This window comes from Lacerta agilis, chromosome 16, assembly GCF_009819535.1.
Source record: "Lacerta agilis isolate rLacAgi1 chromosome 16, rLacAgi1.pri, whole genome shotgun sequence".
Classification (NCBI taxonomy): Eukaryota; Metazoa; Chordata; class Lepidosauria; order Squamata; family Lacertidae; genus Lacerta; species Lacerta agilis.
Window position 1 is genome coordinate 13,748,314 of NC_046327.1, and position 58,494 is coordinate 13,806,807.

Below are 58,494 nucleotides of genomic sequence, written 5' to 3' on the forward strand. Positions count from 1 at the left end.
TCTCGGGCCCCGGACTCTCGGCCTGGTGCCCCTGAGAGCCCGACGCTCTGCACCCCAGCGCCTATAAGACAGCCCCGTACCATCCCAACATTTGTGCTTATGAAGTTGATGTGAATTTAACTCTGTTTTAGTATTTTAGCTATTTGTATGTTTTAAAGTATTGTGATTTTTTTCCATGATTTTGGTGTTTTTATATTTTTGATGGGTTCCCCCTCCCCCCAAAAGTGGTGTATAAATTTTATGAAATAGGTATTATAAAATAATATTTCACAGGTGCACTCATGCAGACAGAGTGTTTGTAACATCCTATATTTCATCTGTCCAATTGCGTGTGTTGTTTATTCCTTATACATATCCAGATGCAGAATAATAGTGACCTTTGTGGGGAAGGAAATGGTCACCTTCAAATATTAATTGAATGCAGCACACACTCCTTGTTTAGATAATCTATAGTATCCCCTCAAGAGACTATACTCTTCTATGAGATATGGATTCATCTGCAGTGAAAACGTTTGCCACTTGAATGAGAAGTCAGATTTGCGACTAGAGCATACAACCTAGCTTTTTTTGTATTAAAAACCTTTTAACCCAAATACATACCTTTCCCTAGACTGATAAACACGGCTGAAGGTTAAAAGCAGGGCTCTTCATGAGCTTACCAAAAGATGGCAAGTATATGGACTGAAAAGTAGACTATGAGCAAAGAATTTCATAAAGACTTACAGAAAATACGTTTCTTTCCTCTTTGCAATTGACGGTCTGTCTACATTGCAGGAAAAAAAGATTTGCAGCTTATATATTATATGCCTTATTACAAACTTCACTGCGGTAGCATATCCCCAAAGTGTGGATGACAATAATTTGTATAATATACCCACCTGTAACTCATTCTTTAACTTGTATAAGTTACCGGGTATGTGCTTATGCACACTCATAGGTTATGATGGTGCTAGAGAAGTATGCTGTTATTTGATGCATGCTTGCTTTGTGTTTTATTAGCTAAAACGAAGGCTTCGATGTCATGTGTTCATGCAGTGTAATAGTGAGAAGGAGTGGGCCTCTTAAGTATGGCCTATGTGCTGTTTTTCATCAAAGCTTTTTCTTTACTTAAAGAATATTTCTGAGGATTGTGCCTCATGGCAGAATCCACCGCCTGGTTTCTGCAACTTGGATAATGCCCCTTAAGGGTGGCTATATGATTATAAACACCCACTCAAAAGAGATGTGACAACTTAAGTCAGTTTGGCTCCTGTGTCCATTAACAAGGGGGAGCTCCACCTGCGATTATCTTTTGCACTTGGCAAAATCAGAGACGGCAGAAATAAAGCTGGAAGAGGATCAATAGCAGTGATAGAGCAGGACTTCATAGCTCATTGACGCCAGAATAAGTCACGATACATATGCAAATTGTCCTGATACACTACACACACATACACACACACGTTTGCGCGAACACACACCAGACTAGGGATCGTTTTGCTGCACAAATTTTGTTTTACTCTAGCATGCATTTGAATTATGGTGGTGGAGGAGACTCTTGAGAGTCCCATGGACTGCAAAAAGATCAAACCTATCCATTCTCAAGGAAATCGGCCCTGAGTGCTCACCAGAAGGACAGATCCTGAAGTTGAGGCTCCAGTACTTTGGCCACCTCATGAGAAGACTCCCTAGAAAAGACCCTGATGTTGGGAAAGATGGAGGGCAAAGGAGAAGGGGACGACAGAGGATGAGATGGTTGGACAGTGTTCTCGAAGCTACTAACATGAGTTTGGCCAAACTGCGAGAGGCAGTGAAGGATAGGCGTGCCTGGCGTGCTCTGGTCCATGGGGTCACGAAGAGTCGGACACGACTGAATGACTGAACAACAAAAGCATGCATACTGCTTAGGAATGAGGGGACCCTGCAGTTTATTATTGCCTCCTGCCATCCCACCATCTTTTTTTTTTTTTTTTTTTTTTGGTCCACTTAGGCCAGGTCAGGAATAGGAATGTGCTTTCTGAGCAACACTGATTCATCTGGGACTCCCCCATACTTGCTGGCTAGCTGTACTCACATTCTTATCTGCAGCTGCCACTGCCTGTATGTGAGCCGGCGATTGTTAGTGCAAAAGGGGGTGTTCCTGCTGTAAGTGGTGGATGCATGCAATATCACAACTCAATTTTTATATTATATATATAATTTTTTATTATTTTCCAATTAAACCAATTACATCAAACAAAACATTTATAAATATACACACTTATATCCTCGCTCTGCCGAGCTACGACTTCCCTCCTTCTCGTCAGCAGGTTTTCTAGTCCATTCTAATCGGGCAGTTTTTTTATTATTTAAGTCTGTTGTACTATGCCCTAGGTTTATTCCAATCCCGCTAGTGTTTTCAAACTTCCACGGTTCAACCTTATATATTTCATGAAATTACTCCAATCTCTTTGGAATCTTGAGTCGTCCTGGTTTCTGACCCTGCCCACAACTCAATTTTCCTTAAGAGCACAGAAGTGGGCCCTGTGCACACAACAGGAAATTACTGCCTAAAGAGATGTTTTGTTGTGCTGACAGCAAAGGGCCTTCTCACAAGTTATGCATTTAAAGCAGCATCTACAATACATGACCATTGCCTAATATGCAGTTTCCCCCCCCAAACAGGATGCTGTTACTAAATCACTGCAGCTATAGCCAGGAACCCGACACAACTACATTTGCGCCATAGTGCAGTTACCGGGAAATTTTTTTTCACTGCCTGCTTCACTGTAGCTTTCATTTTGTCAGCAGAATGCAAGAGATCAGCCGTTGGAAACGGCATGCTGTAGCAAGAATACAGGTGCCCAACATTTCATAGCCTCCATGGTTCCCAGCCCAATACGCTGACCAGTTGCGAATTATTTTTCAAACAGTGAGATGTAGTGAGGGCTGGATTTAAAGAAAGAGTAGGTCAGCATTTATAATATCCCCTTTAAGTATTCATCCTTTACCCCACCCCCCTCCTGTCCATCACAACCCTTCCCATTACTTTCCCCATCCCCCACAAGTCCCCCCCCCCCGAAACCAGAGGGAAAACGGTGTATGAGACTGGAAGAAACATTTAGGTATTTGATAAGATGTGATTTTTTAAATATTTGAAATTGGAATCAGAAGAAATATAGGCTACAGTATAACAAAGTTAAGAGAGGATAAAAGAAGTTGAGATGTGGAATTTGATGTTTTGTTTGATAAGAATAAGATTTAAGATATGTTGATTATAATTGTAAGATTAAGATTAGGTGTTAGAAAGTAGATTTTACAAAGTTACAAAGTTACTAAAGAAGATTAGAAATGAACGCAGAGAGGACGTGAGGAAGTCCCAAACTTAGGATTTTAAAGAGGATAAGGATGGATAAATAAGTGTTTTGCTTGTGTGTTTTTTGTTTTGTAGTTTTTGTAGTGTTTGTATTTGTATTTTGTGTATGTTTATTATTAAAATCCAATAAATTTTTATTAAAAAAAATTAAAGAAAGAGTAGGCAACTTAATGATTGATAAGGCTATCAATCGCTAGTAGTCATGATGACCAGTGCTTTTTTCCCCAGCCGGAACTCACTGGAACTCAGCCCCGACACCTCTCAGGTGGATGCCATTACCATTACAGTGGTACCTCTGGTTAATTCTACTTAATTCGTTCCGGAGGTCCGTTCTTAACCTGAAACTGTTCTTAACCCGAAGCACCACTTTAGCTAATGGGACCTCCCGCTGCCACTGCTCCGCCAGAGCACGATTTCTGTTCTTATCCTGAAGCAAAGTTCTTAACCTGAAGCGTTATTTCTGGGTTAGTGGAGTATGTAACCTGAAGCGTATGTAACCCGAGGTACCGCTGTATAAGAGAACAAGGGAGATGTTCGTGGTGAGTTCCAGCACCTCTTTTTCTAGAAAAACAGCACTGATTATGACTATATTAGATACTGGCTAAAGCAAAGACATCACCTTGCCGACAAAGGTCCATGTAGTTAAAGCTATGGTTTTCCCAGTAGTAATGTATGGAAGTGAGAGCTGGACTATAAAGAAGGCTGATCACCGAAGAATTGATGCTTTTGAATTATGGTGCTGGAGGAGACTCTTGAGAGTCCCATGGACTGCAAGAAGATCAAACCTATCCATTCTTAAAGAAATCAGCCCTGAGTGCTCACTAGAAGGACAGATCCTGAAGTTGAGGCTCCAGTACTTTGGCCACCTCATGAGAAGAGAAGACTCCCTAGAAAAGACCCTGATGTTGGGAAAGATGGAGGGCACAAGGAGAAGGGGACGACAGAGGATGAGATTGTTGGACAGTGTTCTCGAAGCTACTAACATGAGTTTGGCCAAACTGCGAGAGGCAGTGAAGGATAGGCATGCCTGGCGTGCTCTGGTCCATGGGGTCACGAAGAGTCGGACACGACTGAACGACTGAACAACAACAACAAAGATACTGGCTGCCCCAGTATCTGAGGCAGAATATGCTTCCTGGTTCCTTGCATTGTGCGATGTCAGGACATCAGGCGCATGACATGACAACGTCACTGTAAGGGGCTGGGCAGAGGAGGAGGAGGAATGGTGGAGACCGCCTCCCCATCCTGACCCTTCCAGGGAGGAGGAAGAGGAAGACAGTATCGATTTACAACAGTGGTTTGTGGGAGGTCACAGCTCAGAGGCAGATGAAAGGAAAAGTTGGGATATGATGGGAGAGGAAAAGCAGGCAGAGCTGGAGCAGCAGCTGGCTGACACGTCACTGGAAAGCATTCCAGACCCACCATCTCCCAGAAGCTGGCGAGCCTTAAAAGTAGGAGAGCAAAGAGCTCAAAGACAGAGGGCATGTAGCAGCACCCATAGAAGTGACGAATGAGGAAGTGGAAAAAACGGGGGTGGAGATTAACTCGGGACGTCATTATCCAATAAGCTGGGTTCTATAGCCTCTCTCTGTAAAGTTTGAAATAAAAAAAGGACTGTAAGAAACTTTTCCTTGTCTTTATACTTTCCTGGGCCACCAGCCGGGAGCCGCTGACAGCATCCTGGCACCCCCTCAATCCTGTTAAGAAGATGGTGCCTCTGTCACAAGGAGGAGGACTCATGTCCTGCTTGTGGCATCCGGCTGGCCACTGTGAGAACAGAATGCAAACCAAGATGGTCTTATGAAATGTCTGCTTATCAATACACTGGCCACAGCATCTAACTTCAGATGTTCATCGCTGTAGGTAGGGTGGGAGAGTTTGAAGATAAAGCAGAAGACATGGTTTGAAAACGTTGAGAACAGAGATAATAAGTAGGCGTAGCTGCTGTTTCCTATTGATGTCCCCAACCCCAGTGCGCCCCGCTCCTAGCAGCTGAAGAAACAGTCGAATGGAAAATTCACACGGCTGTGAATAAAGCTGAAGTGTGTGGTGGGGGAGATGCTCCCCAAAACAACGAGGACTGAGAGTGTTCAATTAATATATAATGCTGACTGTTACGGGGAGAAAAACAGAAATGTGGGTTAGAGAAGGAAAAGAGGGCAGAGGAAGAAGACACACAGAAACAAAAAGTGTAGAAACTAGGGCACATCATGTTTCACACTGAGAAGTTATTTTAAAATGTACTGTACCCAGGAACAGCACAATGAGCTGCCCATATAACATCAGCGGAGAAATACAATGTTTTAATGTAGCGGGGATAGCATACAGCACTCTTCACAGCAACCCAAACTCCTGAAATGAAGAATATTTACCCACCTAAAACAAGCCAGTGATTACTGAGCATTCTCACGGGGCATAGAATAATGGCTGGTGGAAGGGGGGGGGAGAAAGAATGAAACCCCAACAGCACTTCTCTCTACAATATTCTGTTACAGGGCCCCTTGTGCTTTAAAAGCAGTGTGGCATAGAATCGCCTTACATTCAAGGGTCTCAGGAAAAGAATCTGCAACTTCCAATCCCAAGCGACTCCAGTAACTCCCATATCCAAAAGGCCTGGTGTGAATATAGAGAATGTGGAGGTTATGTTCTGGGTAAAGTGCACAAAGCCAAAATCACATATAGTCAAAACACACTGGGTGCAACAGCATGTGGGATTGCGTAAATCCGCCCCCAAGATGCCCTCTGTGGCGGAATAATGCCTGCTGATGATTCAGGTTCATCATGGGCTAACCTATCACTCCCATTTTAGGTAGGTGTTCCCTGGGAGGCGGAGCTAGTTGGCATTCTAAAAGGAGGGGGAAGAACGGTTGAAAGGCAGTTGGGGGTTTGGCAGTTGGGGGTGGAGGTTGAGAGAGAGAAAATGAGAGGTTAGGCTTTGGGGAATGGGAGGAAAGGTGATTACCATTGCTAAAGGGATGCAGGAAATATTATAACAAAGCTGAATTACATGAGAAGATTTGTACCAGTAATAACCCGAGACACCCATGTTTTCAAGTTACCTAATAAAGTTAAATGTGCTTAAACGGTCGTTGACTCTGGCAGTGTATCAGTACCTTAGGAGGTGAGACTAAGAGGAGAGAACAAAGCTTTCCTGGGGAAGAGGAAACTGTTTGCTTATTCTCCTGTCATACAGAGGGCTGGACAGTGAAGCCAAGTGTGCCACTTATTTGCCTAAAGGGAAGGCAAACTGCAGTAGTTGGGAACCCTGGTAGGGAGATCCCATAGGTGGCAAGAGGTTTTCAAACGTAGAGCCCTGAGGTACCCCAGAGACAACTCCCATATGAACACTGAAGGATTCATCCTGGTTGTCAGTGAAACTTAGGGAGAGTCACTGTTGGGGAAGTATTGAAGGGAAGGGAATAGGATCCCTCACACCCTCCCCCTTTGTAATCCCCTCCCATGTGTGTAAAGCTGAATGTGCCCAAGTTAATGCACATGGGTCTACTATAGTGATTTCAAACTGTTGCTAGTTAGCAAGCACCCCTTGGTTTTTAAGGTGGCTTGATTTCTTAAGGATCATTGTCAGGTAGTGATGGTGAGGAAACACAGGGCAGTTGCCATACTGTGTCCCTCAGGGTTTAAGGTTCTCACCTATGATGCTTTTAGGTCATCAACACGACAACACACAGCTCTGTTTCTTCATCTAGTGCCAGAGAAGTTGCAGATATCCTGAACGGGTGCCTCAAGGTGATAAATGGGCTGGATGAGGACTCATACATTTACACACAAACCAGACAAGACAGAAATTTCCCATGATCAGGAAGATGGACTGGGATTCAACTTGCTTTGAGATGGGGTGGCAGTCCCTCTGAAGAACTGGAGAATTCCTAGGAGGTGCCAGTGGCCAGGTGTCTCTTTGCATTGTTTAGGCTGGTGCGGTAGTTGTGCCCGTTCCAGAGGTCTGGCTCAACTAGAACAAAATATGCTCTAGCACCATCTAGACTGGATTTGTGCAATGTACTTTCCAGTGGTGTTAGCAGCCAGTTACCCCACAGACTCACAGAACACCTGCCCTGCAATGCCTGCACCAATTACCAGTTTCTCCCCGGGAATAATTTGAAGTGTTTTTGTACATTGTAAAGCCCTACCTGGTGCTGCTTCCTATATCAACTTGCCCACTTATTCATATCTTGCAGGAATGCCCTTTTTGGTATCCTGCCAACTGTGGAAAAGTACAGCTGCTTGGGGGACAAGAAATAGAGCCTTCCTGGTGGTTGTACCAGTATTACAGAATGCCATGCCTCAGGAGGCAAACATGGCTCCATCTTTTGAGTGTCTGACAAAAGGTGGCCAGAACAAAGTTTTTACAAGCCAGCGAAAGGCACGAGTTATTGACAGTGGAAAACTATTTGTGATGTGTCGTGCTTCTTCCCGCTGAGTTTGGCGATATTATACTTTTTATTTGTAGGTTTACATGACGTGAGCCAACATGTAATTCATGCATCTTAGAAAGGTAGGCATGTGTAAAAAAAAATCTATTAAATAAATGTTTAGATTAAAGAAGAGGCACAAATAAGGTAGTGCAATCCTTAGGCATCTCAGCAAGACTCTATAAACTTTAAACCATGGGTAGGCAAACTAAGGCCTGGGGCCCGGATCCGGCCAAATCGCCTTCTAAATCTGGCCTACGGATGGTCCGGGAATCAGTGTGTTTTTACATGAGTAGAATGTGCCCTTTTATTTAAAATGCATCTCTGGGTTATTTGTGAGGCATAGGAATTCATTCATTCTCCCGCCCCCCTTAAAATATAGTCCGGCCCCCCACAAGGTCTGAGGGACAGTGGACCGTCCCCCTGCTGAAAAAGTTTGCTGACCCCTGCTGTAAAGAGTCATGGCGAGCGGCTCAGCAGAAAACGTTGAACAATTGACTTTTGTAAAATATTGAAGCTACTCAAGTTGTTCGTATTGGGTTATAGCCAATAAATTAACCACAAATGACTTCTGCTCCGGAAGTAGAATTTCCCCTTCCCACGTGTCCTGCATGCGTGCACACACACAAATATGCTCCAAGGGTTCCCCTTAAGCTTCCAGAGCAGATGGGGGGTATATGAGGGGGAAGGGGAGGGGAGGAAGCGATTGCCCAAGTGGAAGTCATTCTGCTTACACAATGCCTTTGTTGGATAGCACTGTTGAAAGACTTGTTTTGCCCGCGCATGAGAAACAAGAGTCAGCCGCTTCTTGTTTCTTTAGAATTATGTGATGTTACTTAAAACATAAGGATGCTCTGTGAGAATGTAACTTTGTCACAGACTTTAAACACAACCTGGAGAGCAAGTGCAGATGGCCAATAGAAGAAAGGAACACAAAAGAGAGACAGACATTAGCTTTACAATTAAGGGGTGGGGGGTGGGGGACACCCAAAGTAATAGACAAGAACGCAGAAAAATTTGAGAGTACAGATGTCATGACATTTATTAAGAGGCATGCTACAACTAGAGTTGTTAGAAAAAGAGTTAAGTATAGATACTCAAGTAATACTCAAATACACAAAACTTAAAAAGAAATGGAGCATACGGCAGTGTACAGAAGTTCAAATTAACCATGCACTACGCAGTTAGAAAATAGGTTTTCTTTAATATTTCAACTTCTTTGCATTTATAACATCAAGTCATCTCAACAACATGAAATCCTTTCCCCCCCTCCAATTGCCACAAGCTGCTTAACAAATGAAAGCTGGTACTGTTGCTTATCAAAATATACAAGATAATTGATGTTTTTTCTTTAAATATAAAAACCATTTTATACTTGTTCCCAAAAACCTTTTTTTTTGACAGGTAAAAAAATGTTGTTATAAATATTTACAGCATTTTCTTGTGTTAGATGAATATTTTTACAAACTTAAAAAGGGATTTATGAAGACATGAAAAGGGAATGTTTTGACTCTTGTAACTGCGCACCATTCTTTCTCTTAACACAGCACTCTGTTTCCATCAGCCTCTTGCCTTATGCCATTACATTTGGTTTGCTTTTCTCTTTCTTTCTTTCTTTCTTTTTTAAAAAAATCTAATTTCCCATTAAGTAGTCCATTCACCAATAACATTCATATAAAAGGCCACTTTACACCGAGTCTTTCAGGGGGGAAAAATAGCTTGAGAAAGAGAGAGAACTGGCAAGATGTCTCAGTAAAACCAGAGCAGACAATCTTTGGTCATTGCAATGAGGTGACAAATCTGATACAACAATTTGCTTGGTCAGCAACTGTATTTTGAGACTGGGGTGAGTTGTTTTCAGGAACTGGAGAATGAATTTGGAAAACAACAACCAAAAAAAAAAAAACATGGTCAAAGGGAGATGAATCTAAGTACATCGCTGGTTAGACTTTTCACTATTCATTCCCAATACTGCACATAGATCCAAGAATTGAAAATTCTACCAAAGCATGCACTCTTCATTTATAACTGAGGATTTCTGGATACAAGGATCCTCAATATTTAATAATTTCCCAGTTACAAGCTACTGTGACAACCACGAGCCACATGCCTAGAGTTGAACATGAATTCCTGTGTGGTGCAGCTTGATTCATATTATAATGGTAGAAAGCAAAGGGATACTAAACTCAAATGAAACAGTTAGCAATTGACTTTCACATATGGATAGTTCATGGGTCATTTGGTTTTTGTTTTTGTTTTACTATATAAATACACATTTTCTTGAAAACAATAGTATTTATTCTAAAGACTGAAAGAGATAGCAAAAAAATTACACAAGACTAGTGAAGGCACATAAACTTTGGTCCTATATTGTTTTCTTCTTCGTAAAAACCCTGAAATTAAATATTCGAAGTTTTAAATTTCTTCAAATAATTCCTAATTGTTAAAGATTTGATTTAAAAATTAAGAACAGTCTCATATACCACAGACAGATAATTGCAAAGACAATTAGGAGTTAGTTTGCTGCAAGAAAATCTGTGTGTGACCTGAACAGTTTTCAGCACAACTGTTTTAAATCTGACAGTTTTGTTCAAAGTTACCAGTCCTCAAAAAAAGTCAAGGCAAATAAAAATGGCTTTAATACAGTAAACTACTCAGCCCCTCTCCTTTGAAAATAGCAGTACATACTACATAGAACAGGATGAAGACTGAAAGAGCACATCTCAGGTTTGTCATTCCCGGGGGGGGGGGGGAGCCCATAGCCAGCTGTCTCTCACTTGGTCATAGTAAAAAGCTCGTTCACTGTAAAATTCACACGCTCTGCTTTTATTTTACAGCAACAAGATTCCACTGCGCAATCTCTCCGTCTGGGAAAAAAGAGGTGTCACGTGGACAACTCAAGGCTACATTCGGAGATAGATAGAGGCACAAGGAGCCCTCAATAAATTCTCCAAGCACAGTAATCGTGCAACTGGTGGGAGACATGAAAGGCAACCAAGTTTGGGGTCAAGGCTTAACATGAACATTTCTTTGAAGTTTTGTAACTTGCAAAAAGTGTCTGGGTGGGCTTAGTTGATTTAACGGTGCAATCAAAAATTTCATTAAGAGTTTTAAAAGCCCCTCTCCCCAGATGATCGTGGGGCTACAAAGCAAAGACTGCAAGACATGAAGCCTTGTAACTATGCAGTCTGGCTTTCTTGAGCCAGTTTTTCCTTCCAGTTTGTATCCAAAGCTAGCAGCAGTTTGTCTTTTGGTTGTGAAAGCTGTAATGGCTTAGCCTCTAGAAGTAAGACTCATAGGCAACTGTAGGTGACTAATCAGTTAAGTAACTTAAAATACCATTTTTAAATCTGGCCTCTCAACACCAAGGAGATTTAGGCTTGTTTATTTTATAAACCACATTGGCTCCTGTGGTATTACATATGCCTTAATTTGATTTGTTATGCCTTAATTTGATTTGTTAGCATTTCTTTCTTGCAATGAATGAAACTGCAAATCTTCCAATTAAGAAAAACATTTCCTTCGCCCAAAACGCTAAAAGGGAACCTTTGCTGAGCTTGCATGATAAGCAAAAATATTAAATGTTATTAAAAGCCAGCATTATTCAAAGACTTCATTGGCCAAAGCCCTAAACACATATCCCTTACTCTACAGGTGATTGGAACATAAACAGAATTCACTTTGAAAGCAAGGGCCACTCACAGCTTTAAAATCGCAACCGCTTTAGGGCGAGAGAAAATCCAGTTGATAATAGGAATGCTAGCAAAGATCCAAGTAAGTCTGGAAAAGTAAGTTACTCTGCACTAAACTTCTTGTCAAATGTTTTTTTCAGAGGGATGCTAACAACATCCTCATCTTGCAGGACATTCACTGTAGATCTGCTAAATGGTGACAGACCAGATGCTAGCGTTCTGCGGCAAAAGAATAAAGGGGCCAGAAAGTGAGAAAGTCTGCTTTGTCTTAATTCCAATGAAAGGTGTTGCCTTTGTGGGACTAAGTTTCTTTTGCTTTGACGGGGAAGGGGGGAAATCAAGCTTAACTATTGCTGTAAATGGAATTACTGTTTTAAATGCAAACAAAGTGTGTACTGTACTTGCCATTTCTCGTATTTGCACCTCATGGAGAAACAGTTTAAAAAATGAAAATCAACCACCCAATCATTGAACACACATGCACTACAACCAAGATGATCAATACAGAATATAACATAATTATGACAAGACCACACAGAATATGTTGAGTATATCCAAAAAAAATTCCAATAAAATAAAATAGTTTGCCAGCATATAAACCGTATGCCCTACAACTCAAAGTAGTCGAGAAATGACTACTTTCAACGACACGTTGTCTAGAAAGGGTATTTTCTAGGGACTATGCGAAGCTGTCTTTCATGTTAGGGTTAACCATTTATTTCTCTGTTAAGCATTATGAAGTTACGTTTTGTTTTTAGATTAGTTAAGTCAATAAATTAAATGCTTGCAATGTGTATCAGCATACATATAGGAAACTTCGCACAGCACACATGTGCGCGCGCGCACACACACACAAACACACACACTCCCCACCCTTGATATTATACATGCTAATGCTCATTCTCAGAACTTGTTTTTCCCCTACTTCAGGTACATTCATCAACTGCAATAACGTCCCCTTTGTAGCAGCATTAAACACATGGTGACCAAGATTAAAAGGTAACTTAGCAAATTATTCTAAAGAGGAGCCATATTGATTGTGGATATAAATCCAAAAGGCTATTTAATTTACACACCTAAATATCTTGAACACGCTTACTTGAAGTCATGGTTCCATGGAATTAAGGAGACCCGTTTAGGCTGGCGTTAGTCACCAATTAAACTGCATTGCTAAAATAAAGGAAGATACTGGTATTCTAGGTGTTTCAAAATGCTATTTTCAAAACAGCTGCAAAGCAGTGGTGGACTTTGAATATGGCGTCAGTTATTACTGGACATTAGTCTAGTGTTACATACACTCTTATCGGGTGACAAAATGAACACATTCATTTAATGTCCAAAGGCGATTTATCAGCCAGCTGACACAAATATAGCTATATAAGGTTGCAAAAATGTCTCACTGACTATCCTTTCACCCTACAGTGATGTTATCAAGAAGCTGACATCTCAAAGATAAGTTACCAAGTTACCATTTTAAAAGAAGCTTTCAAACTACATCTAAAGCTATGGAATTCTTTTTGCTGACCAACAGCCAGTCTTCACAGAGCAATTTGACTTGCTAAAAAAAAAAAATCCAAAAGCAGAATGAGAGCTACAAATCATTTACACTCCATTTCACTTCTTAAGTCTCTTGTGTCCATCTTCAACACAATTTAAGGATTAACAACCCTTATACTTGAGAGGAATACCTTACAAAACAATGAAAAAATTTCAGTAGACGTAACATCTTGAGACACCTCTAAAAACATTGTATTACAATCATAGAAATATTTTGTGTATGCCTAGATTTCACACAAAAAAATAGTTAAGATTGCATCTCATCTTGCTCTCCAAACAGGAGTGAACATTCAGTATTGAAGTTGTGATATTTATATGGAGGAAAGGCAGTCCACATTTAGTACAGCAAGCAAGTACTGTTGGGTGAAAAGGAATCCTGAGGCAAAATATTCTCAAAGAGCCAATGGCTCCACGGGTTAGATATCATGCAGAAACTGGAGAACATTCTTTAAAACCCAACAGCATTGTCACTCAACTGCAACCCCCAAAATATTGTGAGGCCTATAAGGATGTGCATTGAGTTATCTTTAGTCCCCACCACCACCATCCCTGTACCAAAGCACCAAAAATCTGATTTGACTATTACTTATTAAAACTTTTTTTTAAATCACCAAGCGTTTAAAAACTAGGACAAAGGAAAAAAAAATCTCACCAAGCCACAATACAGTTTTAAAGATACTTCAGATAAAACTCTAACTATTGTATCATTATAAGCACATAATAAGGCACATAAGAAATTAAGTAAATACACAGTAATTCTGATTTAAGTATTAGAGATTATAGTGGTACAAAAAACCCTTGAGGTTTAAATTTTTATATTTTTAAACAAGACCTTACCAAAAATAACCTTTCTAAAAATTTGTCAAACCATATGACAGACCTGAATTTTTTTTCCTTATGAGTGTAAACATTTTTTTTCTTTTTCTGAAAGAAATGTACAAAACTTGATATCAGGACATATTTCTTCTTTCGTTTCCCCCAAAATCTTATTACACAGCATTTCATAGTAATAAAAATTACCGGTAGTGGTCTCTCACACCATGATTCAATACCTAGTTTAAAATTTCACTATAATCACATTAAAATAATTTACCTGCGTCATTTATACAATTTATCTGAAAAAAATTACTTTGCTCCGTGGAAAAAGAAGGCACTGCCTTTCCTCCAATATGTTCAACATGTACTGATTAAAATTATTAGCTAAGGGGACAAAGAAATCCCTCACAGAACACTCTATGTGCTTAAAATAATCCACTATTATCTATTTGAAAACATTATTTTGATAAGATAGTTTAACGGGGCACAGAAATGTTGTGTAACATTGTTTTGGAATAAAAACCCAAAAAAATATGCCTCTGAAATCATGAAAAACAAAAGAGGGGCTTCTACTGAAAATGTTGCATTATTAAATACTACAGAAGAAAATTTTGTGGAGGACTGTTAGCCATTTAAACAGAAGAAGATATGAAAAGATCATCCCTTGATTCATTTACTGTGTAAAGTAATACACATGAGCCACACAAGTTTAATGGTTTACGGATGCAGCGTTGGTTTTGGCTACTCCAGTCTCTTGTCTGAATTTTACTGGTAATTGTGGGTAGAGTCTTAAAAAGCAAAAGGTCACAGAAGTGTCAGATTGTAGATTTGGAGAAGGAAACTCTGAGGTGATGGTTCTCTCCAAGGTCATGATTATGAAGCTCAATAAGAGCCTGGATTGCTTCTTCCACAGATCCCAACTGGATGAGAGCCATTTTGCGGTCTTTTCTAAAAGTGAAAAGGAAAGTGTCAATCCCAACCACACCTTAAAGAGTTCTTCACTTCCCAAAAGCTTAATGCACTTGTAGAACAAAGTGTCAGGATAATGTCAGGCTCCAGGGACTCCTCTTTGGCCGTAGATAAGCAGGACAAAACGAAGAGTCCCTTACCATTTAAAGAGTCTTTAATGATCACAGAAAAAGAACAAAGCATCCATTCTTGGAATAAAAGTGTTCCCAATTAAGGATTCCACCCACTTCCTTCCTAGTTACTTCCGTCTTACAACCTGGTCTCGCAACCGCCATGCTATATCTACCTTCTCCGCTCTACGTGACCTTCGACTGATAGGCTGAATACTTTTCCAGCGAGAGAGAGAGAGAGTCTGTTAGCTCACTCTCTTCCAGTTCTTCTTCACTTTGCTGCTCACCCCCCCCCCCCCGTTTGTCCCATCTTTTGTCTTCAGAACTATGCCCCTCTGCAAACCACTGCTCCAAATCTATACTGCTCTACTGCTCCTGGGCAGCTTCAGGATCCTGGTCAGGAGCAGGGGGGGGGGAGGTTCCCACCATTCCTCATCAGAGCAGCACTCTTCAGCTTGGTCTCTGACAGATAATCAGTGAAACAGAACCACAAGACAATTCCAAACACATAGTTTGGAATGGTACAATCTGTAAGGCATTTCATGTCTGGCCTTCTAGTCGGCCTTCATCTCAAGAGATGAACACCAAGAAGCTCAGTTGCTAGCTGGTTATGTGTCCCTTCCCTTCCACACATCAGTTTTCCAAAGCCTTGCTTAGTGCAAGATTATGCTGAACCAAAGAATTCCAGCTATAGCTTGCCCAGCTTCTGCAGCTTTCTTTATAGGAAATTATGTGCAAGAGAAAGGGCCTATTTAAGCGGTGCAAGTTCATATAATTACACACACACACACACACACACACACACACACACACCGGATTAAGTCCCAGTATTGAATTTCATGTTATTCCTCATTTTCCATCTGTATGTATGCAATGGATGAATTCCTTGCTTTAAAAAACTTAAATTTACAGTGGATACTTACGGAAAGAATTTGAAGGCTTTCACAATACATCCAGTACCAGCAAAAAGATTCTTCAGGTCATCTACTGTGACAGAAGGTCTGTAATAGATTAAATCCCTTGTGTTAGCTAAATATCCAGGTCTCAACAACAACAACAAAAAACCACCACATTTTAATTTATGCCAAAATAAACTGGTTAACTTTTAATCTTGGTGTGTTGCTGTAACTTACTACCATGGCTACCTGTCTAGAAACAGAGCTCAACAACACCCCTTTTGACTTTTCCCAGTTTCACAGACAATCTGGGTTTCTTATATTCTAGTGGCATTACAAATAAAGGGTGAGCAACCAACCTTTTCGGGCTCCTGTCCCCTCTTACGTGCGAATTTATCTGGCGGAATTTGTAATATTTTGTTTAAGTTCAATTCCTCTGAATGGTGTGACCGTCTTAGCTCCTTAGAGGTTCTACGGCTGTCTTTTTATTATGTACTATTGTGGAAGAATGTGGGCTTTCTGTTTTCAATGTTGAATATTTTCTTTAACCTTGCTTATGCCCTTAATATCCCAACCACCCCAGAGTGATTTGTAACTAAATAATACAGAGCGCGGAGTCACTGAAATAAATAGACAGACAACTTAATTCCATTGTTTACAATGGGTCTAACTCTTGAGTATGACTAATGTAGGGTATCACCCACTATTAGGAATCTAAAATTCACTTGAGCAATTAATCAGACATAATCCAGCACCAGTTTAGATCAGAGATTGAAAATCATTGCTATATAGAGAATTCTGTTACAACAACAACAATAGCAACAACAACAACAATTTATTTATACCCTGCCCATCTGGATGGGTTTCCCCAGCCACTCTGGGCGTCTCCCAACTGAATATTAAAAACACAATACAACATGTTTTGGACTACTTCAGAATTCTGCTATTCTTGATGGCTGTACATAAATGTTTGAGATGCTCTTAAAATCCATTGAATTATTGCACAAGAAACTCCACCCAGGATGCAGACATTTACAGCTTCTGAAGCAACACTTCTGCATCTCCTGATGCAAGCTGCTGCTGCTGCTGCTGGAACAAAAGAATTTATTTCCAGCCCATGAGCAAATGGCTTCTCTGTATATAGGCCACAGCCTACAAGTTGGCTTGTTATTTGTCATGTAAATAAAACCTGCAAGTCATGCAGCAGACTGTTACAGAACACAACTTGTTTAGAGGAGCTGTCCTGCAACTCAGGTGTGCCATGCTCTTTCTTGCCTCTCAAATCCAGTTGTTCATGTCCAGGGCCAGCCCTGCCATTGGGCAAGGGATTTCAGATGTCGTGGAAGGGCAGCAAATTGTTCCCCGTTTAAATTAATTTCATTGTTATATTATTGCAGAGGAGAAAAAGTCACTTGGGCTAGCCCTGTTCATATTTATAGATACTTACGGAATGTTGGATAGGTGCAGAGTGGCAGATGGTGGAAAGATATTTTGGAAGTTCTTCGAGCCGGGTTTCTTGAAACGATGCAAAGGGCTATTGCTATAGTCCTTAGTCAAACCCTGATCCTCTTGTCCCTCACGAGGAAGCTGTACTGTCTGATGCTTTGAGAGTGTGACACGCAGCACCTTCCCATATAGTTTTTGTCCATTTAAGTGATTCATGGCTAAAAAAGAAAGAAGAGGAGAATAAGAGTTTGGATTTGATATCTCGCTTTATCACTACCCGAAGGAGTCTCAAAACGGCTAACATTCTCCTTTCCCTTCTTCCCCCACAACAAACACTCTGTGAGGTGGGTGAGGCTGAGAGACTTCAGAGAAGTGTGTCTAGCCCAAAGTCATCCAGCAGCTGCATGTGGAGGAGCGGAGACACAAACCCGGTTCACCAGATTAAGAGTCTACCGCTCTTAAGCACTACACCACACTGGACAGATGGAACGCTACTCCACTGAATCTGTGCTTCCAAAATGCCTGCCCCAGTTATCAAATAAGGGAGGACTAGACACATTTCAACTCAACTCGGGATTTGGCATCTTTCCGCAGGGCCTGCAAGACGGAGCTGTTCCACCTGGCCTTTGGGTTGGTTTCTATCTGACATTTATGCTTCATTCTTTTATTGGTGGGTTATTTGAAAATGAGACTGCAGTTTTAATATTGAAATTTTTAAATTTGTATTTTAATCTGTTATTTTAAATTGATTGTTTGTGTTTTTATTGTGATTTTAATTAGTGTTAGCCGCCCTGAGCCTGGTTTTTGGCTAGGAAGGGCGGGGTATAAATAACATTTTATTATTATTATTATTATTATTATTATTATTATTATTATTATTATTATTCTCAGTCGCAGTTGCACATTTCAAGAGTTTGGATTTGCAGAGAGCTTCTGAAAGTACATAATGTTGCTACTCCAGCACATCTTTTATTTTCAGTCAAACGTGTTTCCTACTACAACTGAACACCTCTTTCAAATTAATCGGGGACACCTAAATTAATGGATCTAAATCTATTTGGTCCCTTCCGCTTGCAAAAAGGCTTCTGATTCACAGCAGGCCCCCTTAACGGAAGGTGGAGGAGAGACTCCTTTGGTGAACCCTTCCCCCTGAAAACCTGCTCAGCAAGTTTGGGGGAACCCCCAGAATACAGGAGAAGGTGACACAGAGGAACCAGCAAAAATTCCCTCCCTCTTCCATTAATGAAGACTCCAAAAGCAGCAGGCACTCTTCAATCTGACATGTGCACACTGTAACATGACACTGTTATTACCTAGTTGGGCTTGGGTTGCATCTGCCATCTGAACTAAGGCATTTTCCTTCTTATTAAACATGATTTTTACACGATGGACATCACCATAAACACCTGCAAAAGCAAAACAAGTATTTTTCAATACACCTTATGCAACAATCCCATTCAAGTTATTGGCTACTATTTAACCAAGTACAGTGGTACCTTAGGTTAAGAACTTAATTTGTTCCGGAGATCCGTTCTTAACCTGAAGCACCACTTTAGCTAATGGGGCCTCCTGCCGCCGCCGCCACACAAATTCTGTTTTCATCCTGAGGCAAAGTTCTTAACCCGAGGTACTATTTCTGGGTTAACAGAGTCAGTAACCTGAAGTGTCTGTAACCCAAGGTACCATTGTAGAGCCACTGGAATGAATAACCAAGACTAAGTTAGTTCTGTTAATTTCAGTACAGTCATACCTTGAGTTGCACACGCTCCGTGTTGCGTACGTTCAACTTACGGACCTCCGCGACCCGGAAGTCCTCCCCGGAGCACGCGCGATGCGTGGGTGTGCAGAAGCGTTCTGCGCACTTCGCGCATGCGCAGAAGTGCAAAAAATGCACGAACTTCTGGTTTTTTTGGGGGAGAGGCATTTGTGTTAAACACGCCCGTGTTACGTAGCGCAATCCGGAACGGATCGCATGCACAACACGGGGTACCACTGTATCTCTATTTCTAGTAAAACTTAATTGAATATAACCCTTTATACGCAACACTGGAGTATCACGTCCACGTCATGCTAAGGATCATTTCAAAGAGAACATAAAAAAACAACAACATTTGATTTGATTGTATTTGATTGAATACAACATTGTATTTGATTTCTGTTGGAAGCCGCCCAGAGTGGCTGGGGAAATCCAGCCAGATGGCCGGGGTACAAATAATAAATATTATTATTATTATTATTATTTAACAGGAAGCTGGTGAAGCTTGCTAATACATACATCTTCCACATGAATGCATAGATCCAGAGTTTGTTTTATCCTAAGCTCAATTATTCCACCCTGAAGCAATCATTTACTTGGCCCAGTACATATATGTTTAAGAAGCACATAATGTGCATCTCATTATCAGTATTTGCAATGAATACAGCTGAGAATGCAGCAAGAACTAGCAAAGAATCTAGACGTATCCAGTTACTGGGGAGACAGATTATTCTAAAACAGCAATGGGAAGCTCAATTTTGGAGCAAAAATACAACTCTGCAGAATTTCAAACCAACACAATTTGAAAAACCAGTCCTCTCAGCTAATATCTTTATTGTTTTAATCTGGTGTTGTACACAAACCAACTTACCAAACAGTATAAAGAGTCCATCTGGTGTGATTGCCTGCAAAAAAAACCACAAGGCAATGTTTTTTTAACAAAGCGTAATGTATTAAAGAGAAAAGGTGCGTCAATTATTTTTGGATTGCCAGAGAACCTTAACAGGTAGCAAGTGCATGAATAGATAGTGAAATATAATGTTAAGTAAACCAAAGTGCCATTATAAAGTAAAATTACTTCAAACATTCCCTGCCCCAGAATGTTATATATATATATATATATATATATATATATATATATATATATATATATATATATGTGTGTGTGTGTATATATATCTCATGAAAAGTTATTTCAGTTATATTTTTCATTGATAATACTGGTTATTATCCAATCTCCAGCTTAGATTTTGGTTTAAGTGCCATAAGCTTAACTGCAAACTATGTTTATGTTATAAACATTAGTACTACTATATATGAGGCTTACATCAGGATTGAGATTGCTAACAAGCAAAACGAAATTTCCGGGCATTCCAGTCATTCCTGGGATAGCCATTCGCCCAGTCATAGCAGAGGTGGTGATTGCAAGAGGACCAAGTGCACTGGGAACAGCCGAGACGGAAAGACCTGGAAAAGTCAAAACAGAGCTATAGAAATATTTCAGAAGATGCACATGGCAGTTCAGTTTTTTATCTCTCATTTTAAAGCACAAGCTCAGAGCGAAACATTCTATAATAAATGCTTCATAAATAAGCAAAGGCCTGCAATTTAATCCTCCTCACCTGGTTAAAATACCACAAATAAATCTTTGCAGCCTGTCTTGATAAGACAAACCACAAAATGAACAGTCCCACTACAGTGATTCACCATAACATGGCAAAAAAACATTCTCCTGTCCAAAGACAGATGAATTCCCAAATGCCCCAAGCTCTGTAACTAAAATTAAGTGCAGAAAAGTATAAAAGACACTGCTTTCTGACAGTATCATGGCCTACATGCACAAAGGCGTGCTAGGTCCTTTGTCTACTCCAGTGCCCATTTTGATTAATTTGATTAATGCTTTACGCATACTGAAAAGGACTTGCCTGCCTGAGGAAACCCAATGGCAGGAGCAAAACCAGCGGCCCCCGCATATGGTGAGGAGATGATACCTGGAGTGCCTAAAAAAAGAGAAATTAAATGAGAGTGCAAGAGATTAACTGCTAGAGAAAACAGAAAAACAATTTCAATTCCTCTAAAGCTTGCTAAATTAACCTGCCATTTATTTCAGGAGTTGGATACACACATCCGGTGCTTTTAGTCACTTTAGAACAGGCATCCCTGAACTCGGCTCTCCAGCTGTTTTTGGGACTACAATTCCCATCATCCCTGACTACTGGTCCTGTTAGCTAGGGATGATGGGAGTTGTAGTCCCAAAATATCTGGAGGGCTGAGTTCGGTGATGCCTGCTTTAGAGCCTGGTTACTACTACTTCAAGACGATACAGCAATCATGGTATCCATAACAGCTGTGTAATTTGCACAACTCAGCTCACAAAGTGTAGCTGCAATCCAAACTCACTTACCTATGAGTAAGTGTATTTTATTAATTTAATTTAATTTATATACCACCTTTCATCCAAAGTTCACAGAGTGGCTTACACAGTATAAAGCTGTTGGAGGGTTTACCTCTGAGTAGATATGTTCAGTGGTACCTCTGGTTGCCAACGGGATCCGTTCCGGAGCCCCGTACGCAACCTGAAAGGTCCGCCACCTGAAGCGCCAATTCTGCACATGCGTGCAACGCAATTTGGTGCTTCTGCACATGGTGTCATTTTGCGTGTCTGCGCATGCGTGAATTGCCAAACCTGGAAGCAACCCGTTCCGGTACTTCCGGGTTTGGTGCATTCATATCCCGTGACAAACACCACCTGAAGCAATCGTAACCAGAGGTACGACTGTATAAGGTTGCGCCGCAAAGATCCAATATCTAGCGCAAGAATCAGCTTTGTACACCAGCCCTTTGTCTTATTTTTTTAAGTTTCATGACTTTATTTATTGCATAATATTTATATACTGTTTGACTGTAAAAAAAACAAAACAAAACCCAAAGCTGTTTACAAAAAGAGCAATGAAATTATCAGCAAAAAGAATTAGGAACAAAAAATAATTAAAATCAACAATGCACTAACAATAAGCTTAACAGGTGGTAGTGTTCCTTTTTGTCATACAGCAGTCCAAATCTGTTCCTTTTCTGTGGCAGATTTGAAATTGTGATGAGGGAAGAAAAGAAAAATCTGACTATTATGTATTTTCATCCAAAACATAATAGTTTTCCCAGCTCTCTCTACTTAGGCCGAAACCCAACAGCAAAATAACTTTGAATGCTTAAGTCGAACTATTGCTCTAAATTGAGGCATAATATAAAAAGCTAGACGATAAATATTTAGGATTTATAATATGCAGAGATAATCCTGATCAGAGAAACTCAAGCTACATTTCCTGAAGTATGCTCATGCACTTGAGCTGTGATACTTAACCTAATTAGATGCAAATTGCTACATAAACAGCTGTAAATTGTCCTCCCAATCTAAACAGACTCAGCAGCTTCCTTCACCCCTTATCTTTAGTGACAATGTAGCAGTTACACAAATACTGCAAAAAACACCATATATTAAACACCTATAATACATGGATTGGTGCCTACTATTGGCAATATAGGTATTAATCATTTATTCACAATTCCGATTTCCATTGTAATTCATTATATATGCAAGCAGCAACAAAGCACTTATTCAGTCAGACACAACCTGCATGAATACTGATACCAAACAAAAAAGTACAATACCCACCATTTTTACCTAGATTAGCAAGAATTCTAGTATGCAAATACTGGTGGGGTGCCTTTCAATTTGTGGACCATCTATAGTGAAAAGCTGTCTATAAATATTGGAAATCTTGGATTAAATCTGTTGATGTTGCCAATGATGCTGTCCTCCCCTGGAACTTCTTATATTATTAGCTATTGGTTTTAAGGATTGTATTTTATTGGTATACATTGTCTGTTGTACTAGATTATGCTGGTAACCGCTCTACAGTTCCTTTGTTTAATGAAGGACAGTCTAGAAAATTGGTACATACAAAGAGAAATGAAGCTTTCTTACCAAAGGCAGCAGCCATAGTGGGATCAAGGGAAGGCTGTCCATCACCTGAAGGAAGGTCTAAACGAGTAAAGTCTCTGCTTTTATCATTGTTGTATTTTACATTAAGGCTTGTTAGCTTGGAGAAATCAATACGAAGAGTGCAGCAAGCATTGTAGATATTCTGACCATCTAGAGCCTGTAAAGATGATAGAAGAGCTGACTTGAGTTCATGAAGTCCTAATCTTTTACATTACTGATGTATGCAAGATAATCTTGAACATGCTTTGGGTAGAGCAGAAGGGGCAAGCAGCTAGCCAACATTTCTTGTGCCAAAACAAAATAAAATAAAAAAAATTCCTTCCAGTAGCACCTTAGAGACCAACTAAGTTTGTTCTTGGTATGAGCTGAAGAAGTATGCATGCACACGAAAGCTCATACCAAGAACAAACTTAGTTGGTCTCTAAGGTGCTACTGGAAGGAATTTTTTATTTTATTTTGTTTTGACTATGGCAAATTCTTCTTTTGACTTGTGCCATTCTTCTATGTCAGGGGTGGCCAACTCCCAAGAGACTGCGATCTACTCACAAGAGTTAAAAACTGGCAGTGATCTACCTCCTTTTGGGGGGGTAAGTTGTTGAGCTTTTTAAGGGGGGAGGTAAAATGTTGAGCTTTTTTTTAGGGGAGCCACAGTTGTTCAGCTTCTTTGGGGGGAGCCAGTGATCTACCAGTAATCTACTGGTAGATCACGATCTACCTGTTGGACATGCCTGTTCTATGTTTTTCCAAGTCCATTCTCTAATGTTCACTACAGTCTTAAAGAAGCGCACCATTCATACAGTTTGTTACAATATTACCACCACATGCCATCAAGGCATGCACATCCAAATGCCGTAAGCATTTTTATTATCTGCATTGGTCAAGCTTATGGTGTATCATTAATGCTTTTCCAATTAAGAGCACCTGTAAGTTATGGTTGTCCGTCAGACTTTATGACAGTTGCAAAGGATGACTGTTCTGTAATTTCTTAACATGCAAAGAAGTTGTTGTTTTTTACAACTATGCCCACCCACCCCAACATTAATTATCTGGTCCCTTTATGCAAGATCTTTTGGGTGGGCAAGGTAATATTCATTCATTCATTCAGCCTTTACTGGCATAGTTTAGACAGTAAAATCATTAAAAAAAAAAAAAACCACACACACACACACACACCATCCATAAAACATTAGTAATCCAGACATATTGAACACATAAAACATATTAAAGACTCAGTAAAGGGACCCCTGACCTTTAGGTCCAGTCGTGGACGACTCTGGGCTCATCTCGCATTACTGGCCGAGGGAGCTGGCGTACAGCTTCCGGGTCATGTGGCCAGCATGACTAAGCTGCTTCTGGCGAACCAGAGCAGCGCACGGAAACGCCATTTACCTTCCCGCCAGAGCTGTACCTATTTATCTACTTGCACTTTGACGTGCTTTCGAACTGCTAGGTTGGCAGGAGCAGGGACCAAGCAATGGGAGCACATCCCATCGTGGGGATTCAAACTGCTGACCTTCTGGTTGGCAAGCCCTAGGCTCTGTGGTTTAAGGACTCAGTAGCCACCATTAAATAAAGTAGTTTTAAATTTGACTTTAAAAATCTTGACTAAGTATCTTGAAACAAAGCCTGCTATGGCAGGCGTGTGTAGACAATCACTGCACTAGTATGTGCCACAGATGTATCTCGCTATGGACCTCCTTTAGCAACTCCAAATGGGATACTAGTGACACAAAACACTGGAAAATTGTGATGCATGTTAAAATCAAAGTCATACGCAGCAAATTGTTAACTTGTCAAAACTTATCAGGTACTTACCATTTTGGCATAATGTGCATTCATTGGATCAGCATACTGAAGCAAGGCCTGGAACTGATTGTTTTTTGTGAAAGTGATAATCTTCAAGACTGTCCCAAACTTGGAGAAGATCTAAGTAAAAATGCAGGTAGCCAATTCACACCTCGATACTCTCCAGAAAGGTTTTGAGAGGCAAACTTCATGCGTAAAACCCCCCTCCCCCAAATAATCAACGTTACTTTTTAACCACGCAGACAGAGATGTTTTCCTATCGTGAGAACCACATGTAAATATAACAAAATCATTAAGTGAAGGGGTTATCACAGTGAAATAACTACATAGCTGTGCCTTATTACTAAGTGAAATTGTTCGGTTATATTACTACCCGTGCTGCGGAGTGAAGCAAACGCCACTAAATCATTTAATTGTTCTATAGGGAATGATTGCTTACATGCATAAAGCTAGAGCACAACAGAATTGTTAGAATGTTATGAATACATAAGAACCCCTATTAATCTTGAATTAAATATATAATTTCAGGTTCAGATCTTCCCTTTTAGCCAAACTTATCATCGCAGTCTAGCAAAAAAAACAACTGACATGAAGAAACAGGTTTCTCCAGGGCAACTGAGGGGAACAATCTGTATACCCATAGGCATATGTGGCTATTTTGGAGGTAGTGTACGAGGGAGAAACAGGCTGCACTCTGAATGCATGCGTGTGACCAGATAACCGGTGCTGTTCACTCCAATCTCTATAGGCATATACTCTCTTTTGTAAATAATCATCAGCAGATCTCCTCCCCTTGTCAGAAAATGAACACTATGAAAGATTAACCCTGGAGAGGAAGTACTGATGGAATAAGCATCTGACAATTTGTTTTTCACTACCAAACACAACAATGTAAAGAAAATGTACTGACTTTTCCGTATATAAGGCTAGGTTTTTTTCTTTAAAAATCATGCCAAAAAGTGGGAGTCATCTTATACATGGATAGTGCATAGTGCAAATTTTCTTAAATTTGAGTCCCCCAAAATAGGAGGCATCTTATACACGGAAAAATACGGTAATTGATTTTTATTGTTAAAAGTCTTTTACCTGATACAGCACTTCTAGAGTTACAGGGTAGAAGAGATTCTCAACTATGATTCGAAGAACAGAACTCTGACCAGGAGGTAGTCCACCCTCAGTCGCGAGAGCACCTGTGAGGGCCAAGCCTCCAGACTGAACAGCATTCACTGCCTGTAAGGCAGCTTGCGCTCTCTAAGGAGGGGGTGGAAAGAAAGGATGGAAATGTTTTATGTATTGTACATGCCATTGTCAACTTGCACACACAATCTATAAGAATCTATGTGGCCCCCAAAGTGTTACCTTACACTTTCTCTCCACTGCACCTAGTGTGCAAATTGTTCACCTATGGCAGGGGTCAGCAAGGTTCACCTCGCCTGGGCCAGTTCACTCCGGCAGAGATCCCTCTGTTAGCCTGATTGCGCATGCGCACCCACGATTTACGGCATCTGCGCATCCGCGATTTTCGGCACCACGGGAGCGAGTGCTCATGCTGTGCCAGTTTAGCGCAGCGCGGGGGGACTCGCCAAGCAGGCAGCTCAGTTCGGGGGCGGCTCGGGGGCCGATTAAACAACCCCTGTGGGCCGCATGTGGCCCATGGACCTTAGGTTGCCTACCCCTGGTCTACGGCACAGCACACGCTAGTGAAGTTACAAGTTTCCCATTCTATATCCAGCGCTTCTGAAACACCAAGCGTGGGGCTTGCAAAGCCAGCTGGTTTTCAGGAATTTAGAAAGGGCTATGCAACAAGTCATCTGGCATCATAATGATGTCAGGTGCCTGGCACCTGTCAAAGTCATTTGCACAGCACTCAAAGTGCCGAAAAACCAGGTGGCCTTGCTGGGTGCGATAGAGAAAGTTTGGGGGGGGGGCAGAAAAGCTTCCCCACTCCTGCTGTTGACTGCCCTGTGTAAAAATCTTTGCTACGTAATTGTTCTTATATATGCAATTGTTTTAGCTGTTTTTATATTATATTGTAAATTGGTTCGGTGTACCTCACGGGGAACGATTTAATAAACGGAATAAATATTCTGAGTGAGCAAAACCTTACCTTTGCAGCATTTCACTCCTTCCAAAGATGTTTCATTTCCAGTTATTTTGCCACCCTAGTGTGCACACACCCCCTTCCCGATTTTTCCAATGGAAAAATTTAGAAGTGCTCATGGGGGTGGAAAAAACCTCTCCTACCACAGTTCCCGCAACCCTCCGACCTTCACATATGTAGTCAAGCACACCATCAAACTTTATCTGTTAGTTGTACTGTCCCCAGCCTAGTAACAATACACAAAAGTTTATAAACAGCTAACTAAAAGTACTGTATATTCTGGCGTATAAGACTACTTTTAATCTTCTCAAAAGTCGGGGGTCGTCTTATACGCCGGGTGGAGAATCTGCGGTTGAGTATATCTCAAACTCTATATTTTAACTGGAAAAGTTGGGGGTCATCTTATACGCCCAGTCGTCTTATACGCCAGAAAATAAGGTAGCTGAAGCTCAACTACCTTTGCTCAAAATCAAAGCACTGGCCTGCCTTCAGGAAAGTAAACTGAAGGCTTATAAAAAACAGGATACTTAAGTGGTTTGAAAATCATTTACATACTAATAGTTCTAATGAATACTGTGGATTCCCCCCCCCCAAAAAAAGGTATCATACTTACAGCCTGATTGGGTAGATTGTCAGTCTTAAGTTCTCGGTGATTGGAATACTGAATATAAACAGGCTGGCTGCGGAGGTGAGGAGTAACAGGAGTGTAGTAGTTTACCATAGTAACTGCAGCTTCCTCTGAACCCATTTCTAGGAAAGCCTGCAATTAACACAAACAGAGGAACTGTCATGTTTGTAAAACCACTTTCACTTGAAAACAAACAAACGAAAACCGTGCACAGACTGCTGCTTCTATATTTGCTGTGTACTTTTACAACACATCTATTTACAAAAAGAAACATTGCAAAAAAAAAAATTTAAACTTCAAGCAGCTCCTTATTTTTATTATGCAAAGGTGACTTATTTCACAAATTGGAGATAGACAGGCATTTATCAATGTATGACCCAATATAAGTTTGCAGATTTTGTTTTCCTTTGCGCCCTCCAAACACCCAATACCATTATAACTGCTAAAGACATTGCAGGAAACAAATAAAAATGTTTTTTGTTTAAATAACGCAACTTCAGTTTTCTATATTTCTAGTTATTTCCCCCAAAAGCTTTTTTTTTTTTAACTTCACTGCTATACAGTGACCAGATTGATGAAAAACCACCTTTTTTTGCAATCAGGCCTTTGGCGCAATAGCGTCCTATGTTCTTTCAAATGTGTTTGTAGGAGGGGGTGGGGAGGGTTATTGCTTTGTTTCGTTCTTGCTTTTATTGTGCATTTTGTGCTTTCATGTTGTATTTTTACACTGTGAACTGCCCTGAGATCTACAGATGAAGGGCAGTACAATATACAAATTTAATAATGATGATGTTAATAAATAATAATAATATTAATAATAATAATCCACTACAACAGCAAGCCTCAGAATTGCACGTTCCCTTCTTCTACCTCTTTTGAAAGCTTCCACTTCTGATATTAAAGCTATCACAGGTGCCTGGCATGTCCAAATTTTGAGAAATGTGTTTTGTTTAAAACTATGGTCTGAGAGCAAAGCTACGATATGAAATTACACTTTCAAGGCTCATGCAGCTGAAGATTAAGGACACCTGCTAGTGACCTGTGCTCTTGGACTGCAAATGGCAGGCAGCTACCTGCTGAAGGGCTGGAGAGATACTGCAGATAACTTCTTTGTAGCCCAGGAATTATGGTCAATAGCCTTTTGGGGACTGGGTGGGGGCTAGGCAACAATCTTGAGTGACTTCCTGGTTTCAGGCACATGCTTGGTTTATTTTAGAGGCAAAACTATTGTGAGACAATTGGGAGATGGGAGGAGTGCTCAACTCTTAACTATTCCACTGGATACTAGACAAATAGCATACACTACATGAACTACTTTTTCTTGCATTTTGGGTACATACATACATACATACATACATACATACATACTTGCATTTTGGGTATTTACTGCAAAGTATATACATACCTGGCTCTTGCCCTTCAACATCAAGAGATTGGTTACTTTGCCAAAAGGTAGACCTAGAGAAATTATTTCCGCTTCAGTGACGTCATTTGGAATTTTACGAAGATGAAGGACTCGAGAAGGGGAGCAGGGAGATCTGTCTCCTTTAAATTTTTTGTTGTCATTCCCGTTAGCTAAGATATAAAGAAACACTTCAGATAAAAATGTGTACTTTAACATTGCTAAAAAAAATTGCTTGCTGTGCTGGGTCACAATATCAAACCACCTGTACTAAGCAATAACAAGCTTATTGTTTCCTTATGACATTTTGTGTATGTTCACTAATCTCTCGCTCTAATCACAGGAAGTTCCAATTCTGTTTTAGATAAAAAGTCTGCATGGGTTTATTCCAGTCACAGAACTTGGGAATTTTTCCTTTTGGCTCACTAGTTGCTCTAGGAAATCATGGTAACTAATTCAACAGCAACCAAAAAGGCTTCAGCAGCTGGGCCTGTTACTGAGCTTCTTTCACAGAGAGGTTTACAAGCATATTACCCAGCTACTGGCCGCTTTGGAACTTTATAAGAGTAATAAAGCCCCCTAACATTATACAAAAGCATCAAGAAAGGTATTGCAGGAGAGATCAGCGCTCCAGGGGAGACTGTGAGAAAATCAAGAGGATGAGAGTCAACAGTGCTACAGCCTGTTTTAACAATGGGCCTTTTGCTAATCTATACACTAATAGCATCTTGGTTGATTCTGCAGTCAACCAATTTACAGCACTGCGCAGAGGATCTTAAGTGCCAACAAAATATATATTTTAGCTTTGCCAAAAATGCAAGGGGAGGATCACTGATGCCCACCCTAGATTCCTGAACTAGCACATGCACAGTAGCCATGGAACGACTTGGCAGGCAATGTCTGACTACGTTAGGCAGGGAGAGAGTGGGTGGCTCCACTATCTGCTCACACAGACATCCTGAAGGAAGCCTCCATTGCTGCTGCCAGCCAGCTCACCAGGCATGGGAAACTGGCCAGTAAACCAGATCAGCAGTAAATTATTGCGTAAGTCTATTGCGCAGAGGCGGTTTGTACATGTGCTCATAAGCGTAAGCTTGATCTGCCTGGGGCGGATATATCAGGCTGTTTTGGAAGTAGCGGGTCTCTATGCAAGTCACTTCTTCAGAGGTGGATTGTAGGGGTACACCTGAAGGAAGCATGCAGAACAAGACTGAAGACTCTCTTTTCCTCTGCTTCAACTCTTTCATTTTTGCAGATTCTCTCTGCAACTCGTCCAGATATGCTACGTCACTTTTTCCCAATATGGAAACCAGAATCACAATATTCAAGTTCTGAGAAAAATGACCAATTGCAAAATGTTGTGTTAGTGTTCCTTTGCTACTTACAGCTCTGCCTGTTGAGGTTTGATTAACTGGAAAGATTGTTCTCAAATGCATTAACTTTTTTTGAAATTACTAGGACAAGGGGCTGACTGAAGAAGACCTTTGACTGACCGTTGAGATAATTCAAAAATTAACTGCAAATGGTTTATTATTTTATTTCATAAAATTTATATACCGCTTGATTTCAGAAAACCATCAAAACAGTTCTTAGTGCACATTTTTTTTTATTAAGAGCAATAAATGATATTTTCATACCTGCTTTACAGGTAATTCAAGATCTGTCATAGCCTCTTTTAGACCTAACTAGCTACAATAATTTGACAGCATCTATAAATTCATTATTTCATACCTTTAGCTGATAATGGAAGGCTATCTACATAAGTAAGGCTGTTCACTGGAACACTGTTTGCTGTTCCATGGGGAATCCAGTGGTTCCCAAATGTTTTTTCCCCATGGACCACTTGAAAACTGCTGAGTGTCTTGTTGCAGGAATAGGAACGCACTGCTAGATGCTGTATGATTTTTTTATTTGTATTTTTACAGACATGCCGTGTACCACCTGAATAAGCCTTATAGACCACTGGTGGTCCACAGACGAAGTCTGAGAACTTTCCCAAACTTCCTCTTCCTTCTTATTTTGATGCCGATTACAAATTATTCCATGCCAATTATGTGCAGGGAAAACTCTTATGCAGATGTTACATTAACGATAGTTATCTCTTAAAGGGAGTAAAAGAGAATGCTCACACAAGAGGGGAGGAGCGTGTGAGTCTGGGGACACTCCCAATTTTAACCATGGTTAGATTAGGCAGCATTGCAACTACAGAACGTGTTAAGAGTGCGCTACAATGTAAGGAAATGGGAATTCAATAGCCATCTTTATAACTGGAGGCGTGTTCATCTACTTCCCATGGGTCCTTTCTTAAATAAGCCATGTGATAGACCCTCCACTGTTGCTACAAGCACAAGTCCCATGGAAAGTTGTCACACTGATCAAACTGGGGTGGTGGCAGCAATCCTTGGGGGTCTGCCTCTGCTTACGTCGACACACTGCAGAATAGCTTTGCAAATAAGTCCTCAGGTGTGACCAGCTCACAAAAATTGAACTTTGCACAGGAAACAAGGCGAGGGGCTATTTGCAAACCTGCTGCAAGGTGTGTTCTTTAATCATACAATCATACCTGTAGCAGGAGTAGAATTGCTCATGGTAAAAGGCCCGTAAGCGAAACTAGGTGGAAGAAGCTCATCAGATCCACGCTGGAAAAAAATACCATAAAAGTAAAATGTAAAAATACTTGCGCCTTAAAAGTTTTATTTTAACACATGTATTTCAGCAACTTTTGATAATAGGAAGATTTTTGTTGACGGAAGAACAAAGTTTTACTTTTTTTAAAAAACCCAGTTTTGTTGTGGATTGAAAACCACTATTTTATCCTATCATTTTATGCGCAATGAAAATGTTTCAACATATTGCACAAATAAAAGAATCCACCCTACCAACCATCTGAAAACAAACACTAGACCAAATACTGGATGGGTTCAACACTCATAGGCTTCCTCCACTTATCCAACTAGTCTTTGTTTTACACTCTCACTCAAGCTGGCATTCCCATATATACAAGTAATATAATGTTCCCTTTTAATTGCCAGTGTCAGATATGCAGGCCACTACATTTCTCACAAAACTATCATTCATACCTCTACACATTCTTTTTGAGGTTTCATATACTTGTTCAACAGAAAGGAAAAACCAGAAAGTTGCAGATAACCACAGCTTCCCATTTTGGGAACCAGGAACTACGGTTTCTTTAAAAAAAAAAAGGCAGGATTTGGAACCAAACACATGGCAGATTTTTCAAGCCCCACAAGGCTCTGCATTATAAACAGCCCTATCCACTTGGGATGCCAAAAATGAAATAATTATGAGGTATAATGAGATATTTCAATGCAAGAGTGGCTTGCTATGAACCACAGCTGCATTTTCACAACTAATGTATTTTTTTTTCCTCTTCAGCAATGGTTTCATAATGCTGAAATTTCTTTCTCTTGGCTCTAAAAAGCTGACAGTGGTAGATAGCTTTTAAAAAAACCAACACCCAATAATAAAAAATATGCCCTGCTGCCTGAAAATAAAACAACCCTCAAAGTTGTGTTCTACACGAAACCTTGATTGACCTGGTTTGCTAGGCCAAACCATGGCTTGGCACAAATGTGCAAGCATTTAGGCTCCCAGAAAGGACATTACAACTGCTTTGAGTCTCCCCAGTTTTGTTGCTGCATTGTGCCATGCTAATCCATAGCAGGGGTTCTCCCCACCACCACCACCAGGGCCCACTTAAGAAGTATGAAAATTACTGAGACCCACCAACCACAAAATGGCAATGCAGAGGTGTATTTCCCAAACATGTCCCTTAAAATATTTTTGCACATCTCCTGTCGTTTATTCTCCCCTTCTCCTTTCACACTTACCGTATTTTTTGCTCCATAAGACGCACTTTTTTCCTCCTAAAAAGTAAGGGGAAATACCTGTGCGTCTTATGGAGCGAATGGTGGTCCCTGGAGCTGAATTGCCCAGGAGCCAAAAGCAGATTGTGCTTTTTATTTTACAAAGAGAAAAGGGGGTGTTGAAAGGACCCCGCTCAGCAGCTGATCAGAAATAGATCGGGAGAGAGATAAGAGTCCCGGCTCCCTTTCAGCCCCGCCCTCCTTTGTTGAATGTGCTGCAGAGGGGGGTTGTTTGTTTCCCCAGGACATGTGAGTGGCTGATTAGATTATCTGTCTGGAAACAGTAGAAATGGCTCCTTTTCCTTAAGATTTTTCAGAAATGTGAGTTAAACCCCATAAAAATGGGGCTTTTCCTCTTTGTTTTTCCCCCTTTGCAAAAGGAGCTTTGCTTTTCCCCCTTTGCAAAAAAAGCTGCAAAACCTTTAGCTGATCCTCAAAAAAAAAACACCAAAAAACAAACAAACCAGGGCTTTTCCCTTTGCAAAAAAGCTGCAAAGCCTTTAGCTGATCCTAAAAAAAAGGCCTTTTGCCTTTGCAAAAACAGCTGCAAAACTTTCAGCTGATCCTCAAAAAAGCCATGGCTTTTCCCTTTGCAAAAAAGCTGCAAAACTTGTAGCTGATCCTCAAAAAAACAACAACAAACAAACAGGGCTTTTAGAGGAGGAAAACCAGAAAAATGTTTTTTTCCTGGGTTTCCTCCTCTAAAAATGAGGTGCGCCCTATGGTCCAGTGCGTCCTATGGAGCGAAAAATACGGTAACTTGTATTCTATTCCCCCATAAACTACTTTCCTCCTTCCTCACTGCAGCTTTTACATTTTTCCTCTTCTCTTGGCTTGTTCCTTTCCATTTCCAATTATTATTAATACACATTAAGCATTTATCTTTCTAATCTCTTTGACACCTGCTCTGCCCCTTTCCCCTTAAGAGGAAGAATACCTTGCTTTCCTCCCACAATGAACTTCTGTTGTCTTCTAGTCACCAGTTTGTGGGGAGATGTTGGGGCTGGTATTGCTCCAACGAGAAGGCTATGGCACCGCAAAGGGGGTGAGGTGTTAAGCAAGTGAGGAAGCACTGGTCAGGCCGTGGCCCTGAGGCTCACCTGAAACGAGGCAGGGGGCCACTGTTTGTGAAACACTGGCTTAGCCTGTCATCCACCTGAACTCATGGTTTAACTTTCTCCAGACTAACCATGAGCTGGAACCAAGGTTTGCCTGTTAATAGCTTATGGTTGGTCCTGGAGATCTAAGCCAAGAGTTCAGAAGACACACCAACCAAAACTATGACTTAGTTCACTGGAGCACAACAAGAAATGGTCAAGGAGAAGCAATACAGCTGTGGTAACTTCTCCCAGCTCATATGTTTGTACCAAGGGATTGTGTGGCATCATGTGATGTACAAATCAGGCCATTATGTGGAAGCAAAAATATGCCCTTTGCTGAAACACCATATATTGCTGCAAAACATTTAAACATGAAATTCTGAACATTTATATGTGAAGATACTTCTGTTGATGGGGGCTCAATTTTTCTTCTTTCCTTGAAGGACACCCCCGCCCCAAACATACATTCCAACTCTAGAAGATAAGGAGTTTCCAGCTTATAACATAGGGCAGTGTTTTTCAACCTTTTTTGGGCAAAGGCACACTTGTTTCATGAAAAAAATCACGAGGCACACCACCATTAGAAAATGTTACAAAATTTAACTCTGTGCCTATATTGACTATATATAAAGTAATTTTTCAATTTTTCCCACGGCACACCAGGCAACATCTCGCGGCACACTAGTGTGCCGCGGAACAGTGGTTGAAAAACACTGACATAGGGGAAATCAGTGAACACTACTGCCCTGTGCATGCAGAAATTCCTTCTGTTTATGCAATGGGATCTTGCAATTCCAGTCATGATCTTGCTTACCATTTGCCTAACAAACCCCATTTGTGACTAAGAAAAAATGTGGATCGACTTGAAATACTAGTTGAATAACAGTCAAGTAATTTTAGCTGTACTACATTTAGATCTACAGATCTTTTAACAATGGGGGGATTGCAGTTTAACTAACTAACAGAGCCTGACAAGCATGCAGGTTAGCGCGAAGCAGTTTCACTATAACCCTCAATGCCTCTTCTCTTTGAAGAGAAAAAAGTATTGTCCAAGGCTAGTGAAAATTTCATAGCGCATTGGCTATAGAGGTAATCGGAACTGTTACAACTGCATTCTCCAACGTAGTTCCTTCCACATATTGTTGGGAGTCAAAACTCCCGTCATCCCTGACCATCGGCAACACTGGCTGAGGCTGAAGGGACTTTAGCCCAAAACATCTGGAGGTTGGTTGTTCTGCAGTTATTTTAGTTCAACAGCAAGTGGGGAAGTCTTCTCTAAATCAAGTTCAGAAAAATGTGTGGGGAACAGAAGCTCTGTTTAAACACTGCTACGTTACATTCGCACACCTCTTCTTTGTAAGCAGGACATCCAGTATACCTGAAGGAGTGTCTCCACCCCCATCATTCTGCCAGGACACTGAGGTCCAGTGCCGAGGGCCTTCTGGCGGTTCCCTCACTACGAGAAGCCAAGTTACAGGGAACCAGGCAGAGGGCCTTCTCGGTAGTGGCACCCGCCCTGTGGAACGCCCTCCCACCAGATGTCAAAGAAAACAACAACTACCAGACCTTTAGAAGACATCTGAAGGCAGCCCTGTTTAGGGAGGCTTTTAATGTTTAATAGATTGTTGCATTTTAATGTTTTGTTGGAAGCCGCCCAGAGTGGCTGGGAAAACCAACACAGTGGAGTTTGACAGGTCTGGAAGCACATACCTAAGTTCACATGCCAGAAGGAATTAAAATCAGAAGGAATTCGTTTTCTTGGGTCTAAAAATTCCTGGGCTGAAGCTGCTCATCACGGCGATACTTGCAGGTTCCATATCTGTATTGCCAAGTGTGGGAATATGTTTTTTAGGTACCTTTGTACCTGGCTATTTATGTTTATTTGTGCTTGTTTGTATTTATTTGGTGATATCCTTCTGCTCTGGAAGGAAAGGTAAAAAGGGGATCCGACGGGCAGTTTACTGCGTGGATCCCTCCGCGGGTAAAAAAAGGCTCCAACTTTAAATGTAGTAACGGTTGTTAGTCTTCTTCCCGCCAAATGCTAGCACGGTAACAGTGCTGTGGTTGGTTGTTATGTTTGTTGTGTCGTCACTTTACTGTTCAATAAATAGCTGCCGCTCCCTGTTTGTGTGTGGAGGAAGCCGAGGAAAAGCAGAGGAGAAAGCGTGGAGAAAGGTGTGGGAAAAGGGCGAGGCAAGCCAAGATAGAACGTGGTAGCGTGGCAAGCCCAGATAGAATATACCCACCACGCAGGGTAGCGGTAGGCTCCTTCACCAGACTGCAGTCTCCGTTGTTTTATTTAACTTCGTTTCTTACTTTAAAAACCTTTTATTTGGCTACTTGGTTTTTGGCCATAGTTTAGTTAGCTCTTTTTCTCCGGAGTCTTTTTCCGGGACCTTTTGTAGTTTTCAGTCGCTAGCGGAGAACTTCGAGGCAACCATCCACGAACTCACAACTCAAAGACCTTCAGACAGCAGCCGGCGGACCCCCATTTTCCACGGCGCGGTGGGAGCGGGACTCCAGGATTACGGGCCGTCCCATCCGCAGGCTGCCCCAGTAGCTGGTGCCCCGTGTGAGGCTACACGTGAGGCATCGGCAAACGCCACAGCCAAGATCAGCAGCAGTTAGATGGAACAGCAGAGAATTAAAAGGCAGGTGGTTCACACATTGCATGACACTCTCTGCTTCTGCTCTGTCATTTCTAAATTCACATATAGAAAGGGGTGCCAACTTGAATAAACTATTAGTACGTGGGGATGTGTGTCAGCTAAGTCCCACCCCACAGAATCAATCACGATGAGGTGCACACACACCATCTGAACGGCAATGCCCATTAACTTTGGAGGGGGTAACCCCCTGAAACATTTTATGTAATCACAAAGTACCACAACTCAAACCAATTAATTTGAATACTTACCCCCTACCCACATTTAACACCCCAGATTTAAACAGTCAATGATTTGGGCCGACTATGAGGTTACATTTGTGTTACATGGAAGTATCCTTGCTCATGGTAGTGGGCCATACTACAAATAAGCAATAGTAAATGGATCACTATTTCAGAGAATAGCACAGTGAATCTAAGATCATATGAAGTTGTGCTCCTGGAACAGGGACTGGCAACCTGGTGCCCATAGGCACTGTGGAGCTTGCAAATGCCTTCACTGGTACCCCTGGGCATTCCCTGCAATGCCACTTGGTTGAATTTTAATATGCACACTTCCTCTTAATCGGGACCTCTCTAATCTGTCTCCAATCTAGCCTGTTCTGATGTCCTAGCAAAGTAGTAGTTTCTGCCTGTAGTAGTATCATGCTACTTGGGCAGACTGCTTAGGTCTTCTGCTAAAAATAAGAGCAGACTTACACAATTTCCCCCTTTTAACTATCACTAAGACAGGAACCTTTTGCTTAAACTGCCTGGCACTTGTCAATTATAATACTTCAAAATGTTTGCACATTTCATATCATTTGCCTGGAAAACATCAAAGTTACAGGCAATAGAAGAGAGTGGGTTTTCCAATAGAAACTAAACTCATTGCAGACTACAAATATTTAATCAATCCTATTTATTTTTGCAGGCTATAATATAAAGCCTCCTTGGAAGACCTGTTTGGGCTGGCCTTAAGGGCCCACGGGTTAAGTCAGCGAAGGGTGTCCTGATTGTAATGAAACCTCATCCCATCTCCCAAAAAGAATACAATAAAATTATCAGTAAAAACAGTAAAACATCTATTTTGAAAATTCAAAAAATAATTAAAATCAACAATAAATGGGTGGGGATTTCTTTCAAGTCTGCATCACGCAATTCAGACGACTCACTCTTTAAAATAAATGGACTGGGTTTCTCATATGCACACACTCTCGATTAATTGACTGCTGTCATAAAGCAAATCCCTCTGGTTTGAGGCACAGGAGTCGAATGATTTCCAATTTCACCATAATCTAGTAAAGTCTATATTATGCCTTAATCACTCCCTGAATGAACAAACAAACAAACAAACAAACAAACCAGAGTTAGCAGAACTTTTTACTTTAAATAATCTAAATCAAACATATTTAAAACCAGACGGGAGCACATCCTTAATAGGTGTATGTTTTATGTTTAGTGCAAAATGAGGCAAAATATTTGTCAATTTTTGTTTCTTAAAACTGTCATAGGTGTGTTACGGTTTATCCTTCCTCCTCCGTTCTGTGTCACAGTCTCACATTAACGGCCACATGGCAATACCACAAACAGTCATTGATGCTGCAATACATCTGGAATGATAAGAGTGGTAGCTTCAAATTATCTCAGATGTTTCAACATTTAGATTTCACTATGTGATTCCAAATAAGATCTTCGTATTGTTGGCATATTTTATGTGAACAGCTGGCATTCAAGTTCAACCAGACTAGAATATCCTGGTTCATACAAGTACAGCTATTCAGAAAAGAGTGAGCAAAAAATTAGTAACCTGAGCTTCTGCACTAACATGTTCTCTTACAAAATGAACACAAACTGTTAAGACTCTTATACTCAGTGTATAGGAAATAAAAAACAAGGGTCTTGTACGATTATATTACAAACTTCTATTTCAAAATTAATATTGACGTACAAATCTCACATTACTTTCAAACATTTATCTAGTCGCCTATTTTTTTTTGGAGGGGGAATAAAATTCTAATCTATAAGCAAACTTATAGGTAAGCTACATATATAAAACCGTTTTAATCATGTTTAATATTTAGGTAATATTGTAAATGGCTTTGAGATGCCTCATGGGATGCAATTGAAAAATGGAGAAACAACAAAAGATACTGAAAGAGAAGCACCCTTGGTAATCTTCCCCAGTCCTGCTGGAACATGTTCCACTTGCCTGCTACTTTACAGAACTTCAATTTCAGCCTCTTGATATTAGTACAAGCTGGGTGAAGATCTGTACAGAATGCCCTTAGGCAACCCCTTCCAAAAGTGCCAGATGATGGGCAGGCTTGCTTGGTATCTTTCACCTCAAGTGAAATGGGCAAAAACAGCAGGAAACAACACTGAAAATCTGGGCTGAATTCAAAATAACCAATGCTACATTTTTGAGGTACTATTTTAGGTCCAGCTGGGAACTCTTTAGAATGAAGTAACCTAACACATGCAAAAGAGCTTCTGGTGTCACTTACGTAGATCCCAAGATTTCCATTTTCCAGTATAAACAAAGTCCGTGTGGCGCAGTAGCCAAAGGGTTGGGTTTCAGTTCAAAAGTCCTGTTCGGCTATGAAGCCTTGAGCAAGTCACTCTCAGCCTAAGCCACTCACAGGGTAGCTACGTGAAGCTACACTGTTGCTCTGAGCTCCTTACAGGAATGCAAGAATACAGATGCAAATGTTGATTTGAAGAAGAGCCATTTACACTTTGACATGGGAAGCTGGCCTCAGGTGGTAAAAAAAATCCAACAGAGAAAATCTAGAAGCGAAATATCGTGGTAGAGCTGGCCCTACATACATACCATTTCACGATGCCAAATTAACTAAATGAGATAGCAACAAGCTTCACTGACAACAAAGACGTCCCATTCCAATACTAGTCCAACAAGCTGATCAGCAATCTCCCTAGAAACAGGGCTGTTAAATTAAGAGAGAGAGCAGCTGTTTTAGTCTTGCCTTCTCACTGGCACAGTAAGTTAGCATGCAGCTAGTTCCATTGTCTCATGTATCAATTATTGAAGCTCCCTGCTAGATCAGTAACAAGATACTATGGGCCTAACAAAAGGCACACAAGACTGTAATTAAAGAGCCAGTGGAAAAGATGCCTATAATTGAAGGAATGGCTACAGCAACTATGTAAGAACTACAAGGAATAATAAAATCTAGAAACCTAAAACTCAAGGGACTCTTCATTCACAAAGCCCTTGGATTATTCCTAGAATTCTCTTTTCACCAAGTTAAAGTATGGGACTATACTTTGAGAAATTGGTGGCAATTTTTGACTGAGAAAGGTTTCACATTAAAAAGCAACCCACTTTCACGTACAGCTTTTGGTTCCCCAACCAGGAAAATGCGAAAAGTGTGCTAATGGTAGGTCCCAGTCCAGCTCCTGTCCTGGAAAAAACTGTGCTTATGAATTGTACTCATGTGTTTGCCCCTTATCTATTCTGCAAAGACATAAAATGCAGCAGAAATTTGCAAGTAACTGAGAAGTGGGCACCAGTAATGTTTGGGACTGGAAACTTACCTCAATAGCAATACAGTGGTACCTTGGAAGTTGAACGGAATCCGTTCCAGAAGTCCGTTGGACTTGCAAAACGTTCAGAAACCGAAGCGCAGCTTCTGATTGCCTGCAGGAACCTCCTGCAGCCAATCGGAAGCCCCACTGGATGTTTGGGTTCCAAACCACGTTCACAAACCGAAACACTCACTTCCGGGTTTGGGAGCCAAAGCATCTGAGTACCGAGGCATTCAGGATCCAAGGTACGACTGTATGGACAACTGTACACAGCTTCTGATAGCAAGCTAAATTGGGGTGGGGTACATTTCTATTTACGTATTTATAGCCTGCACTTTCATTAAAAATATATCGTGGTATACAAGATGTAAGAATAAAATCAGTGAAAAATATCAAACAAAACATCAATAAATACTAATCACTTAAAGGAGAAAGTTCATATTGCACAGGCCTCTGTAAACAATATAGTTTTCAAAAAGAGGGCTAAAAGAACGGAGGGATGGTTTTCTGCTAAACCTCTGCTAGAGTAGAGTTTCAAAGTGCAGGGCATGCCATGCTAAAGGCTTGATCCCTAGTGAAGGCCAGCCAAACCCGAGGGGCGTGGGGAACTGGGATCTCAGTGATCAAGCAGGGATGTAACAGTCCTTAAGGTACTTTGAGCCCAAGTTGTTCAGGACATTGTGAATTAACACAAGTACCTTGAACCTGGCCTTTTAGTAAATCAGCAACCAGTGCAGCTCTATCGGCAGCAGGGTACCATGTTGCCAGTTATCTGTTCCTGTGAACCATCTGGTCGCTGCATCTGCACTAGATGGAAGCTTCTGGGCCAGATACAGGGGCAGCCCCATATAAAAGCGTATTACAGTAATCAAGCCTTTAGGTTACCAATGCATAGACTACTGTGGTCAGGCTACTGTGTTGTCCAGGAATGGTTACAGTTGATGTACGAGTCACAGAGCTTCAAGTGACAGAGATGGATGGAACAGCATCCCCAGGCTGTGTACCTGCTCCTTCAGAGGGAATGCAACAGATCTATCTCCCAGACACGGCAATCACCCACCCACATGGCCTGCATCTTTTCCAGATTCAACCCCAGTTTACTGATAATCAACCAGTCCACTGCTGCATCTATAATGTACAGTTGTGATCAACGTTTTTTTCCTATCTTGTATCTATGTGGGTTGTTGTTTTTTTGCCATCCCAGTTGAAGTCTTCTGGGCAACATATACAATGTGAAAGTCAGTCTCAATATGTTCAGCTAACCAAGTGAAAAATAAGCAAATTGAGAAACTGTAAATGCAGAATATCTTGGACTTTTAACACATAGTTGTGTAGTTAGTGGCTGCATAAAACCAGAATGTGTATGAGTCACTTGTATTTTTTTCCATAGTCAAATGATATTTAAAGAAAGCACCCTTAAACTACAATTCAACCAATTAAATAACTGGCTTCTGTATTACCAAAAATACAAGCAAGTTTGAGATGCTTAAGGAAATGCCAAATTGTAGCTTTTGTTAGAATCAAACAACATATTTAGGAGAACCAAACGTCAACAGTGCATTTAACTAAACACTCTAACCATGAATATAGGCATTCTCAAAGTAGTTGACTAAAATTGTAATTTAATAACTCAATAATTAAATCAATACTTAGTTATTTAAAGCATTAAAGGTTATTAACCCTAAACTTAAATAAAGTTGATAAGTGCCAACCTAACCCAACAGCATTTAAACTCTAAATATCATGGAAACCACATCAACCATAACAGCACCTATACTGAATATTAAGAAGTACTATGGGAGCAACTGCTTCTTTCCTATGTATCCTAAACTGCTTATTGCACACTGCTTATTATATACTACTTGTAACTGTTCCTATATAAAAAGGATGCAGTTAAGAACATTCAGGACTATTATCTCCCAGGAAGTCATATTAGCTATGTCAGTCCTGTTAGAAAACTCGTGTGATCCCCCCAGACACCAAAATTACAATATTAATTTTAAATGACAAATGACTACTCAGTGTTACAAAGCAGAAAATGTATGATAATTAAGGAAACAATATTAAAATAAATGAGCAAAAAAGGAACTAGGAGGCACATTTCCTCTATTTTAAAGTGAATTCTGCAAGAGTAAGTCATCAGGTCCTGCCAGAGGAGCAAGCATCATTATGTTCAAGAAAGAAAAATCCTAGTTGACAATTGGCTGAAGGTGATATTGTGATATACAACTCTACTGTTTATTCTTAGCAACCTTAAGAAAACTTTCAGGGATGAAAGGGGATACCATGGTTGTTTTGAATAAATTTAGGTTGACATTGCATTTGGATAATAACATACTTGACTGTCAAAACAAAATCAAAAATTATTTCCAGTAGCACCTTAGAGACCAACTGAGTTAGTTCTTGGTATGAGCTTTCGTGTGCATGCACACTTCTTCAGATACACATGCACACGAAAGCTCATACCAAGAACAAACTCAGTTGGTCTCTAAGGTGCTACTGGAAATAATTTTTGATTTTGTTTTGACTATGGCAGACCAACACGGCTACCCACCTGTAACTGATACTTGACTGTGCAAGTGAGGTAACTAGAAAACATATTGGTTCCACCCTGGAATGAAGATGTCCTACTAATTGTGGTTCTGACATACTTGAACTAACAGGAAGAAGTTCTTAATGCAACAAAACAAATGCTCAGGATTCCATGGTTAGAAATGAAATTGCTCTGGATAATAACTTTTCAAACCATATTAGAACGTCTTAGGGCTCCTTGGAAGCATATTACAGATTCTACAGAATCAAAGAATAAAACTGTTGGACTAGATTTATGAAAAAATAAGTTGTATTCCATATGCCCACCAGTCAATGTGCATCCACAAGACTGCTTTTGTACTGTTGGGTGTTTGCATTCCAAGGCTGCAATCATAACACCATTTACGGGGGGGGGGGGGGGAGGACCCACTGGATTCAATAGGACTTACTTCTGAGTAGACATGGTCCAGAATGCACTATTATTTCTGAGCGCATGCACAAAGGATCATCTACAATGTGCAGGAATCCCTTCTCAGAAAAGTATGGAAATCATTCCAAAAAGATGGCAAGTTTGAAAGAACACTGTTCTAACTAAATGGTCTGTCTGGTATAAAAATGAACTCTGCCTGGGATGTGACCACAATAAATTTGAGCAAAAGATTGGTACTAGGCCCTATAACTTGTTAGTAAACTGTTAGCAACTGAGAAGATCTGTTAGAAGGCTCAGTGTTCCAACAGCTGTCAATCTTACCTCTTTTCTCAATCAACCTCTTTTATACAAGCAACCTCAAAAAATTAAATTGACCACAAAGGGACTGAACAGAGAAAGTAAAATGTGCAATTCATCTGTAAGAAACCCAACAATTTCAAATGCTGTCGGGCCTCAACAGGTGAGTGCTACTTCTTAACTTTCAAACTAATGAAAAATGTCTTTATCATGCTCCTGGTGCTGAACGTAAAACTGTGTAGATTCTGACTAGTAAGGACTCCTAAAAGATAACTTTTGAAAAAGGTAGCATATATGCAATCTGCGTAACACCTTCTTTCTTGTCACTGTACAACTCTATTCAGATGTTTTACTATGTTTAATCAACATACAAGGGGGAAGCAAAGACAAGCATGCTACTATTACCTGTCAGTTGTTCTCGACAAGCTGAAGTGATAACTTCTGCCGTGGGGAGCCTTCACAACTTGTGTAGGCTTCCCATTTGATTTTGGACTTTGAAAAACTGGGATTCTACATTACATGGGGAGTCTACGCAAGCAGAGGGTGACATGGACAGCAAGAAGGGGCGGTGCTAGAGTGCTTTCCCTTCCCTTTCACCCCCACCCCACATCAAAAGGACCCTCTAAGCTGCAAAATGGACTGCCCCTCATAGCTTACAAAATTACAAGGTGAGGGGGTTGGGAACAAGTTGGAGCCAGATAACATGCTTTATCTGAACCAATTCTTTGCTCTCTCTCAATTCATGAGACGTTTAGACTCCAACAGCTTTGTTAATTATTGAATTAAACAGGCTTGCCTCCCAAATCTCAAAAGGCTACAACATTAGATTATATTAACCAACCTCCTGCAGTTACTAAGATACCTATATTATACTGTAATACCGTATGCAATTTGGTGGTGCTGAAGAAGAAGAAGAAGTAGAAGTAGTTTGGATTTGATATCCCGCTTTATCACTACCCGAAGGAGTCTCAAAGCGGCTAACATTCTCCTTTCCCTTCCTCCCCCACAACAAACACTCTGTGAAGTGAGTGGGGCTGAGAGACTTCAGAGAAGTGTGACTAGCTCAAGGTCACCCAGCAGCTGCATGTGGAGGAGCGGAGACGCGAACCCGATTCACCAGATTACGAGTCTACCGCTCTTAACCACTACACCACTATAAAACTTACTGGCTAAGCTGCTCTGGAGTCATAAAATTTTCACACATTCAAACTGTCAGCAAAACAAAAAGTCATTACTTCTTCCCTTCCCCTTCCATAGACTTTACAAAATCCTACATATGCATTTGTACCCAAATCATAATGCAGCACACAGTATAGTAGGAAGAAAAGACCAAATACGTTTCTTGAAACACTGAGGTGTTAAGAATTACTCGGGTATAAACTAGAGAGCAAGGCCCCTTAACCAAAAAATCACAATATTTATGTCTGGCAAATCTAGTTCTCTCTTCAGCTACCATTTGAAGAGGACTTATTGTACTTTTAGAAGCTGACACAGGACTACTGCTTCTGACATTCTAGTGATATGCTGCTATCAAGCCTCATGGATATCTGGCTACATGGAGAGTTGTGTGACTGAAGTACTTCCAATGGTGTTCGAAATTAGCCAGGTGCCAGGCACATTTTGCACCTGGCTACTGGCAACTTGCAACCCAGTAAAGAAAATGTAGAGATAGCCAGTAGCAGTACAACGACTAGAAACAAACAAACAAACATAAAAGCAATGGAGAGATTCTGGGAATGCCACTATAGTATCTCTGAACTGTACACAGAACAAGCAGGGAGCATAACAATTATTGCAAAGGGCTCAATATAACATAAAGCTGGGTATTTTCTTGCCTCATCAGATGGACAATTCAGAATAATGGAGGGGGGTATACTTCAAAGCACTTACTGACAGTGTGCACTCAGATGCCAGAATTTGGGTTACCTTGGCACAAAATTAAATTTGTACAAATATTCAAGATATTTATTTGAAGTCCTATCACAGAATTGGTTCTGCCTAACTAAAAACAAACAAACCCCCGAGTCCAATAATCTCTTATAAATATTCCATTACATGCAGCGTGGCTTCCTTTTGAACTCAATCTATAATATTTTGCCAGGTTCACTTCCGTTTTGCCTTTAAATCTAATGGTATGTTAAGTAAAAGCAATGACTCAACAGATAATGAAATTTGATCCAAATCAAGTCTTTTAAACCCTGAAGTCTAAAACCAGTCTTTTATTCCTAAAGAGTGATCTCCATGTCACAATAAAGTTTACCTCTTCAGAAAACTCTGTACAATTTATTTCAATGTATAAGATATTGCGTAATGTTATTTTTGTTTTTGTTTTTTTCCAAACATTAGCCATGACTTCTTTATTCTTTTGTTAGCTTGTCTATTTTCAGAGGCTTGCATTAAAAGTTTTAATATTTTGTCTGCTTGTTTATCTGAACAAAGCAATTATGTTTTCTAAGGCTCGAGTCCTCTAGTCTTAATTGGGAGCAAGTCCCTTTTAGGTAAAGGTACAGACTTCTGAATAGATATTGAGCTGGAATGAACATAATATTAGGGCACTATCTTTTACTGGCATATGTGGACTACAATTTTCTTTTGAAGCTGCAGCATTCAACAGCTTTGTGATGGTACAATAAAAGTATGTCTCATTATTGATCGTGAACACAACAGGCCATTTTCAATGCAGCAGCTACAATGGCGCAATGGAGCACTCTCCTGTGAACCCTCAAAATCAACTTGGGGGGTTGGGGAATCCTCCAGAGCCGATTTTGGGGGCATGTAGGGGCATGAGAAGAAGCAGAAGTTCCTTTCCAACAGTGGAACTATGCAAGTGGAGCACTGGAAACAACCCAATATATTCCAAGACTACAAATTACATGGTAGCCTTCATTTTATGAGACAAGGGAATAAAAATGCTGTTCTTACAAACATCTAAAGAGCACAGAGCAGCTAGGGGGTTAGCTAGATGTCTTTAGCAGAACTGGAGTTCAAAGACTGCTATAGCGTATTAGTCACTTGACCTTTAAAATTCAGTTTCCGGCGATCTGATTTTATTAATATGGCCTGCATAGATATAGAGTACAATGTTTTAGATGGTTATTATTAAGAACTAATTCTTAAACCCAGCATTTTGATCATTAGGATCTGAAAACAACAAAAGTATGGAGACTCAAAACCATTACTATTAAATATCTGCTTTTCTCATTTGACAACTTGCAAGCAAACGAAAACACTTTAATCTCTGGGCTACAAAGGATAGCAAGCTGAACTGGAAGAAACATAATTGTAAACGTGTAAAAAACTGTAAAGACTTCTTTGGGAGGGGAGTGGAATCAGACTGAAACAGAGCAATGCCACAAAAGCAAAAGGTGTGTATGAATACCAATATCTGGAAATAAAAATGGAGTAACAAGCGCATATGAAAGGACAGAAAAAGATGCCTACCTTTAAACCGACTGCTATAAGATCTGTAACAACACTGTGTGAAAAAAAATGGGAGAAAATGGAAAAGTTAGAAAAATAGTTATTGCACAGGCAGTGGTAAATAAAGCTTAAGGAAGAAAAAATATCAGAAGAATGAAATGAGTTATGGAGCGTTTTGCAAAAGAAATGGGACAGTTTAGTAACACATAGTATGAGAAAAGGAAAGTTCAGTTAGAACAAGTAGTAAAAACTATTAAAATAACAAAAACAAAAAACAAAACCCCTTTACACAACTCATTAAAGGAGCTTTTAGACACATCTATTACACAGGAAGTAGTGGAGACGTTGTTTTTTTTTTTTTTTTTACAAGCCAGACACATTTAGATTTCTACTGCTTTTTAGGGTGGGAAAACATATGAAACCAGGAAAAGTGAGATACTCCTATAGTAAAGTTATTACTTCTGTACTGTACAATAAAATGCAAGAACAAGACCACACATCCTACATTGTCTCCTTAAGGATAATGAAGTCCAGTAAAGTTATGAAAAGTAGTTCCACTTCTCTCATATTCCTTTCCATGCCCAGTCCGTTTTTGGGGTGCCATTGCCATTCCATCCTAAAGATGATACAGCAGACAGAAGCCACTGAGAAACAGGTGGGTAGGATCTTTCAAGTAGATTGTTCTGCAGTAGGGCCATAGCTTCTCCAGACAACGAAATATAATCCTGGGCATCCAAGCCCAATCCCAGAAACGTATTTCAACAAGAACCAAATGAAGACAAAATTTAAGTGAAATTTAAACTACCTCGAGAGCAATCTAACAACTAATCGTTTACTTCTGTTCTTCCTACACTCTACTGTATCAAACAATTTATGTTCAGAGATATTGATGGAGAAATCGTTTTCTTCTTTAATGAGCTTATGTCTCAGTACAAAAAAACCAAGAGATCAAGCCTTGTATCATGTACCTAATATGTTCTATCAGACCCATCTAAGAAATTTGCTCACCATAATAATAATAATAATAATAATTTATTTATTTATACCCTGCCCATCTGGCTGAGTTTCCCCAGCCACTCTGGGCGGCTCCCAATCGAGTGTTAAAAACAATACAGCATTAAATATTAAAAACTTCCCTAAATATTATTATATTTAAGCTCAATATATCCTAAAGAATACAGTCCCACCATGTCACTTCCTAACCATCACTGAGTAGAAGTTAAAGCCACAGCATCTGACCAGTAATTCACCGCAGCATTCAGCACCTGCTCCCCTGCAAGTAAGAATTTGGGAAATGGAAACCTGGATGTGTTATCTCCTCTTCATCTCATCTATGTCTCCACTTCACATTCATTAATACTGCTGCTTGTGAGCAACTACTTGTTATTTCTCACCTTCTCCAAACTGAAAGAGATGTGTTTTACTGGGCACTTGCCTCTGGCAAGCAGACTTCTTATTGTATTCTATAAGCAACAGGCAACACTTTTCTTCTAAAGATCCTGCCAAATATCAAGAAAGAGGAGCAAAATGCAGGCAGTTCCTAAATGTAGATGAGATGCTCTGTGATCCTATGTATGCAGACCACTGTTGTGAGCGCTAGAGGGATAACACATTTTAGGCAGAATGTGTGCTTTTGCTTCGATGATAATAATTAAAACTTTTGCTCTTGCTGAAAGATACAAGATGATCTGTGGTGTATGGAACTGCGAGTTAAAACTGAGCAAGACTATTATTTGATTTGCAAAAATGTTATGCAACATTAATCAAATTACCGCTTCCTTGAGTTTATTAAATTCATAGATGCATGGTAGATAGTGAAATGATACAATGAATAGAGAGCTTCACCTTTGCCAAACACACCCACACCCAAATCTCTAAGGTTACAAACCACTTCTGATAGGACTCACTTCATCTATCAGTATCACACGTAGCATTAACTTCTTATTCTAGCCAAGTGTAAATAAAACAAAAGGAAACGAAAAAAACGCAAAACATTTATGTCTAGCACACAACCCATAATAAATATTATTAAACTATACAGAACAGTTGGGTAAGTAAAGATACAGAATTTGTTTCATATGTGATAGTTTCAAGTATGCTCACTGTACAGAAATGAACGTCCCTAGTAAAAATACTAAAACTCAATACAAATGAAATGATTGATGAACTTTGGGATTTCCCTTTAATATTGAAATTGATTTAAAAATAAAGAAAGAACTGAGATAAAGGAAACAGGACAAAGACAAAATAAAGTTGTTGCAAACTTGAGTCCAATTTGGAATACAATCAAAATAACTTATGCCTCTCTGAGAAACTATGTCTTTGAGCAGCATTTTAAAATATGTTGCATTTGTTTTCTTTGTTCTTCTTTCTAGTAATTATTATTATTTTCCTATTAATTGACATATTCAAGGAAGCTGGCACATTGTGCAAGGTTAATATTAATATTTAGATTTTTGTTTGATGATTTCTGGATGTAAATTGTGCACGACACATGCAAGCTATGCAAAGATTTGAGGAGCTGTAGAATTGCTATGTCAAAGCAATACTTCAAGTTTATACCGAACAAGACCATTGCATTGCACCACCGCTACACATTTTCAGCCGCAACTTTCACTGATGAGGAATGTTTGCTCTCAAGCCAACAAGAGAATGGATGGATCCAGAAAAATGCTGGCAGAGTGGCATGCTCATCTCCAGCAGCTCACCCAAAAGTCTCCCCCAAGGGTTGGGGGACCCTGCCGAATGGAGTGGGCTGTAGTGGTCATAGGAGGTTGTCTGGCAAACAAACCAGAGTACATGTTGTAATAACCACAGTGGGCTCCAGCACCGAAGGGAAGGCTGCTTTCAGTCTGCGCTAAGCCACTATAGCAGGATGGACACCCAAATTATACACCTGGTAAGTTCAACTTAATAAATAAGGTCATTTATCCTATTAAGCACTTGCAGGTTCAGTTGACACTATTCAACAGAAACTTTTTTCATGTCAGTAATTACCAGAAAACACAAGTCATCAGCTTGAGTACAGGCCAAGGAGTCAAAATGTGCAGCAGCTTTAAATTGCTATCACAGATCACTCAACTAAAGTTGATTCTCTTGAGACAACTATAGGACAACAAATCAATTTGTATACTAATAAGATTCCTCTCATCTGTGCAACCTAGTTCTTTTACTTGAACAACAAGTAGGGGAATATGGGAAGAAGAAGAAAGGTCAAAACAGGACACAATAATATTTTTAAAAAATTGTCCCATGACTAGACTATGGGTGGGTGATGCATCGACACACTATCCAAAATTGATTTGAAGTCTACATTGTGGTAACAGTTTCATAATATTCAGCATGATTATATATTGCGAATCATGTTGTGTGTGTGTGTGCTATGTAAAAAATTGTGATGTGGGAACAACTGTGAAGCCAGTCATCGTTTCTCTCGTAATTCCTGACTCCGTGTCGCTCTGTACTATAAAATAACAATTGTAACAATGTGTTAAAGGTAAGTAATAGTGTATCAGTTTTAGGCCCCTAAAATAGTAGCAGTTACAAGGACTTTACCTCATTTGCCTCTACGTCTTTATGTCAGACATCGAGATATATAGGCAGCCCACCGTTTATGCGCATTCAATGTGTGAAACCGTATATATGTGCATTGCACTGAATTCGGAAGTGACCTGGAAATGTCATAAAGACGTTACTGAAACGTCACTAAAATGGTGGGTTGGGGGGGGGGGCGGAATGGGGTGTTTCCAGGCTTTTTCAATGGGTTTCAATTATATGCAATTTTACCGGCGTGGTGCGATGCCTCAAAACGTAATCCACACATAAATTGAGGGCTGCCTGTACTGGTATATTGCAATCTTTACCCGGCGATATATCACGATGTGGAAAATCAGCCACTGCTCAGCCCTAGACTAGACTGAGCTCAAACTAGGAGGAAATTTTTGCTAACTCTTTGTCATCTGAAGAAGTGTGCATGCACACGAAAGCTCATACCAAGAACAAACTTAGTTGGTCTCTAAGGTGCTACTGGAAGGAATTTTTTATTTTATTTTCTTTGTCATCCAGTGTACAATCCCTCTGTAGGTTTTTTACTACTGTACGTAGTAAAGTGGTTCACACGAGAATGCCCCCTCCCCCCACAAAGGTCATGAAATGCCCCGCAAGAACCACATCAATGTCACCTGCATACATACACACTGTATCTGATATTCAGCTAACAGCACTGTTCTCCCCAGCAGCTTCAATGACAATAAAAATACTCAACCTATCCCTAATAATGCTACCACACAAAGCCACACCGTGACTCTCCAGCCTATGTGTCCATATCCCAATAAAACGTACTATCACATATTTCAGACAAAGCATAAAACGCCTTCTTGGATTCTCCATATCCACATAGCCAAGCAGTCATTCCCCTCATTCAAATATTGCGACAATCACAGATGAAAGCACACTTGTTTCTTCCCCAAAAGAGGTTTGATTTGGGGGGGGGGCGCGCGGGTGAAACACAAATACCCTATGCAGAAGCATCTCAATCTGAAGTCATTTTACTTACAAATCTAATTGGTTTTGTGAGAAATACAACAAATTCATAAATAAACATACTGATATTTGTTGCTATCCTATTATTTTATTATAGACATGAACATGAAATCAATATGGTCTATGGTGCCAGAGGCAGATTTGCAAGCACTTAAAAGAATGCTGTTAGTACGGCTGTAAATTTTAATTAGCCGATTAATCAACTAAAACATTAATCAATCAATAGTGTGGGCAATCTTACAACTTTAAGGCTGTAAGTAAAGGACACACATGCTTACTTTTGAAGTCCTTTTATTTCCAGCATATTAGCACCACTGGGAATGAAGAAACACATTCAAGTCCACCTTTCTTCTAAAAATGAATGACAGCTTCTAGTAAATGTTTTGCTAAGTATCTATGTTGATGTTTTTGCTAAGTATCTATGTTTTGCTAAGTATCTATGTTGATGTAGATATATCAGTTGCTTGAAAGGCAGAACAAAAAACCATTCAGCTCTATTATTTAGGTATCAAAGTAAATTATTTACATCCCTTTAAAAATATAGATTTGTTTGTTCTATATCACAAAATACTTAACATTCAATTTTTTTACAATTAAAGGGTTATTTATTTGCCTCTTAGCAACTGTTTGCCGAAGACAGGAGTGCCTGGAGTGCTCTGGTCCATGGGGTCATGAAGAGTCAGACACAACTAAATGACTAAACAACAAACTGTTTGCCCTAACCATCAATATGAAAGATACAGTATATAATTTTCATCAACTTTACTTGGGTAATACTCCCTTCAGCCAATTCAACAAACTAAAACTAAGCAGAAATGTTACACAACACCCCAGTACCTAAAACTCACCAAATAAGGTTCCTAAGCACCATGTATTAATGCATTCTAGATACTTTTGTTACACAACCCACACCTCACCCACACTGCAGCTTTACTATAAGTAAAGCCACATATCAACAGACATCTTGCCTCATTGTAATTAGCTGAATTAAGCACAGACACCCATTTACAGCATGATCTGAGCATCATTTCTATGTTAAAAACTTGCACTAAAGGTAAAGGGACCCCTGACCATTAGGTCCAGTCGTGGACGACTCTGGGGTTGTGGCGCTCATCTCACTTTACTGGCCGAGGGAGCCGGCGTATAGCTTCCGGGTCATGTGGCCAGCATGACTAAACCGCTCCTGCCGAAACCAGAGCAGCACACGGAAACACCATTTACCTTCCTGCCGGAGCGGTACCTATTTATCTACTTGCACTTTGACATGCTTTCGAACTGCTAGGTTGGCAGGAGCAGGGACCGAACAACGGGAGCTCACCCCGTCACAGGGATTCGAACCGCCGACCTTCTGATCGGCAAGCCCTAGGCTCTGTGGTTTCACTATTGCACAAACAGACTTCCCCTTCCCCCCTTCACATCTGCTCTGCTGAGCCTCCCAGCCCTCCAGAGCAGATTTTGGGTCAGTGTCGGGGACTAGATGGGAAATCCATTGTATCAATGAAGCCTGTTCCACAGGCAGAGGAGCACATTAGATTTCATTCTTAATGCTTACTGCTTACTTTGCCTCCAGGACAAACTGCAAGCCCACTATAAATGAAGTGATTGTGGTGGGGAGTGAGATCACAAGATAGTTGTAACGACTGGCATGTACCGGTAATACTTTTGTGTATGTCTACTTAGAAGCAAGCTCCTGTTAACTCAGCAGAATCAAAATATATAGAGCTAAACTGCCGGCCTGCGAAGAGTGTTGCAATATGGCCATAGTTCCAATTTGTTTTTAAGAAGCTACCCTGTAACCAAGTTGCTTTTGATTCTTTTCCTGGAGACTGGGTATGAGGAGGAAAGGCAGCAAAACTCAATCCATCAGGTTAGCTCAGTGTTTTTCAACCTTTTTTGGGCAAAGGCACACTTGTTTCATGAAAAAAAATCACGAGGCACACCACCATTAGAAAATGTTAAAAAAATTAACTCTGTGCCTATATTGACTATATATAAAGTAATTCTCTTGAATAGGAATCAAATAAACACAAATCTTTCGAATTTTTCAATTTCCCCCCACGGAACACCAGGCAACATCTCGCGGCACACTAGTGTGCCGTGGAACAGTGGTTGAAAAACACTGGGTTAGCTGGCTCCAACTGCCATTTTGCTTCCTTGTTTCTCAGAACGGCCTCCTCGGCAGCCATTTCAACTGGTCACTACAAGTTGAAGTACACTAACTTTTAAGAATTGATATGTGGAATGTGCTTTATTGCTTTCATTCCTCTTTCCTTTAATACGACACGTCTAATAAACATTATGCCTGTGGGCATAGTCTGCCCCGTTTCTTTAATCAAAGTACAGAGCTCAGAACACTCTAAGCACTGTAGAAGTTATGGTGGATGGTTTTTGAACTTGATTGGGAACTTGGCACAAGATGGGTGGTTTGTTTTTGTTGAAGGAAAATTATTCTCCTTAGTCTACCTATAAAAATCTCATGTCCGAGCCAGAAGTATGCTTTAAGGGTTTAAATATGGTGTGGGTGAGGTTGCAGTGACAACTTCTGAGAAGTACTGTGGACCTTCTGCCTTTGTATTAAGTACACATCAGGATAATCATTAGCTTAAAACTGCCTTAAAAAAATCATGGCTAAGCACAACTTTAAACCCAAATTCAATGCTGGTGTTCTAGTGAAAAGACCAAAATTTCAAATCTTTGCTTTACACTTAGGAAGTGGTCAAACCTATACTTTACAGGTGAAACTCAAAAAATTAGAATACAGTCGTACCTCGCGTTACGTACGCTTTGGGTTGCGTACTTTTCGGGTTACGAACTCCTGTAACCCAGAAGTGTAACCTGCCACGCGTGCAATCCGCGCATGCGCATAAGTGTGCTTCACGCATGCGCAAAGCACATTTTTCGGGCTACGTACGTTTTGGGTTACTAACAGCGACCCGGAACCAATTAAGTACGTAACCCGAGGTACGACTGTATCGTGGAAAGGTTCATTTCTTTCAGTAATTCAACTTAAAAAGTGAAACTAATATATGAGATAGACTCATGACATGCAAAGCGAGATATGTCAAGCCTCTATTTGTTATAATTGTGATGATTATTGTGTACAGCTGATGAGAACCCCAAATTAACAATTTCAACTTTGGGGTTTTCATCAGCTGAACGCCATAATCATCACAATTATAACAAATAAAGGATTGACATATCTCGCTTTGCATGCCATGAGTCTATCTCATATATTAAACTCCAGTAGCTTATGAAAACAATTGCTTACATACATGGACTTTTCCACGATATTCTAATTTTTCGAGTTTCACCTGTATATAGTGAAGTAAATATAAAGTACTTTGCACATTTTGTGTAATGTTCTCAAGCAAACTCAGAAACCATAGTTTAGTAATTTCAATTTTATAGGTGGGCACCTAAGCAAAGCTGGTTGTACCAGATTCACACCTAATGGGGGATTTGAACTTTGTCTTCTGTCCAACCTCTTCATACTGTGTATAACTATAAACTATGGTGTATAATTTATATCAAGTAGGAAATACATCTTTTAACAAATAAGACACATGCAACTAAGAGACCACCAGACACTTATTGAAATCCTGAGAATATCAGTTTCCTTTGTTTGAAATGTGCTACAACCCATATATTTGTAGAAGAGTACCTGAAAGAGTTAAAAATGCTGGCTAATTATATTTGTGTTTTTCATTTCACAGTTTTGAAGATGGAAAAACACATTTGGAACACTTGTGCTTAGCAGTATCAATTATTCAGCTTACAAGGAGAGGTGCTGCTTTTATTAAAGATACTGGGTTTTTTATTGAAAATGATACACAAATGTGCACTCTAAACATGGTATAAATAGCGCGTCTACACTGCATGCTACTGATTCACTTTAAATTTCTGAGAAGGCTTGTGCTCAACTACCTATGGTGTAAGAGTATGAAAGTCAGCTTTCCACAATATGACTTCCAATGTGATTTATTAGTGGGGATAAAACATGTTGTATCAAGGTTAGATTAACCCCAGTGACGTCGTGTCTAGATGAAATCTGCTGAAGTATATTTTTAAGAGTTAGTAAGTGACAGAATCCTGACATGCATATGCCATAGAGAAACACTGATATCCAAGTTACGAGGTGAAGATTGCAATCCTGTACCTAGATTCCTAGGAATAAACCACACTGACCTCAATGGGAATTGCTTCGCAGTAGACATGCTTCACTCAGTAGTGAATCAGATTGCACACTCAAGTGTACCTCTAAACCCATATCATGTATTACATATTTATTTATTAAATGCACACCACTTGATGGTTGAAAACCCTTAGAGGTTTTAAGTGTACTTCCAAAAAAAAAAGGTAATGGAAATCTAGGCTTAGCAACTAATTTTATGAAGCAACACACTCACAGTTATGCATAAGAGCACTGAGCCTTCTCAAAATACATACCTGTATGCTTAACTTAAATGCCAGTTTGGAGTCTTGTTCACAGTAACAGAAAGCAGAAACTTTCGGCACAGAAAAACATACTACAAAATATGAATTGTTTTATCTGATCTTCATCACTAAATAAATGCCACCCAACTTTTCACGCATGCTCCTCCAGGCAGATACTCTTGATCTGCACACAATGATCCAAAGAATGAACACTCACACTGACAGCCAACAATCAATGACCAATGTGCATAGACACACTACCAACCAATATATTCTCAATAATATAGGATGCACACGTGTGTGTGTGTGTGTGTGTGTGTGTGTAAATATTCTCCACAATATAGTCTCCATAATATTAACATGTATTTGAGGATAAAATAGCATGTGGCATGGGAGGTGGGATTAATCAGAACCTGAAATGCACAAGGCTATTAAAAACCCATGGAACTTAAAACACACATTTGAATTTTGCATTACAGTCGGGATAGAAAAAGCTGCAATTAAGAAAACCACCATTGCAAGGCAACATCCAAAGAGAGAAGGTACAGGTAAGACTTTTCCAGAGGCTGATTTAAACACCTGAAGAGCAAACACTACGGGGTCTGTTTTCATGGCCGCGTGAGACTAGAGTTCCAATTAATTAGTTAATGGCCTTCATCAGTCCCAAGTCGAGATTAAAGCGATAAGCTTCTCCAGTTGTTGCTGATGACTGCGCTTTACAAGACGGCGGGCTACTATCTCCTTAAGAAGATGGGGAAAGAAATCTGAAGGCGGCGGCGGGGGGGGGGGGGCAGAAACACCGCGAGTCACGCTGCAATGTTAGAAGCAGGCGCGTCTGCAACCTTTAACTTAAGGCGGCGCTCTCTATTTCCTGGTTCTGCTCTTGCGCAGCGGCGGAAAAGCCACGATGCGCTCAGGCAACAACCCCCTCTGGTGGGTGTCTCCCATCTCCCTGGGCTCAACGAGGAAGCGCTCCTCCCGCGGCCTGCTCTCGCTCTCCCCACCCCCCTTTTCCCCACCTTCCCCCTTCCCCACGACCAGCACGCGCCGTCTCCTTCGCAGACCCGTTTCCCCCGCGCAAGATGCGCGACGCGCCTTTCTCCCTCCCCAGAACATCGCCACGCTTTCCTTCCTCCGAGCAAGCCCGACTCGTCGCGCGAAGGAAAACTCCTGTTGCCCATCACACCTGACACGCAGCAGCAACAGCAGCAGCGGCGGCGGCAAAGGGAGAGGAGGAGAAGCAAGCAAAACAAAACGCCGTCCGAGCAAGCCTTGCAACTTAGGCTCGTCTCCTTTACTGCTGTCGCAACGAGAAAGAGGAAGAGAAAGCGGGGTGGGGAGGAAGAGAAATCTGTTGCTCTTGTGGGAGGCTTCCTTTTTGGAAGAAGGAAGGGAAAGGAGAAAAAAAAGAAAAGAACCAACAATGGCCAGCGAGGAGGAGACGGAGAGAGACTTTAAAAAAGTCGCCCAAGCGAGCTGCACGGCTCCCGAGCGCAACAAGACGTAAGAAGTTTTCGAGGCTGGCTCGTCACACCGTACCTGGGGGAAAAGTTGCGCGCTCGCTCGCTCTTTCTCCTCCTTCTCCCCCACCCAGGCAGGTTCGGGGGAAGGGAGAGGAAGAGGAGGCCGGGCGAGCTTGTTTTTCCTTCCATTTCACATGCCCGAGAAGCAGCTCCCGCTGCAAACTCCCCATGACCCCACTTCTTCTTCCCCACCCCCAACCCCCCGAAAGACGCGAGGAGGAGGAATGTGAAGAACCGGATTTTGGAGGGGCGGGCGTGCAAATCCGAAAAGGAGGCGACTCTAAGCAACATCCCCCAACACATGCGCCAGATGCCTCCCTTCCTTTCCTCGCGCTGTCCCACCTACATATTATGTGCCCCCCCAACTACCTACTTACCTGCCCGGGTTACTGCACCTTTTTATCGCCGCCGCCGGTCCCCACCCCCCACCCCGCGCTTCCTCTTTCGCTCCCACCAGCCCCGCCGCTGCCCCTTCACCAACCCCCGATATTGTCCAAAAATACAGAGGTAGAGAGATACAAGTATGCACAAAGCGAAGCAGCCACTGGCCCCGGTGAGGTGAGGACGGGGGGGAGGGATTGGGAGGGGGGGTTGGAAATGGAAAGACCACCCCCCCCCTCTTTTCGCCTCCACAAGCGGGTGCAATCCGCCCGTCCGCGACCGCCGGGGCGAGGCAGGTACTTACCCATCCATGGCACAGACAGGAGGAAGGAAGCGGCGAGGGACGGGACAGGGCGAGGGGGAGGGAAGGGAAAGGGAGCGGAGCGGCCGCCTCACAGAAGGAAAAACGAGAAAGGATGGGCGAAGCGGGGGGGGCGGGGTTGCCGGCGGCGCGCAGGCGCGACAGCTGGTCCCTGCCCTGCCCGCCCCCGACTCCTGTTGCCGCCGCCCAGCTCGTCGAGGCTCCCGGACACACCCAAGCGTCAGCTGGAGAGGGGCGGGGGGGGGGAGGCGCGCACGCGGGCTCGGCAAGGTGCGCGTGCGTTTCCCCCCTGGCTTCGAAGGCTTCTGCCTTGCCTGGGAGAGGCGAGCGCCCGCCCCGCCGCGAGCGAGCGTGCCAATAAAACACGCGCGGCTCCCCGAGAGATCTCCGTGCGCGAGCCTTCGGCGGCAATAACAACAGGCAGCAGCTGTTGCTGCCGCCGCGGGCGGGCGGGGTATACGCGTGCGCGCGCGCTCTCTGCCCTTCCTCT

At 40.9% G+C, this 58,494-nt stretch overlaps 1 protein-coding gene across 4 annotated transcripts; it reads right to left on the reverse strand.

Moving 5' to 3' along the window:
• Positions 1-14,153: 14,153 nt before the first annotated feature.
• On the reverse strand, positions 14,154-58,129 carry PTBP3 (polypyrimidine tract binding protein 3). Of its 4 annotated transcripts, XM_033173293.1 has the most exons (15): positions 57,987-58,096; positions 46,824-46,857; positions 31,507-31,582; positions 28,947-29,116; positions 27,527-27,673; positions 25,899-26,063; positions 24,822-24,932; positions 22,989-23,163; positions 20,932-21,006; positions 20,334-20,473; positions 19,878-19,911; positions 18,564-18,656; positions 17,252-17,468; positions 15,832-15,909; positions 14,154-14,777 (listed from the first exon to the last, which is right to left on the reverse strand). In XM_033173293.1, exons 1-15 carry the CDS (start codon positions 57,992-57,994, stop codon positions 14,645-14,647), a joined length of 1,656 nt encoding a protein of 551 aa, XP_033029184.1. In that variant the 5' UTR covers positions 57,995-58,096; the 3' UTR covers positions 14,154-14,644. The 4 variants fall into 4 exon arrangements, with proteins under 4 accessions (XP_033029184.1, XP_033029186.1, XP_033029187.1 ...); XM_033173295.1 differs by lacking the exon at positions 46,824-46,857 and having other exon boundaries at positions 14,639-14,777; positions 57,987-58,129; XM_033173296.1 differs by lacking the exon at positions 31,507-31,582 and having other exon boundaries at positions 14,639-14,777; positions 57,987-58,115.
• Positions 58,130-58,494: the final 365 nt, after the last annotated feature.

Excerpts from the sequence above, each read along its gene's own strand:
- PTBP3 (XM_033173293.1), bottom strand. Across the intron at positions 17,469-18,563 it reads TGCAACCCAAGCCCAACTAG|CCATGAATCACTTAAATGGA; the intron begins GTAATAACAGTG and ends TTTCTTTTTTAG. Across the intron at positions 14,778-15,831 it reads AAAGCCTTCAAATTCTTTCC|AAAAGACCGCAAAATGGCTC; the intron begins GTAAGTATCCAC and ends TTTCACTTTTAG.